We start from the raw sequence: 72,089 nt of genomic DNA, 5'->3' as shown, positions 1-72,089 counted from the left end.
GACCTAGTTGTGTGCTGTAGGGACAATCTGCAAGTTATCAAAGAGATGCACATTAAGGTTTGAGTGGAGGCAAACCACATGCCAGTATCTATAAAATTAATGATTCAAGATATAAGAGTGCGTGAGATCGTTTACTATAGCGTAAAGGAGAAGAAGATACCGAGGTATCGTTGGAGAGAAGAATTATGGAATGAGTTCAGAGAGTACTTCAATGGAGATTACATTTTGAGATATGCAAAATAGGTATTGTAAAATTAATTGAATAGAATAGAGTTGAAGGCACAAAAACATTACATAATGGCTATAAACTTTGTTATACTGGAAGTAAGACAGCAGCAAGGAATGGTGTGTGATTGTCCTACACCAGGATATTGACTGCATTTCCGACGTCACCTCTATTAATGAAAGAATAATTGAAGTAAAGGTTTCTTTAAATGAAGAATACCTTACAACTGTTCAGGTATATGCCCCCCAAAAAGGCTGCAGTGAAGAAGAGAAGATACATTTCCTACAGCAGTTCGAAGATAACATCGAGGAGAACCTCATAATAATATGACTATAATGCCCAGTTATGAATAGAAAGAACAGGATACGAAGCAACCATGAGACCGTTTGGGTACCGAAGGAGAAATATTGATGGAGAAATTTTGCTTGACCTGTGCTTGAAAAACAAATTCTTAGTCAAAAATGCACGGTTCCAGAAGAAAGAAATTCATAAGGTGACAAGATACAGCTGGGATGGGAAATCAAAATCTCTGATAGATTATGTTATTACGGATGTAGGAAGCAGAGCTAAAGTGCGAGACATCGAAGTCTTTCTAAGTGAGTGCCTTGAAAGTGATCATCGACTTCTTGTGGCAATTTACAAGTAAGAGAAGGAAACCTAAGAATAAGGACTGAAAACTAGAAGAATGGGATAACAAGGAACTGTTTCAAGAGAAGATTAAAAATAAATACCTGTTTCTGAACCAAAAAGTGGTAATGAATAACGGAACAACATGAGGAACGCTTTAGTAAGCAGTGCTGTCGAGCTCTGAGGTAAAACACACACTAGAGTTAATGTAAGGAGAACTGCATGGTAGAACAACCGTGTAATGGAGGATATACTGATAGTTAAGCCGGCAAGTCTAACACCGTTGTTGGTAGGTTCGAGTCCCATTGGTTGAAAAATTTCACCATCAGAATGTTAGCTAGCAGGGTATGGGAGATGGTGGTATACAATTTATAATCAGTAGATTGCTTGCAAAAATCCCGGATTCATTTCCAAACCTCCCTGTCGTGTTCATATGGAGGGAGAGCACATGATGCTGTTGACGGTAGTTCGTCCGTTGGATGGGACGTAAAGCATAGTGTTATTCAACAGGAGTAGGCTACGTGCTAACACACTCTCCCTGTCTCATTATCACATATCCAGACGCATAGGTCGCCGAACATGTCTTCGGAAACTCCTAACACTAACAGCCATACGATAAGTAAGTAATCAAGCAGCAGGACATCGAACGGATGTATCATATTCTCAGTGTAGTATGAGGTGAAGATCATGTACCTGAAGATTGGTCCAAGAGAGTAATTCTTCAAATATTTCAGAAAGGAACCCACTGATTGTGTGACAACTATAGAGGTATTAAGCTTCTGTCCAATGGTTTAATATTATGAAAAAGAGTATGAAAGCTGGGGTCCGAACCATATTAGAGCCTATCTGACAGGAAGAGCAACATGGACTTAGACCTCACAGGATTTCTGTAGACCTGATCTTTGCGTTGTGGATGCTCATGGAGAAGTACAGGATAAAAATATGTAGGTCCAGTCATAAGTCATGGCAACTACTTTTTTTCTCGCGAACAGGAGACAAGACGGAAAATCTAAGATATGCATTTAGAAAAATACGGTATGTACATGTGTATGATGCCACTAGATGGTGTATGTAAACAACAGTGTGGGTCTAAGCATGTCCCAAAGTTCATTGTGTTTGAGTGAGAGCGTCACAAAATGGAAGTCAACAAGCAGGAGCAACGGTCGTATATTAAAAAAGCAGTTCTCCGCGGCTGAAATGTACGCCAATGCCATGCAGAGCTGCTGGGAGCATTAGGTGTGCATGCCATGCCCTATAGAACAGTGGCGAGGTGGGTGCAGACGTTCAAACGGGTTAGAGTATGAACTGCCGATTTGCCTCGCCCAGGCCGTCCAGTATCCATGGACAAAGATGTATGGATAATGGTGATCGATCAGTGTTTACATGAGGAAAGGCGCTGGACTCCAAGAACATACAGCAATACCAGCGGCAACAATACGGCGCTTTTTACACAAGGACCTACAGATGCGTAAACTTCGTGCAAAGTGGGTGCCACGTCGCTTAACTGAGGTGCAGAAGCAGAAACATGTCGCATCAATCTGGAGAGGTATCAGCAAGAAGGACAACCCATGTTGAATCGGATTTTTGCAGTCGGTGAATCATGGGCACGTGCTTGTGAACCTCAACTGAAGAGACAGTCAAGTGAATGGCGTCGTCAGGGGTCATCACGGAGACACAAGGATCGACAAAATCAGTCGCCCAATAAGGTTATGGTAATCCCGGCACACCATGTTCAAGGTGTTCTCGTCTGTCATCCAGTGCGTGGCTCCATGGCTAAATGGTAAGCGTGCTGGCCTTTGGTCACAGGGGCCCGGGTTCGATTCCCGGCAGGGTCGGGAATTTTAACAATGATTGGTTAATTTCGCTGGCACGGCGGCTGAGTGTATGTGTCGTCTTCATCATCATTTCATCCTAATCTCGACGCGCAGGTCGCCTACGGGAACCTGGCGAGCCGAACTTGTCCTCGGACACTCCCTGCACGAAAAGCCATAAGCCATTTCATTTTTTATCCAGTGCGTGAGGGGCACACTGTCAATGCAGTTCATTACAATTCCTTTTAGTTGTACCTATTGCGCCGTGCAGTGCGAACCAAACTTCCAACGGCATCATCCTACATGATAACGCGGCAGCTCACACAGCAGCCTTCGTTCAGCGTTGCTTACAACGGTGGGGATGGGAGGTTCTTCCACACCCGCCTTATTCGCCTGATCTGAGCCAATGTGACTATGATCTAATCCCCAAAGCCAAGAAGCCATTACGTGGACAACGGTTTGCTAACAAATAGGGCATCGTAGCAGCATTTCGGAGAGAGGTGTCACACGTTAGCGATACACAAGCAGCGAATGGTATTCAGGGCCTGCCCCACCGCTGGCAACGCACAGTGGAAACCTTGGGTGATTATTTCGATGTTCTGTAACCAGTGGAGACCTGTTTTCGTGTTTTTACTCTCTATACCATAATAACACAATGTTTACCAATGTCCGGTGCACTGTCACTTTCGTACGAGAGTCTCCTCAAGTCAGTATTTGTCTTCAGGCATTATGCATAAATACATGCCCTATATTTCCAAATGCATATCTTATATTATCCGTGTTATCTCATGTTCGCGCGAAAAAATTAGTTGCCGTGACTTATGACTTAACCCTCATATATTTGTGGTCTTCTTGAATTTGGAAAAAGTTATTTACAGCGTTCCAAGAGATGTCATCCGGAGAAGACTAGATAAACTAGCCGTACCAGAATGCCTTACTGGCAAGATCAAAATGTTATACAATATGTTACCGAGCTTTCGTGGACAACAGGGAGGTGAAAGAAGGTGCGGGCTGAATGGGTATATCTACTAAATGAAAGATTAACATACATCTTTAAAAATAATCGTTATATATCTTTTCAAATCACAAACTTAACAAATTTTTCACTGAGTGAAATAACAAGGTTGCGGGTACAAATAGCAGTTTGGAAAATTACAAGTGCTGAGCTTCCAGCTCCACATTCACAATTTTACAAAATCCCAAATGTTGCGTTTAGTTAGACTAAGAGAGAAATCTCCCAATTCAAGAGCACCTTGCTCCAAAGGTTACACATTTGCAGCCTTCCGGAGGCACCCCTCAAATTACAGTAAATTTAGCAATGTCAGAAAAGAATTTTACATGTTTTCCAACTTTAACAAAGGAGACTGTGCTCCCGATATCTTACAGCCCACTCAAGGTAACATTACACAAAAATTTACAAATTTCTGGCCTCTCCTTTCCCAACCTAAAATTTACAATGTGTACACAGGGGTATCTATTACCCAAACTACTGGGCCTTCGTAGAACGGAAAACATGTTAAATTACTGGCCCGAACAAAAAATTGAATGGAGACGTACACATGCGCTCCTAGAAAATTTGGTTTCAAAACCCTACTTGAGCTTGTGGCCCGATGATGCAGAGGCTAATCCCACGCCACTGAGGTGACTAGAAGAACAAATTAGTTGGTAATTTACAGGAGAAAAGAGGATACAAAATCGTAGTCACCTCAAAATAAATTGAAGGGGAACTCGAGAGGGTAACGCACTCTCTATCCCCGATTTACAATTCAAGTCTTTATGAAATGTTACATTAGCCGAAAGAAAGCTTACATTTTAGAAAACAGGATGTTGCATAGTTAGAAATTCGAACCTTCCCCTCGTGTAAGTCTGCGGAGGTAGCTACAGAGATATAAAACTGGTGGCCATTACCTGGGCTGATGTACTGCCTGCCGAAGAACGAGGCGCCCCGCCTCCTATCTTAACACACACACTCTCAGAAATAAGGCGATCTATAAGACGAGGTAGCTTGAAAAAGCCTCAGCTTATATACCCGAGGAGATGGTTCGAGATGGTTCTGGACTAAATCCGGATATACCATCTGATTTTATTGGATAGTTTTTAAAGTTACAAGGAGCCAGTGATTGGCTAAAGAATAATTAAAGAAAATTGTATTGGCCAGATTCAAAAGCTGGCGGGATGAGAAGGAAGTGTTGCAAACCATGAAACATCAAAATAAATGAAAGTTCATTAGTTATGAAAACCTATAAACACAAAACTTCTTTGAATCACGAATTCTTCCGTCTTACACGAGAGTGCATAACCTCAGTTTTTTGTAAGGACATCTGTGGAGAAAAGATCAAACTTCTTGACGTAAATCAAAGCAAAACAAATAAATACAAACAGTTCAGGCAACTTCAAAATAACACATTACTCAATAATTCAATGCTGGCATCTTCTGGTCAATATCCTAACTTCATGCCGTAGCTGTTTCACGTTTTATTTGTTAGATAGAGTTCCTTCGTGCACTTCTTTTAAATGAGCGTAGTTGAGATGTACCTCCCGGTACACAATAAATACTACAGTTGTAACAGAATTGGTGATGATCATTGAGAACATTTTGAGACAACTTGGGGAATACATCTGAGGAGTGCTTTTTCACATTCGCTGTTTGTGACAGATATGGATGCTCTAAAGAAGGATTTGAAAGAAAAGAACTAAATGCCTTGGTGTCCGCTGATAATGTAGCTATTTGAGGGGATGCAGAAAAGGAGGTACAAGACCGGCTCAAGCAGTGGGTAGCCAAAAACTATTGCCAAGAAAATGAGTAGGGATAAAACTGTTTGCCAAATACATCCTGAGGGAAATTCATTATTAATTTATAGAATGAGGAGTAAGTGACTGGTATCATTCATCCAAGAAAATGATCGAAAAATCCAAGTTCTTTGAAAACATTCAAAAACCAAAAATCGATATGTAATCTGCCACCTGGGCGAGAGCCCACATGCAGATCATTGGTGATGAATGACAATACATTACAACCCTACAAGTACGTTGGGAGCGTGGTCTCAAACAAGCGTGGAGCAGGGAAATAAGTACGTAATAGAGTGGCCAAAGGGTCTCAATGCTGTAAACTCATACGTCCCCTACGTGCAGATCATTGATGATGAATGACAATGCATTACAACCCTACAAGTGCCTTGGGAACGTGGTCTCAAACAAGGGTGGAGCAGGGAAATAAGTACGTAATAGAGTGGCCAAAGGGGCTAAATGCTGTAAACTCATACGTGCCCTACGTGCATATCATTGATGATGAATGACAATACATTACAACCCTACAAGTACCTTGGGAGCGTGGTCTCAAACAAGGGTGGAGCAGGGAAATAAGTACGTAATAGGGTGGCCAAAGGGGCTAAATGCTGTAAACTCATACGTCCCCTACATGCATATCATTGATGATGAATGAAAATACATTAAACCCTACAAGTACCTTGGGAGCGTGGTCTCAAACAAGCGTGGAGCAGGGAAATAAGTACGTAATAGAGTGGCCAAAGGGTCTCAATGCTGTAAACTCATACGTCCCCTACATGCATATCATTGGTGATGAATGACAATACATTACAACCCTACAAGTACCTTGGGAGCGTGGTCTCAAACAAGGGTGGAGCAGGGAAATAAGTATGTAATAGAGTGGCCAAAGGGTCTCAATGCTGTAAACTCATACGTCCCCTACATGCATATCATTGATGATGAATGACAATATACTACAACCCTACAAGTACCTTGGGAGCGTGGTCTCAAACAAGGGTGGAGCAGGGAAATAAGTACGTAATAGAGTGGCCAAAGGGGCTAAATGCTGTAAACTCATACGTCCCCTACATGCATATCATTGATGATGAAAGACAATACATTACAACCCTACAAGTACCTTGGGAGCGTGGTCTCAAACAAGGGTGGAGCAAGGAAATAAGTACGTAATAGAGTGGCCAAAGGGTCTCAATGCTGTAAACTCATACGTCCCCTACGTGCATATCATTGATGATGAATGACAATACAATACAACACTACAAGTACCTTGGGAGCGTGGTCTCAAACAAGGGTGGAGCAGGGAAATAAGTACGTAATAGAGTGGCCAAAGGGTCTCAATGCTGTAAACTCATACGTCCCCTACGTGCATATCATTGATGATGAATAACAATACAATACAACACTACAAGTACCTTGGGAGCGTGGTCTCAAACAAGGGTGGAGCAGGGAAATAAGTACGTAATAGAGTGGCCAAAGGGTCTAAATGCTGTAAACTCATACGTCCCCTACATGCATATCATTGATGATGAATGACAATACATTACAACCCTACAAGTACCTTGGGAGCGTGGTCTCAAACAAGGGTGGAGCAGGGAAATAAGTACGTAATAGAGTGGCCAAAGGGGCTAAATGCTGTAAACTCATACGTCTTCTACAGGCATATCATTGATGATGAATGACAATATACTACAACACTACAAGTACCTTGGGAGCGTGGTCTCAAACAAGGGTGGAGCAGGGAAATAAGTACGTAATAGAGTGGCCAAAGGGTCTAAATGCTGTAAACTCATACGTCCCCTACATGCATATCATTGATGATGAATGACAATACATTACAACCCTAAAAGTACCTTGGGAGCGTGGTCTCAAACAAGGGTGGAGCAGGGAAATAAGTACGTAAAAGAGTGGCCAAAGGGTCTCAATGCTGTAAACTCATACGTCCCCTACGTGCATATCATTGATGATGAATGACAATACAATACAACACTACAAGTACCTTGGGAGCGTGGTCTCAAACAAGGGTGGAGCAGGGAAATAAGTAAGTAATAGAGTGGCCAAAGGGTCTCAATGCTGTAAACTCATACGTCCCCTACATGCATATCATTGATGATGAATGACAATATACTACAACCCTACAAGTACCTTGGGAGCGTGGTCTCAAACAAGGGTGGAGCAGGGAAATAAGTACGTAATAGAGTGGCCAAAGGGGCTAAATGCTGTAAACTCATACGTCCCCTACATGCAGATCATTGATGATGAATGACAATACATTACAACCCTACAAGTACCTTGGGAGCGTGGTCTCAAACAATGGTGGAGCAGGGAAATAAGTACGTAATAGAGTGGCCAAAGGGTCTCAATGCTGTAAACTCATACGTCCCCTACATGCAGATCATTGATGATGAATGACAATACATTACAACCCTACAAGTACCTTGGGAGCGTGGTCTCAAACAAGGGTGGAGCAGAGAAATAAGTACGTAATAGAGTGGCCAAAGGGGCTAAATGCTGTAAACTCATACGTCCCCTACATGCATATCATTGATGATGAATGACAATATACTACAACCCTACAAGTACCTTGGGAGCGTGGTCTCAAACAAGGGTGGAGCAGGGAAATAAGTACGTAATAGAGTGGCCAAAGGGGCTAAATGCTGTAAACTCATACGTCCCCTACATGCATATCATTGATGATGAATGACAATACATTACAACCCTACAAGTACCTTGGGAGCGTGGTCTCAAACAAGGGTGGAGCAGGGAAATAAGTACGTAATAGAGTGGCCAAAGGGTCTCAATGCTGTAAACTCATACGTCCCCTACGTGCATATCATTGATGATGAATGACAATATACTACAACCCTACAAGTACCTTGGGAGCGTGGTCTCAAACAAGGGTGGAGCAGGGAAATAAGTACGTAATAGAGTGGCCAAAGGGGCTAAATGCTGTAAACTCATACGTCCCCTACATGCATATCATTGATGATGAATGACAATATACTACAACCCTACAAGTACCTTGGGAGCGTGGTCTCAAACAAGGGTGGAGCAGGGACATAAGTACGTAATAGAGTGGCCAAAGGGTCTCAATGCTGTAAACTCATACGTCCCCTACATGCATATCATTGATGATGAATGACAATACATTACAACCCTACAAGTACCTTGGGAGCGTGGTCTCAAACAAGGGTGGAGCAGGGAAATAAGTACGTAATAGAGTGGCCAAAGGGGCTAAATGCTGTAAACTCATATGTCCCCTACATGCATATCATTGATGATGAATGACAATACATTACAACCCTACAAGTACCTTGGGAGCGTGGTCTCAAACAAGGGTGGAGCAGGGAAATAAGTACGTAATAGAGTGGCCAAAGGGGCTAAATGCTGTAAACTCATACGTCCCCTACATGCATATCATTGATGATGAATGACAATACATTACAACCCTACAAGTACCTTGGGAGCGTGGTCTCAAACAAGCGTGGAGCAGGGAAATAAGTACGTAATAGAGTGGCCAAAGGGTCTCAATGCTGTAAACTCATACGTCCCCTACATGCATATCATTGGTGATGAATGACAATACATTACAACCCTACAAGTACCTTGGGAGCGTGGTCTCAAACAAGGGTGGAGCAGGAAAATAAGTACGTAATAGAGTGGCCAAAGGGTCTCAATGCTGTAAACTTATACGTCCCCTACGTGCATATCATTGATGATGAATGACAATACAATACAACACTACAAGTACCTTGGGAGCGTGGTCTCAAACAAGGGTGGAGCAGGGAAATAAGTACGTAATAGAGTGGCCAAAGGGTCTAAATGCTGTAAACTCATACGTCCCCTACGTGCATATCATTGATGATGAATGACAATACATTACAACCCTACAAGTACCTTGGGAGCGTGGTCTCAAACAAGGGTGGAGCAGGGAAATAAGTACGTAATAGAGTGGCCAAAGGGTCTCAATGCTGTAAACTCATACGTCCCCTACGTGCATATCATTGATGATGAATGACAATACAATACAACACTACAAGTACCTTGGGAGCGTGGTCTCAAACAAGGGTGGAGCAGGGAAATAAGTACGTAATAGAGTGGCCAAAGGGTCTAAATGCTGTAAACTCATACGTCCCCTACGTGCATATCATTGATGATGAATGACAATATACTACAACACTACAAGTACCTTGGGAGCGTGGTCTCAAACAAGGGTGGAGCAGGGAAATAAGTACGTAATAGAGTGGCCAAAGGGGCTAAATGCTGTAAACTCATACGTCCCCTACATGCAGATCATTGATGATGAATGACAATACATTACAACCCTACAAGTACCTTGGGAGCGTGGTCTCAAACAAGGGTGGAGCAGGGAAATAAGTACGTAATAGAGTGGCCAAAGGGTCTCAATGCTGTAAACTCATACGTCCCCTACGTGCATATCATTGATGATGAATGACAATACAATACAACACTACAAGTACCTTGGGAGCGTGGTCTCAAACAAGGGTGGAGCAGGGAAATAAGTACGTAATAGAGTGGCCAAAGGGTCTCAATGCTGTAAACTCATACGTCCCCTACATGCATATCATTGATGATGAATGACAATATACTACAACCCTACAAGTACCTTGGGAGCGTGGTCTCAAACAAGGGTGGAGCCGGGAAATAAGTACGTAATAGAGTGGCCAAAGGGTCTCAATGCTGTAAACTCATACGTCCCCTACGTGCATATCATTGATGATGAATGACAATATACTACAACACTACAAGTACCTTGGGAGCGTGGTCTCAAACAAGGGTGTAGCAGGGAAATAAGTACGTAATAGAGTGGCCAAAGGGTCTCAATGCTGTAAACTCATACGTCCCCTACGTGCATATCATTGATGATGAATGACAATACATTACAACCCTACAAGTACCTTGGGAGCGTGGTCTTAAACAAGGGTGGAGCAGGGAAATAAGTACGTAATAGAGTGGCCAAAGGGTCTCAATGCTGTAAACTCATACGTCCCCTACGTGCATATCATTGATGATGAATGACAATACAATACAACACTCGAAGTACCTTGGGAGCGTGGTCTCAAACAAGGGTGGAGCAGGGAAATAAGTACGTAATAGAGTGGCCAAAGGGTCTCAATGCTGTAAACTCATACGTCCCCTACGTGCATATCATTGATGATGAATGACAATACATTACAACACTAGAAGTACCTTGGGAGCGTGGTCTCAAACAAGGGTGGAGCAGGGAAACAAGTATACAGGTTCTGGGAGTATGGTTGGTCCGACTGTATATCAGTTCGCCTCCAACCCCTCCCAATCCCTGTATTAGGCCTTTTGCAACCCAAGGTTCTTGAATGAGAGCCAGATCTCAGTCCCTCATCACCACACACAGTGCTGCCGAGGCATCCTTACTGTGTTCAAGATTTATCTGGACCACTCTTATTCACACTCTTGGACCTGGGTTTACCCGTTAGTGGTTTAAAGGTTACCTGATTTAGGCCGCAGAAAACCTTAAATTGGTTTGCTTCTAGCTTCTTATAAGAGTCGGGGTCCACCGAGAATGCCAGAGTTTGGCCTTTCTCGGTCACCTTCCGGCTCCTAAGTATCCAGTCACTAACCTGAAGTCCTTGGTGCTGTGCCTTCATTTTTTCTTGATGGTTTCCAAATCGTTTGTTGCTGGGACCCAGACAGACTCTTGACCTCCTCGGGAGATCTTTGGGGTCTACAACTTGCAACTCTATTCCCTCCCAAGGGCTGCCTAGTCTGTCTACAGCTCTGGATAACCAGTGTTTAGTTTCTTCATTCTCAAAGATCATCCAGAAGATACCCTGTGAGAAAGTATTATCCAGAAATTGTGGTGAAACCTGTTCAGGGTTATCATCCAGCAATTCTAGAATATTCCGTTTCACCAGGTCTGCTTGTTCCTGGTTATGTTTTTTGTTTTTAGCCATTACGACTACCTTGATGCCTTTTACAGAGTCCCTGTAGCTCGGAGGTTGCGTTGATTCGCTTCTTCGATGCTTTGGTTTAGGAATGCTTGATTCTTAGTGAGGTCTTTTGGAAGTTGAGGTCTTTTCGCTCCTGCGTGGTTTGGTTCCGTCTAGGTCTCTTCCCTCATCTTCCTCTCCTTCGTTCGCTTCTTCCTTTGCGCTCCAGAGAGGTTTTTGTGTTTAATCGTAGTTCCTGGTTCTGTAGCCTTTCTTGGAGTTATTTCAGTCACCTCCATTTTCGAGTCTTCTGATGACGACAAGTCTGTGGATAAATCCACTCCTTGTATAGTTGAATTTGAGCTTTCGCTTAAGGTTTGTTCTACGGTATCCGTTTTGGTCCCAGGAGTACCGGAGAAATAAATTGTCCACTCAGACAGAGCTCCATTCATACGAGTAAGATTACTTACTCAGCGAGGTCACCCAGCTTCCCTGAGGTTCCGTTAATGACACATCACCCATGTGACATGCACACATTCGGCACGGATTAAGTCAAGCCACACTTAACACCTTGAGCTTGGGGAGGTGGCCCACGATCCCATATTCAAATATATTCAGAGAAACACCTGTCCGGCTCGTCACTGGTCAACTGACGCTACCGGGCAAGTGCCGGCTATCCGCCACCCGCCGACGAGTCACGATACCCGCTAGAGGTCCAGCGTTTGGGTTTGCGGGATATTGCTCCTCGTCAGCGACCCCCACTGCGGAAGTTAATGCAGTTCTTACCATGTTGTTATTCATGTGGTTTGCTCCTTTCTGAATTATTATCAGGTACTGTAATGAAGGGAAAAATTTCATCCATGCACTGTGTACAGTTTTTAATCTTCGCATTAGATCCATCACAATCATCCGAACCATTTTTGAATCGATGCTTGTAATCACGTTGACAGGGTTTGTATAAAGCTACATCGATTGACATCTTACAGTGGGGAGGAAGGATGTCCCGAAAAGCATCTACGACAGGAGCAGCGTACGTAGATAAGAATCCTGGTGGTAAACACTGAATCGGATATTTTGGTATCTGATATAAGGTTCTATGTTTATAGAACATCTTAATAGCCTCACTTACATGTGTTAGATCAATGGGATTTTGCTTATTAGCATGCGAACAGCGCGCATTTTCACAGTTTTGTTTGTTTTCAAGAGGATTGTTTGTAACCGTGTAGTCTTTTCTTCTTTCTGTTCCATAGTGCACGGTGTAGAAGCACAAAGCAATGTTCATGATAAAGGGCTATTTTTATTTATAGTCTCAACTCATATGAATAATAAGACAATAGGCTGTTGTGTTAGCAGGAATGTTTTCAGATGTTTCTAATTGTAAACGAATATCGACAGGAGATTGTTTGATAGATTATTCATGATAAGAGGACTCTCATTCGGAGCTTTATTTGTAAATTCTGCAGGCGAAAATAGCGGACGATGATTGGAATTTACAAAACATATCATAGAGCAACCCAAATTTATTTTTCTAAAAAATAATGTCCAAGTTTTCGTATGGATACGTAATTCCGTTGAGATATAGTCTAATATATCTTACTTTGCAGTGATCAAACTGTGAGGAATATTTTTCATGGTTGAATTTACGACGGGTTTGAAATATAAAAATAATATACAAAGGCTTTTTTTCAGTAAAACGTGACGTTTTAACAGTCCAGCTATGCTTGTTTATAGGTGGTAACAGAGGATATTCATGCAGCTCCCAACTCCGAAAACGTAGAGGTAAAGGTGTATCATTTTATGCAATCTTGAGCAATCGAAGTTTTTCTCGATCAGATACTGTTACACGTGGAATCCTGCACAATATACGATGAAGTGTAATTTTCGAGTCTACTGGTGATTCTGCTGCATTAAAAGAAATGTAATCATTTCGATCACGGATCAGAATTAGCTGTCGTTTTGCGTTGATTATAATACGTTTAAAGTCTTCTGCCAAGCCGATAATATGTTTAAGTGATTATATACCTGTAAAAGTTCCGTCCTCATTAATCATCCAGTTGTTAGTTGCTTTTGGACACCACTCTGCCATCCGTAAAAGTTTACTTTCTTCATCACAAAGAGAAGGGTAGAGTCTCATTGCACGTGTAATACCAACTTTCTTGGATCTATGTCCACATTATTTACTTCATTTCGCGCTTCAGAAAAGAGTAGAGCTAGACCAAGGTTGATTAGTTGAGATGCACTTAGTCCACTTCCATCTGACTTATCCAGTCGTCCTTCAATACAGAAGTAGCTTACATGTGGTAGGGTGTATACATCTTGCCGATTCAAGATAAAGCGAATTTCATAATTGTAATTCAATCCAAACGTAAATGGTTGATAAGAATGAAGCTCACTTCGTAATACACCTTCATGAGTTTCTACTGTGTTCATAATGTCTAGCATTTTTTCCATTTTGTTGTAGTAGCGTATAACCTAAATCTTGGAGTATCTGCTTATGGTTAACTGTTAACTCGTTGAGTCTTCGCAAACATGTAGTATGTCTTCGGAATATACACAGTGTTTTATAGATTTTTTCATACTAGTTTAAGATGTTTGTAAGCTACGTAGGTGTGCCGATCTAAATTAATAAGCTGATTATATTTATTCACAAGCCTAAGAGTGATGTTACTAATGTGGCTTACAGACACTCGATGAGAGAGAACTACTGACGGTTTCTCACGAATAGTATAACCACTTTCCTCTGTAATAACAAAGTCGTGCAAGATGTGCGAATGTTGTTGATTACTATTCAAGTCTGTAATAATATTACAAGTAATGTTCACATGATGATCATCGAAGATTGTCGTAGGTTGATCAGACTCGTAACGCACGTTCGGTATGAGCTCCCTTGGTAAAAATCCAAGCAATGGTCCAATCGAATCAGGTTGTGATTTGTAGTCAATCTTAAATAATGACTCAAGAACACATTTATGTGTGACGTTGCATACAGTAACTGAGAACTTGTAATTATTAATACTAAAACTCTCTTCAGTAAACTGATCACGTTCACTCTGTAGTCATGAATATCATCTACTGAATAACTGCCTGATGGAAGCGTTAGCATATACTCATTGTAACAGAACATGTTTAAACCATCATGCACATTATGGATTTTATTGTAGCTTTCAAACGACACAAGTCCAAGACTATGTAGCTTATAACCGAGTTCGATCGGAGGATTAAAGTAGACGGTTGTTTCAGGTCCTTCTCCGCGTACAGCGAATGTTCTTTCACCGTTAGCCATCACGTGCACACTGTTGCTCTTTGTCCGCACATGCGTGCATTGAATTTTCGCACACGGTTTTTATTGTCAACAATGTTTGCACTTGTTCCGAAATAACGTATGAGCTGGAATGGAGGAGGTAAGTCTCGGTAGCTATCGAAAGACTGTACTTTAGATTTACGTTTTACGTAGACAACGTAATGAGTTCCAGGCCCGCGACTGTTGTCTAAGTTAATTACAACACTCTCACGTTCATGTGGGCGCGCTGGCAGTTGATCGCGCATATACACACCTCGAAAATAATGAATTCCTTGTTGTTTAGCAAACGTAAAGACTTCTTCGTGGGTTAGAGCTCCATTTGGCAGTGAATTCAGTAGACGTTCTTTGGAGATATGTAGGAGCCGACGCCCTTTTTCGTACGCCTATGTCTCGTAAAGCAATTGCCTCCTTGGTCTTGTTATGACGTTCACTCTATTCCAACTGTTGCTTCGCTCCTTCTACAGCTTTAACAGTTCCTGCAACAGCACTAGCACCACCCAGCAAAGACACTAAAGCTACTAGTCCAGCAAAGAGTGCAGGAAGAAATCCTCATTTTGGTACAGGAATAATTCGTGCATGTTTACAAAACAATGCTCCGCACTTTGGAGAAATTTTCGCCCATTCTGAGCGTAAAGCCTTAGTGATAGCTACGGGCTGATTGTATTCCCCACGAACAGCTTTTTATGCAGCCTTTACAACATCTTTCCATCCAACAGTTTTAGTTTTCTTCTTCATATCATTTGGATATCGTTGTTTCACACTAATTTATTATTCACTTAACATGAAGAATATAAAGCAGCAAGACACACTACCTGTTAGTGACATTGTGCCACATCTCTTACCTAGTTCAACTACAAAAAGACGTCATGGAACCTTGTTTCCTTTTACTATTCGATGTATTATACCTGGCCCATCGGGATGTGGGAAGACAAATCTTTTACTCACACTCATTACTTCTTTAAATGGTACTCGTTTCGAGAATTTTACTTTTTCCAATGTCACTCTATTGACCGCTATATACTATTCTAGAAATTGTAATGCACGATCTGGTTGATGATGGAATACAATATTTTGAATTTAATTTACATGAGTAAGTACCAATAACGGATGAAGTCCTTCCCAATTATTTATGATCTTTGACGATGTCGCAACAGAACAGCAAAACGTTTTTCGTGCATACTTTAGTATGGGGCGACATAAAAATTTTGACTGCAACTATTTATATCAAACCTATTCTCGTGGGCCTAAGCAGTTGATACGCGAGAAAGCAAATATTATTGTGCATTTTCGGCAAGATGAGCGCAACATGCTGCATGTGTATGATGATCACGTTAACACTGATACGACATACAATGACTTTAAACGTGTGTGTGCTACATGTTGGTCATCACATCGTTACGGCTTTTAAGTTATTGATAAAGAATGTGATGTTCAGTATGAACGATATCGCATGGGTATCCATCATTTTATATGCATTAACACAGAGTTACAGTCACCACTCGATCAAAAACCACCATAATGTTATCATCTAGCAAGGAGATTAACAAAACATTTAATCCGTGCTCGAAACAATATTCGACGGGAATTTAAAGAGCTTGAACGTATTCAAGCAGACACTGATTTATTTTTGAAAACGCAACTAGGTACACCACTGAAAGAAATTTTTAATTCTTCTTCATTGCCGCAGTCTACTACAAGTTTTGTTTCTATGCAAACATCACATGATAAAGGGAAGCATAAATAAGAAAAACATAAAGAAGAGAAGCATAAACAAGAAAAGCATAAAAAAGAAGAGAAGCAGGATAGCGATGAAGAAGAGAATGGGGAAGAAGAACATAACGATACTTCACCATCTGCTATATGGGCCACGAAATCATGGCAGTTAAAAAGTTTATCTCTCTTTTTTTTAAACAGTCTTGAGTATAAAAAATCTTAACCCGTTAACTGGGGAGCGCGCGATACGGTAACTCCGTTCTGGTGGGGACGAATTTTCGTAACTCGAAAAATAATGAAATAAATTCAAGAAACCTTCCAAATTTTGATATACTTGATAATAAAATGCTACGTATATCCTAATTCTGATATAGAAAGTAATTTTTTGCCTATTTGTTAATATTTTTGGGTATTATAGTTTTGGAGCAAAAACGGCCTAAGTCTCGTACTAACTTCTGTATATTACAAATATAAATTTCTTTTCGGAATATCTATATTTTCATATTAATTTCAGGAAAATTAAAAGCCTATACATTGCAAATACACTTTATCATTAACTAATCTACAATTTCTGAAATAAATACAGCAGTTAAGAGAAATACATTTCATTCTGTGTTTGCAATCGCAGTAATAAGTTGAGAGTAAGTACTTACAGTGGTAGCCTGGTTCTAATCGTCTTCTCCCAATAATTACTTCTTTATAGAAATGAATTTACACATCAGAACTGATTTCACTAATTATATTATTTACACTAGTCACACAGTTTACATCCCACGCACTGTTTTTACACATCTTGCATGTGATAAGCACGGAAACACGGAGCTGCACAGAGAGCGACGTCGCAGTCACTGCACCTGTAGATTGTTTCACGTCTCTCTCTTTTCGCCAGACACACCACGCACCTCTTCACACCATGCTGCCTTCTTCCCGATGGTGGATTCACATCAGGAAAATGCCTACCGCTGAATCTTTCTGTGGGAGCAGCGGGAAGTGGTCTAACTGAAAGGACAGGCATTGCTTCAGCGGGGGTTGAACCTGTGTACTTTTCGAGGATTTTATCGATAAGGTGAATTCTGAACTGCAGGTGATTGCATTTTCCTCCATGTTGCCGGAAAATGATGAATGAATTGAATACCACGAGGTCCAGAAGATGCCGGAAAATTTTCTGGTAATATTTCTTCATTCGCTTCCTTGCTGTGGAGTACGTAATGACGTACTGATCGGAAAGGTCAACTCCCCCCATAGAATCATTGTAGTCTATGCAAACTACAGGTTTCTCTTTGGTTTCGTCCTTTCCCCTGATAGGGACAGTTCGCATTTCAGCATCGTGGATACTACTGAGCATGCAAACATCTCTCTTGTCCTTCCATTTTAGAACCATGAGTTTCTTTCGATAAGCAGCCGTTACCTCTCCTTTCTTCAGCTTTTTACTCATAAGTTCCTTAGGGAGATTTTTCCGGTTGGTTCTTACTGTACCCACTGCGTCAGTATCGAGGTCATTTAGCAGGTCGTATAATTCAGGGCTGCTATAGTAGTTGTCCATTCCTATCAGATATCCTTGTTTCAGTAGATTATCTGCCAGAGTACACACAATTCTCGTCGGCTTGGAAGACTGTGATAGATCAATGCCATGGACTTCACTCTTGAGTTCTGTTGATTTTCCCGTGTACCACAACATATTCCACACGTAACCCGTTTTCGCTTCGCAAATTTTGTAAGATTCCATTCCGAACCGGGACCTTTTCTTTGGAATGTATACCTTCCAACCAAGGCGACCTTTCCATAGGAGAAGGCTTTCGTCTATGGATAGCTGGTCATCCGGGATGTAAGCCTGTTGAAACATTTTCACAAAGTGATCGAAGACTGGCTTTACCTTGTATAGTTTAGGAGGCATCTGACCATCGTAGGCTTCATTGTCTGAAAAATGGAGAAATTTCAAGAGAAGTAAAAACCTCTTTTCCGTCATGGTCTCGTAAAATATGGGCGTGGCCAGTAACTTGTTACGAGAAAAATAATGCCCCATTGTAGGTTTGTGGATAATCCCTTGAAGAAGCAAAAGTCCGAATAAAAGTTTTATTTCATCCTTATTTGTAGGTATCCAGTCTTTTTCCCTACTCCTCCGTTTCATTTTGTGTACCAGTGTTTTCCCACGAATTTTCTGTTGCGCATAAATATTAGTTTGCTCAGCAATATACTGACAGATAGTATCGTCCACAAACAGTTCGTAAATATCCTCTGGAGTCTTTACTTCCATAAACTGTCCTTTTATTCCAGGAATGAACTTTGCTGGAAATCTACTTCTTTTCTGTCCATCTTCTACCCACGTAATAGGCCCTGACATATCACTGCAGTTTGAATCTTCCTGTATCTCTCCATCGTCACTGTCGTCACCCGAGGTGTTACTTTCGAACCCGCGACCATTCGCTGTTATAGCACCAGAATGCTGTCCTGTACCACATGTGCCTCCTTCTCCAGAGAACGAATTATCTTCACTATCTGAATGGAAGTCACTGAAGTCATCGTCCTCGTCGCTAAACTCCAACATTTCATGTACAAGTGAACGCAAGCTGTCATCACGTAATTCTTCAACTCGATGTCGTTTAGAAGACATAATTATGACTGAAAAGTACTCTCATGAAACAACAGAAGTGCAACGCATCTGTAAGTTCAAATTCACTCCTCCCCGAAATTACAGTACTCCTTTTCACACTGATATACTATACAGTTCCCAGTCTCATAAAACACTAAAGCATTCGAGTAAGCACATAGCAAGGACGCAGCTGATTAGCCTAGTTCCCGTACGAGGCGAACACATAGCGCGCTTTTGCACGGAAGCGAAATATGTTGAATGATATACAGCTCTCTCTGATCTGTTTCTTTTAAGCGGAAGTACTTACTAAAAATACCACTTGATGACAGGGGCATGCAGATAACGAGGACTGAATTTCATAACTCTGGCTAAGCTGAGAGTCGAGGAAAAAAATAAAATAGCAGCGTACGACTGAAGTCGCTCTCCCCACCTGGCTGGTTCTTTCCTCGAGCGACTTAAGTCGCGCTCCCCAGTATACGGGTTAAGGTAAAGTTTAACGCTAAATATGGAGGCCTTCTGCCCCACTAATAGACTTAGTGTTTCACCTCTTATTGTTCTACATACGTACAAATCATCCCCTCTAGTGAGGTTTACCTTATTCCGTCACGTGGCAGCCATTATCTTATCCCCGCCTCCAACATCAAGCCTGCCATCACACACTCACCCTCTAACCTAAACGCAGAAAATACTCAACTCCCACTCTCCACAAAACAATCTCAGTCGGCAAGAATATTGCTGTTTCAATGCCCTCTCTGGCATCGGCGGCCGAGTCGTTACATCTGGCGAGCGATGCTGTCGTGGGATAAGGGCCCACTCTGCTCTGGCCCTGTCTCCTTCATAACGGCATGCTGGAGCACCATCCTTTCCGGCGAGGGCTGAGGTGTGGTAATTCAACCGCCTACCCATCTTGGTGCAGTATCTCTACCTCTAGTCTGCCGTGACCTTCACCATGGTAGCGGGAGAGGTTTATCTGAGGGTACTTGAGGGGGGTGTCCGGGACATCGGCATCGGCGGCGACGGCCGACCTTGCCGTCAAATTTGAACCTTATACCCCAGACTCCTACGACTTCAGGAAGACTTCAATGTTGATTTTGACTTAAACATTTTCTTCTAAAAGAACCTTTTCAAGAAAATCTCTATCTGCAAAATAGTTCTTTTCCTCTAACAAGCAAATTTCAAAGTTTAGCCGTGAGGAGAGACCTTTCGGGGGTGGGGGGTTTGTACCGTGAGGGTACACCCGCACAGCGCATTCAAATCAAGCACCTTCTGAACTGACACCTTACTCTTAAAACTTGAAATAACTAGTGCAAGTAGTTTGTACGTTGGTCAACAGATGTAACTACTAAAATGAAAAAAGTAATTTGTTACTTTAAGGTTTCCTAAACTGAGTTGATTTTTCGTTTTTGTGTACTACAGTTGTCAACACTTCAATCTCTTGCTGCCAACTTTAAAATTAACCAATCAGAAATTTTGGGTACTTAATTTTCAACCAATCAGGATATTCTTGTACATATTTAATTAGGCAATAAAAATTGACCTGTCTGGCCAGGTGTATCCTGCTACGATAATTGAGTACACCATACAGCCAGAGTCTCAACGCCGAGTGTTGGGCGGCGGGAAATAACCCAGCTAAGTGATGGGACCAACGGCTTCGGGCGGAGGAGTCCTCTTAGTAAGGCGATGAAACCTCAGTGGAGGAAATGCCACTGGAATTCATAACTGCAAGGGTCTGACCCATAGTGAGGGGCTTGTGGGCAGCGTCTGTTCTCCAGGTTAGGGGCAGCAGTTAACCTGATGTGCAGAAGGCAACGGTAAACCTCTGCAGAAGCAAAATCCCAAGATTAGCAGTCATGGAGAGAATCTTGAGCGAAACTGTAAATACTGATCATGGGCTTTGGAACCCAATATCCGGCAGGAGAGGGGATGGCTGCAAGGCCTCTCACGTCATCATCCAACGACATTCATGCTAGAAAGTGCGTAATGAGTTCAATGTAGGGACTTGGAATGTGAAAACGTTACTAAGAATAGGAAAACTAGTAGAAATCAAAATCGCAATGCACGAAACAACACTTGATATTTTAGGAATATGTGAAACAAGGTGGTCAGGAAACGGGGACATCTGTTCAGACGAATTTAGAATAATTTACAGTGGAAGTGAAAATTCGCGAATGAATGGAGTTGCTATTATCTTGCGAAGAAAATGGTCCAATCACGTGATCAACACATATCATGTAAGTGAAAGATTGACGATGATCAAAGTGAAAGCCACTCCAGTTGATCTAGTGATCATTCAGGTATACTGCCCAACTTCAAATATTTCCGATGAAGTGGTAGAGATAGTCTGCGAGCAAATTGAAAGCTTGTTGGAACTCATAGGAAATACAGATAATGTGGTCATAATGGGCGATTTCAATACCTCTGTTGGTTCACATAGCAACATGAAATATGCTGGTAAATTCGGACTAGGGAACATGAACAAAAAAGGTCGGAGACTCTTAGAATTTTGTGAACCGCATGACATGGTTATAACAAACACATTCTTTAAAGTACCTGTCCGAAGAAGATACACATGGAAAGCACTTGGAGATAAAGCACGATATCAGATTGATTGTACATTAGTCAGACAGCGATATCGAAACCAGATTAAATGCAGCCACAGCTATCCAGGACCTGATGTGCACAGCGACCAAAATCTTGTAATAGCCAAGTGTGACATTAAGCTAAAGAAGAATATGAAATTGACCCAGCACAAATGGAACACATAAAGATTAAAGTACACTGACATACAGAAGGTATACAAAATGAAATCTAATCAGTTAGCAGGCACTTTTAATGACAGTGCAAAATGGGAGGAAATAAGGAATGGTATAACTTAAGCTGCTGAGGAAGTGCTGGAAGAAGACAGTTACATCCGAGGAAGCCATGGGTGACTGATAAAATCATAAATCTTATTCGCGAAAGGAATAAGGAGAGGAGAGTAGGGAATAAGGAAAGGTACACAGAAATTAGAAATCAGATCACAACAAAGTGTTGCAAAGCAAAGGAGAACTGGGTGAAGCAGACAAGCAACATTATAGAAAATGACATAATCAAAGGACAGGTGGAAAAGGCATATTTCAATACCAGAACCCTAAAACACAAACCAAAAAACAGAAGCTCCATAGTCAGAGATGAAATGGGAAACCTCATGTTCAACACCGAAGAAATCTGTGAACGTTGGAAAGAATACATTGAAGACCTGTACCAAGGAAACGATGTAAATAATACAACCAGATACATTGAAATAGAACACGAGGTAGATGAATGAAGAAGGGGTCCCTCAATCACATTTTCAGAGTTTAATGCAGCACTACACAGTCTCCAGAAAAAGAAAGCACCCGGTCCAGATAACATTCCAGCAGAACTTCTGAAACACTAATGTGATGATATGAAACGTTGCCTTTTTCAGCTGGTGTCAGGTTGCTATGAGAATGGCATAGTTCCTCCTGACTTTATTAAAACCAGAACTGTTGCAATACCAAAAAAGAGGAATGCCACGGACTGTTCAGATTATCGAACTGCCACTCTCCTCTCTCATGCTTCAAAAATACTGCTCAATATCATCAAGAATAGAATTAAAGGGAAGTTAGAACACTATATCGATAATGACCAGTTTTGATTTCGATCAGGGAGGGGTACTAGGGAAGCAATTCTGACATTACATTTAATTCTGGAGAGAAAACTTGAGAAGAGTAGAAAAGTATACTTGACCTTTGTCGACGTAGAGAAAGCTTTTGATCGAGTAGACTGGGAACAAATTTTCCATTCCATGAAAAAAGTAGGAATTGATTGGAAGGAATACTGAATTTATCCAGAATGCACAGCACTGATTTAGAAATCAGTGGGACAAAGAAAAATGTCAAAATAAGAAGAGGAGTTAGGCAAGGATGTCCACTCTCTCCTTATCTGTTCAATATGTTCATCGAAGAAGCCATCGCAGTCATGAAGGAGAAAACAACGGGGATCAAAATTAATGGCAAGGAAGTGCACCCTATAAGATTTGCTGATGGTATTGCCATACTAGCAGAAACAGGTAAAAGTATGCAGAGAACGATCAACATATAAGCAGAAACTTTAGGCAAATGGATCCTCAAAATTAATACACGGAAAACAAAAACCATGACTATATGTGAAGACAAGAAAACAACCGCAACACACTTCAAAATTGGCGCCGATAACATTGAACAAGTGAAACAGTTTTGAACCTAGGAACGCTGATCACGAGAGATAAACGGACCATTTCAGAAGTCACGAAGAGGATAGCATTGGCAAAGAGAGCATTCCAAGATGAAAAGCATCTGCTAGTCAACAAACATATAGATATTCGAACTCGGAAGGCCTTTGCAAAAACCTTTGTATGGAGCGTGCTTTTGTATGGTTGCGAAAGCTGGACATTGGGAATGCAAGAAGAGAAAACCAGATGTAATTGAAATGCAGAGGATAAGTTGGACTGAAATGAAGAGCAATACCGAAATCCTTAGAGATAAGAGAAGAACGGAATCCGATAACTGGAAATGAAAAACGGAAAATAATTATTGGTCAAATTATTCGGCATGAGGAGTTCATTTTAGTACCTTTGAAGGAAGAATTGCTGGAAAAAGAGGAAGAGGAAGACCCAGAGTGTCTTACTTCGAGCACCAGCTTCTGAGGATGAAGTGCAAGACCTACGCTGAGTTGAAAAGACTGGCTCAAGATAGACAACTGTGGCTGCAGGGACAAGGCTTAGCCTTTAGGATATGATGATTATGAAGAAGAATAAAAATTGGGGGTGTATCGGGCATTAGTCCAGATCACTCTCGAACCTTCCTCTCGGGTGTAGAAGCTGGCAATTTTTCGAACAACTCTGTCTTCTTGATCATCGAGTGTACTGAGTGTATGCTAATAGTGGAGGTGAGGGCGTTTCGCCCTTCATTGAGCAGTCCAGCGCAATAAGGTAATGGCAGCCAGTTAATCATTAGGTGAGAGCCTCTGAAAACTAACATGATGGGAAGGTTTCTTGTCTCTAAGAACATAACTTTAACTTTCCGATCTTCAATAATGTAAACTTCTTCAAATGTAAATCTCAAACTAGCCTAAAAACTTAGCTGAAATTCCGGAATAGAGAGTGCGACACCTTCTCGACTTCCCTATCAAGTTTAATTTGAGAAGACTATGTTTTTGGGGTCTCCGAAGACCGTAGAAGTAGTTAGTGGGACGTAAAGCACATAACATTAAATAACTATGTTTTTTAACCGTTTTCTCTCTGTAGCCATCTAACTTAAATTTTCTCCATTTAATCGCCTCAGTAGAATAGGATTAGCCTATGTAACTTCGGGCCAGAAGCCCAAAAAGGGTTTTAATCCTGTGTGCATAATTCAAGGAGAGCAAATGAAGGCCTCCGCATCATTTTGATTTTTGATCCAGTAACTTTCACCTGTGTTTCTTTCTTCCAACCAAGACCTGGTAAAATGGATATTCGATACTCCTGCTGAGTGTTGAAGACAGTGAAATGACATGGGGAAATCCGTCTCCTTAATTCGTGAATGTATCAATCAATAGTGGTCTAGAAAGCCAAGAATAACGGCCGAGAGGATTCGCCGTTCTGACCACACGACACCTCGTTATCTGCAAGTCTTTGGGCTGAGCAGCGGTCGCTTGTTACGCCAAGGCCCTTCAAGGGCTGTAGTGCCATGAGGTTTGGTTTTTTATGGATCAATAGTGCTCGAGTATATTTGTAAAATTTCGTGCTCAGGTTGTTTATTAACTAATTTTGTTGATTTTCTGATTTATCCAGCTTTGTATCTAAACTACTGTACCTGAAATTTTGTTCAGTCACTGAGCAACTATTTTGTTATTATTTTGGCACTTGAAAAATGGAAAAGAGGAAAAAAGTAATATAACCTTACTTTTAAAGATTTTAATGAATCTTTTGATTGTAGTAGGTAGACCCATTTATGCCCGCACGTTCCTTCACCTCTGTCCACCACGAAAACACCATAACAATAAAATTCATATTGAATGTTTGGCCTTCATAGATGGTCTAGTTAATCCATACAACAATAGGGAAGGATGAATTCAGTCCCTGAAAAAATTTCAGGCAATTGCATCTAAAACGAATCCAGATCTGATATAAGAAAACCCGATACATGAAAGGATCTACTTGATACTTACACAAACAAAATCTGGTAACTCAGTTTGGCAAAATTACTCAGGTAAATAATTTCAAATACTTAGGGAAATCATCCAACCATCTGCATTAAATCATGAGGCAACAGAGAGAGATTTCTATATTACAAGTAGGCCATAGAATCACATAGAAGAGGTACGACAAAAATCAATTTCTCAGAACGATAAATTAACACAATATAACACTGTAATAAAGCCTGAAGCATTACACACAACGGAAGCCATAATAATTGGAGAAGGATCACTAATCTAAAATTATCGAAAATCAAGAAACAGAAGTCCTAGGGGAAATCTCTGGCCCAGTATGCATAGAACGAGTGCGGATGAATAGCTCCCCGGAGTTATACCAACATACTCAGAAAATATCAGACATAATTGGAAAAAGCCGATTGAAATTTGATGGCCATATTCAGAGAATGGATGAGGGCTCACTAAAAAGATATTTAATAATGCCTCCTCGATAAAAGTGAAAAATAACTCGATAATCAAAACTGAAAAAGACCTTCAAAAATTCAGCATATCAGATGACATTATATGGTTCACGCCTAGCTTTAGAACGTTGGTGAACATACATGAAATTGCTAAAAACCCAAGAAGAGAACACCACTGCATGGACTGAAGAACGGATAAAAACACAGTGAGAAGAAAATAATCTGTGAAGAGAAGAAAGCACACTCATTTGCAAAATATGTACGACACGCTCTTGGTTGGGCACAACATTTTGAAATAGTAATAGTAAGTAATGGAACATGTAATAGTTACAATCAGTGGGGTAAGCTTTGTTCTGTGAAAGGCAGTCTGCAATAGATTTGAAAGGAGGAGATAGCACGGAATTCGGTCTAATGAGTTTTGGGGTCGATATTGAAGTCATTGTCATATGCGTCTGAAGTACTGTATTTCCAACCGAAGTGAGAAACTTCGTAACTGACCGTAACTGTCGGTGGTAGATATGTTTTATTTGTCCATGAAGTTAAGAAACCATGTGACTCAGTTACTGAGACATGTTCCTAGTACATATTCCAGAGTTTATAGTGTAGATAATGCACAGGTTTCTTTGTAAAAAGGCTGAGGGAAAATCGTCAGGACAGAATATTTTGAAATATGGCAAGGTCCATGGTTTAAACATTGAATAGGACCCTATATCCAGAGGGATCCTTTGTTCATCTAATAACTCCATTGATACCGGTGAAACGCATATCATATTCCACAGATCCCATTAGACTTGAGTTCATTTTTGAAGTCAATAATGTTGACCGATAAACTGTCTGATAATACAAGGATTTGGAGGTAGATTTGTGCTGTAGTAAAGGGCCGTCCATGGCAAGATTTGTTGGCTCACCTGTAAGACAGTGGAGAGACCTGTTAGATGAGATAACAGGTGTTCACATTTATATGAGGTGGACGCTGTTCAGAAATAGAAGAGCATGCTACATTATTGATGTTAAAATAAATGGGGAGTTATTTGAATTCAATTCTATTGCTTAGGGAAATGATAGAGTGGATTCTCAGTAACAGTTCCGAACATTTGACGTTGTATTCCAGTTTCGGTGTTTCTATAACACAGTCATACTTCATATTCCCACTGAGCATTTAAATAATTATTTTGGTGTCAGAAGAATGTCCTTAGATAATTAGGATTTCCACTTCTTGATATTTCCGTAGTGCAGCTATGTGTTAAATATTGTCGATGGTGTGTCCTCCAATGGAAACGTAGGATGGTGGTTGCAGTGCATGGAATGGATTCTTGGGAATTGCTCGAATGTGCTAGGACTGTGAAATGATTTAGCTAGCCAACTGCCCCTAGATGAGAGGTAAGTTTTCTAGTCTGACACAAAGACTCAATATTGCCGGGTATTCCATAAAATGTAGCTGCAGTCGCTTATGTGCAGCCATTATTCAGTATTCGGGACACAGTAGGTTCGAACCCTACTGTCGGAAGCCCTGAAGATGGTATTCCGTGGTTTCCCAATTTCACACCAGCCAAATGCTGGGCTGTACCTTAATTAAGGACACGGCCACTTCCTTCCCACTCCTAGCCCTTTCCCGTCCCGTCAGTGCAATGTAAAGCAACTAGCAAAATAAAAGATGTAGTAGCACTCTGCCATTAGTCCATAGGATACCCATCATTTATGGCCATGTTGTTCATAGAGGTGTTGTAATAGTTTGCAAGTTTATATTTTAGTAGGACTATATAAGTGGATGTAGTTGAACTCCATGACCAATAATATTTAAGGGCTTCCCATGGGTCAAGTTTATTTTGAGGTTTGTTTGAACCTTATAAAAAATGAGAGCATGAGTAAAATTGTAGTGGTATAGGGTTTCTTTTCACAAGTTTTCATGGATTTATTCCAATCTCTGACTTCATAATGTTGTTTTGGTTCATGATATAACTTCATACATTTTATATAAATAATACTATTTTATGATGTGTGATATTACACCATTAATTCACTGGCACTAGAAGTCCTCTTATTTTGGTCATCAGGCACGTTCAATTAACTTCAGTGAAAGGCCAATTTGCTCATCAGGCATGTTTATTTAATCTTAGATATTTATTTTATTGGATGACCGTGATAGTTCAGTTAAGTGAATTGGAGGTTACTCATATTCAATTGAGGGTCCAGGTAAATCGTTGTATGCGGATGGTCAGTTAGTGGACAGCCTACATTAAAAAAGGTCTGGAGATCACTTCCTGATAATTAGACGATCGAGAAATCGGAAGCATAACGCACAGTTGTTTATGGAGGCAAGCAGATTGAATCTCATATTTTTGTTTTCTAGTTAACCACAACGTGGTTTTCTGTAAATAGAATTCCGGGCTTTCTTTTATGGTGGATATTAATTTTCATCCTGAAATCGTCCAACCACACAATTATATTGTTATTGACAGCAGACCACTGCTTTTGGCCATATATGTAAACACACCCACCATCATATTTCATTGTTTTTGATTGAATAAACATAGTTTATGTAAGCTTTTAATTTCAGTAAGTAGGCATTCCTTGATACCCGATAGTTACGTCTGGAAGTGATGAAGAGTCATTAACATCCACTGAGACACAAGATTTAACAATTCGAAGTGAAGACCTGCAACAGGCAAATATAAGTTTGACATGACAAAAAGGGTTCAGTACTAAGTATGTCTCTTTAACACTAACAACATTGAGATATAACAGATTTTAGTGATTTGAGGTTTCATTAGCGAGTGGCCAATCATCTGCCACCCAGTAAACAAAGATGGAGAAACTTGGATTATACTGTAGCTCTCAACATACGAGTCTTTACTTGTAGACGCCTCCACGAGAACTATGGGATCTTCACGAATAACTATGGGCATTGAAGCAGAACTTTCAATTTGCATTCAGAACAGGTTGACAGACACAGTATTATCGTACCAGAGCCGAGGGAGCAGGTACAGTTTTGAGCTACATGTCTACTCATAATTATAGGAACACACTTGTGACATGTAGCAAGAGAGCAAAGGTGTGTTCAGTCATCAGCAACAATTTCATCAACTGTATACCATATTATGACTAGATTCGGCACTTATTTATTCCCTTGAAATGTTTATTCGAAGGTTTGAATACTTTTTCATGCTCTTCTAGCATTTCACCACTTGTTGTTGCCATATGACTCTTCTCTGTTCATGATGATTACTTCTTATCCCCGCATCTTAACGGCTCCTCAATGAGTGTTACTGAGCACATTTCTACTGAAGTCCGCAAACAGAAAAAGCGTCGTCCATGGCTGAGAACAAGAGGGTGTCATATATCTGTGATTGATGAGGAGATAACTCATGAAAAGTACTTTGATCTTTTCCCACACGGACCTGGCATCATGTTACCTGAAGATTCTATCTCAGTGAAAAAGACAAAAAGGGATGGACCGCACTCCGGCGTACATCAGGAGGTGTGCCTGAAACGTGCCGTTCTGGCTGAAGAAATTATTACTTCTCTGCTGTGTGCGATCGCATGTGCCTGGTTACATCTCCAGAATTGGAGAAGGTCTTGTGAAACTCCGAACTCTCTTGCACGTGTTAGTTAGATGTAAAGCAAAATAACATTATTATTAAATCTCGTGTGGTTTCCGTCGTGAAGTGACGCTTGTGCGCCGTCTCGCCATTGTACACTGACACCGTGCGAACGATTTGCCACAAATCACGAAGCAGTGCAGTATCTCTCCAATGCGGTTCACATGTACTCGGTTAAGTTGTGTGATTCTTTGAACATTTTTCGCATTACTGAACACTCGTGTGATATAACAAGCGTGTGCATTCGGATGTGAACTGTTGGATAGACTTTCTGGCTTAAGATTTACTACTGACATTTCCTAAATATGGCTTCTCGTCTGTATGTGTCTGCGTGTGTTTCGACAGCGCAATTAACCCGGAAATGTGCATTACACAAACCCTGCACCAGGTTGGCTACATGCCTGGGTGGGTCGCATGTGACCTACTATGTTGACACCTAGATGAAGGATTTGCCAGACATTGCATCAGTTTTGCTTGCCGCACGCGTGACTCCGCAAGTCACGTGCTAGCTGGGATTTAGTGCTGAACGACTTGCCACAGACATTACAACAGTATGGCCTCACTCCTGTGTGAATCCGCATGTGATATGCTAGGCTGGCTTTCTGTACGAAGGATTTGCCACAGAAATTGCAGAGATGCAGTTTGTCGCCCGTGTCAGTCTGCAAATCACGCGCTAGATGGGATTCACTAGGCAATGAATTGCCACAGGCATGGCAACAGTGCAGCTTGCCGTCCGTGTGAGTGGGTGCATCACTTTCTAGCTGCGGCTTAGTACTCAATGCCTGGCCACAGATATTGCACCAGTTTTGCTTCTCTCCTGTGTGAGTCCACATGTGATCAGTAAGATGGACTTTCCGGTTGAAGGACTTACCGCAAACATTACAAGAAAAAGGCTTCCCGCCTCTATGAGTACGCATGTGTTTCGAAAGATTACCTCCAACGGTGAAGAGAATACCACAGATATTGCATCGGTAAGGGTTCTCGCCTGTGTGTTTGCGCATATGTTTAGCTAAGCCTCCTTTCTGAATGAAAGATTTGCCACAGACAGTGCAGGAGTGCGGCCTGTCGTCTGTGTGAGTACGAACGTGTTTTGCTAGGTGTGATGTGGTTCTGAAGGACTTAAAACAAACATTACATTTGTATGGCCTCTCACCTGTGTGAGTACGCATATGATATGCTAGGCTGTCTTTTCGGGTGAATGACATCCCACAGACATTGCACATGTACGGCCCACCATCTGCGTGGAACCTGAGGTGATTCGACAAGCTGTTTCTTCTGCCAAATAGCTTTCCACAGTGATCGCACTTGAAGGGACGATCATTTCTGTGACTCTTCAGATGTCGCAAGAGGCTCAATTTCCCGGCCAGGATTTTTCCGCACGCACTGCACCTAAAGCAAGGTTCCCCGCCATCCGGAGGTTGATGATCTGTGTTGCTCACCTCGGGGCTCGATCTACAGTAAGAAATTAAAGCCGTGTTACCAGTAGTTCAACAGCCAACTCCACTACAACTCTCACACAAAAGAATTGCTACTTAACATTCCACTCACTAAGATCCCATTCAATTAGCTTGTTACTCATGAACATCACACTCTTGAGGGTAAACGTCATTTGAGGTCACATTCAGAGTGTAGCCTTAAATTTCAATAAATCCCAATTTTTACAAGGATGTGGTGTGTCTTTTCTCTCAATTCACAACATCACATGCAAGAAACTGACGATTTAGGAATGTACGAACTCATAGACAACCTCAATTAAAGAATACAGGAAAAGTGATTCAGACTAAAAGGAGAAATACACACTCTTTAATCCGGCACACATTTACCTATTGATACCCTAATATATCTGTACTCCTACATGAAGGTCGGCATATGTTTTGGAGTTTTGAATTTGTTCAACCACTCTGCGTTTTGTGGCAGGCAAGTAGTGACTTTTGTAAAAAGCACTTGTTGTTCAGGTTGCTTGAGAGAATCTGTTGTAGATATTAATGAAGTTGAGAACATTGTTTGCTGGCAGACAGCAAGATGGCTAATCTTTTATGAATGTTATTTACAGTAATGCAAACATACCTATTATATTTGTACAATATTGTCATATCAGTGTAGCATTCCATTACATCACAGTGTAGTTATTTCTAATTACATAGCTTTGATGTGCAATCAAACAGACCAGCCTGCATACCGGACTGTAGGTTTATACAAGGAAGTTAATACTCACAACCATGTATTACATCAGTCTGTTCTAACAGCTGTCTTTAACAGAGTCCGTGTGCAACATGGCAAAAACGAATTCTGATGAAATCCTGGGAAATCTGGAATATAACAAGCAGATGATGGCACTTTCCCTAACACTGATGCTTTCTTTTCTCTCCCAGATACTGCTGTCATAGACATGATGAAGGTCACAAAGAATATGGTAGTAGTGTTTTATACCCTGAATTTGAACCCAAATGCAAGCTATTGTATTCTTGAATATTCTTAACACTAGAAGCATAAAAATCAAGGAATGAGACAAAATTCGAAATGACAGGACATTGAATTTCACTGTAGTGGATATTGCTGCTACATAAAAGAAGGAATGAGATTTCTTTCATTTCCAAAGATCACAGACAAATTGATAATTTTTAGTGGAATGATAACATCATTGGATAGCATCCAAGTCTGTGCCTGTCTCCTCACCGCAGAGTGGTTCTACATATTCTATTAAAGAAGAGCGAGAAATACAAATTTCTTGGTTAAAGGTGAGATCCACTTACAACAGGCATGTGGGAAAATTCAATCATGCAGGCCAAAATACATTGCAACATGAAGTAGCACTTAACAATTCATGCTGATTTCACATGGCCCAGTCGAATGCATGACTTCCTTACAAGCAAAGTAGTGGGAGGCTCGAAAATGTGTTGTCGCTGCACTTTTAGGAGAAAATAAGTGGACAAATAAAAGGGGGACACTGATTCCAGGTACAACAGGCTAGACCTCTTGATCATCACACAAGATATTGATGATGACATCACTACACAACAGGGGGCAGAAAATACGACACTGGATTGTATGTCATATGTTTTAAGGAATATCACGCCTAGCAAAAGGTGCGTAATTTTGTGGCCATTACTCTTTACATGATTATGTGATTTTTGTCACAAGTGATTTATCAAGTTCACAATTAGTTTTTCAGTAAAACGGTATTTCATTCTGCCCTGATAAATATTCTCCAGGAATCAGCTACATTGCTGTAACACGTGGTGCGTCCCAGGTGAGAGGTACAGGTATCCCACTGATTTGCCGGCAGACTTGAGCGAAATATAATAGCTCTCGTGGACCAAACAATCACAGAGGCCTTAATGGCAAATTTGTTGGAGACTGAGATGTTCGGTATGGATCAGTTCACAGAAGAGGTACTCTACCTTCATGGAAGTTAATGCAGAAGGGAGGATAGCATTTCTTCTCTAAAGGAGCAGCTGCACAAGGCGTCTGTTTCCCATGTCCAGAGTGGCGTAACTACCTGCTCTCATGAGCTCTAAAATGCTTCAAGACAAGTCGGCCATAAAATAATACCGTCTCATGTTTACAGAAATATGCCTCATGGAATCAGAAACAAGGTTAGGCTATCCCCTGGAAGGGACGTGCATTGGCAGGGCCCAGGCAGTGTGAAAAGTATGGAAGGGTTACCGTCGAACGGGCTGTGACAGCTAAAGAAGCGATTACCCCTTATTGTATCACATCACTGAACTATGTGTGGAGAAGGTAGCAAATTAGCCACAGCACTTGAGGGAAGGTATACATCTGCGAGGTACAAGAAAAATGTGGGGCTGGAGAAAATTCATGCAAAATGGGGTGTGGTTACTAACTGATGTGCAAAGGAAGCCGAAAAACAACTAATGGTGTTGGCATTGTTATATAAGCAAAATTTGACGGTTCAGTCCCCGATTTGCAAAAGTATGGCAACTGCTTGATGCAAACATTGGAGAGAGAAGGAAATTCTAATTTCTCAGTGGAACGCTCCAAAACTGGCCAGGGCATAGAGACCCAAGATGCCTTCTGGGCACTGCCTCATTGCTGGAGATATGAAAGGACACGTCAGATGCAGGAAAGAAGAACTCAGTGTCCATGGTGGACACAGATATGTTGAGAAGAACGACAATGGCCAACAAATTCTCGATTATGCATAAACTGATCATCGCAAACAAACAGTTCAAAAAGCGTGAAATTCATCTCGTCATGTACTACTGTGCCTCCCATCCAACTGACATTGACTACATCCTCGTGAGATGAAGGAATCTGATAGATGTTCTAGAGACAACAGTTGTTAATTACGAAACCATTGCGAATCAACCTCGAGCAGTCATCTGTTAGCTGCGGATAAAGTCACCAAGAGCCCAATACTTTGCTGGAAATTGACCAAATGAGATCAAATGGTTATGCCTGAAGAAGGAGGCCAACATTGTTGCAGAAGTTATAGTGCACAAAGGACCATAGTTGAAGTGAGGCGGTGAGTAAACTGAAAGACACTGCACACTGTATTCTTGGAACAACTAAGTTAGGGCGACAACAGCGAAGGATTAACTATGACACGTGGCATCAGAATGACGATGTTAAATATACAGTACGGTTAAATAAAAGGGTGTACAATAGTTTCATGCTCATTGGAAAGCCTATAAAGCAGCCACTAGTAAAGTGAAGGAGATTGTTGCTGTAACAAAAGCAAACTGGTAAGCAGGTCTATATGTGATAACTGACACATGCAAAAATGTGCAGAATATTTAATGGCTAGTCAAATCTAGGCATCGCAAAACGGAAGAAGTCCAACGCTTTTATGGCATCAATGAGGAAACAGAAAATTTGCTACTCAACTGGCAGAAATACTTCGACAAAATTTCAATTTATGAATTTCCATATCTACTACACCCGATCACCTCCGCTGTTGTAGGTCCAATATAGGAAATTGATGTCACCAAAGTCCAGGCTATGCTGAAGGAAATGCAACCAGGGAAAGCCATCTGTCTCGAATATTTTCTGTCAGAGTTCTGTTTCTCTAAATGGGGGGATGGAGCAGTGTGGCTGAAGCAAGCTTTTCAACCAGATCATCAAACTAACAAGACAGCATAGGACAGGTAAAGTGCATGACATGAAAGCTGTGAGACTACATACAGACATGGCCTGAGACCGAACTAACTGGAGACAATGAATCACAACACTGGACCCTGCCACCAGGCAGGACTAACACTAAAGAAGCAGAATAACAAGAAGAAGATTGATAAATATTGTTATAAAAACGGGATACAATTGATATTTCCACATACTAACATTCAATGGAGTATGTTCAAGTTATCACCCCTAAAGCCTATGTCCAATAATTAAAGACTTATTTTCACAAAATACAGTAGTGTTTGAATGACAGAATGCTTCTGGATTTTGTGCTTCAGTGACTCCTATAAATGCATTTAAAGAAAAATATGTAACTCAACAAAATAAAAATTTGCTGATTATCTGTGTTAATCGGGAGTGACAGTTTGAATATCCAGTGAAATGCTATGAGTACCAACAAAAGGGGAGTCTGTCAGTGTATTCCAGCCTGAATGGAATTTTGCAATTCATATTTCTGCTTACATCCATCATAGATAGCAAATGATCAGAATATTCAATTTGTTATTTTCAACCCAATCAAGTCTATAAATATGAAGACCATGGAAGAGTAGCACAAAGTGGTCAGCTCAGCACCCTTTGACACTCGACACTCTACAAGTGGAGGGAAACTGCATCACGAAGTGGTTAGTTCAGCACCATGTGTCTCTACAAAAAGGGAAGTTAGCCTCATCACTAATTATTTAGCAAAGGCAATGTGTCTCTCCAATAATTGGTAAGCTCAGAAATATGTGTCTATCCATAAGTAAGTGATTAGGAAATTTTATGGATCTTGAAACCTGTTCTTATATAATTCAGTACCAAATTGACATGGCACATCTTTTAGACATTTTAAAATAAGTCATTTATTTTCTGAATGATATTTGTGGACTGCTGAAATGATAGTCACAATAACATAACACCTGAGGTAAGATATAAAACAAAGTGGGAAACAGAAGAGAAGATCCAGTCGACTGAAACCTTCAGAAGCAGCTAAAATCTATGATATACAATGGACTAAGCTATATAAACAATCAACTGTACTCTTACTTATATACCAAGCAAAAGGAAAACACACAAACGGCTTGTTGCTTTGTTGCCTCAAGAGTGTTTCTGCAGATGATATCTTTAGGAAGAAGAAAGCTAATTTAAACGCCATCCAAAAATAGAAATATGCAATTTGTGTGTGAAAGGCAACATTTTTATTGGTGGTCATAATACAAGATCGTTCTCTAAGGTAGCCTACTGTGCCCTGTTGCACAAGAATTACAAACAAACAGTACAATTTGAACAGTTGACATATTTGGGCGATCTTCAGTTGTGTGCATGGATCTACCTTGACTAATGAGAGCGTGTAGGCTGCTACTGGGCAGTTCTGAGGACTGAAATGAATATTCCTTGCAACTAGTTGTGAACGGACAGTAGGAACAAGTCAATGTATCACATAACAGTCGAGCAGACTCTAACCACACACAAAATCAAATAATCCTTTCAGAATTCGTAGTTTCCATCACTAATATGATTTGAAGTCAAACATTAGGCTATGACTAGCCATTGGAGGACCTGCCAATACAAGGGCTAAGTTAAGAGCACCAGTCCATGGTTATACAATAATTTCCCAAGGATTATCAAAGATCGTTTCACACTCTAACCAACAAAGGTGTGAGAGCAAAAAATTAATTAGCAAGAAATCCAATGGGACACCTAGAGTTCAAAAACCACTACTGTATTAAATGTTTGCAAACAGGATATACACTTGTGCTACTTTGTAATGTCAGTGATGAAAATTACAATTTTGAAATATGATTATATCATTACATTATTATTTACCTACTTTTACGTGATAATAAATTTACTTACTTGTTGAATTCTGAAATTTGTTAAGGCAACCTGAACTTCACTTTTAGCTGTCCATTTTATTACTTTATACTAACTGTGTACATGTGTTTCCAATCAACACACTACAAACACTTGACTGATAATGAGCACTAAAATGAATAGTGGGAATTGTAGACAATCAGCAAGTGTGATCACAACACTGGAACAGGCATAAATTCAATACCACAATAATTTTTTTACACTTTCAACAATGTGGGAATTTTATTTGAAACCTATCATATCTAAGATGTAGCACTACTGATCTGAATGTTTCATTTCTACAACACATTATCTGCTTGGGATCCACAAATAGAGGAATCGGACTTAACACACAAGAGAACAGAAAAGATAATAAATAAAAAGAAACTAACCAACTAAATAACTTAAAAATGACATGTTTTGAGTTATCACACTATTGAACTCAGTCATCATTGTATTGATTAATGAACCTAATTATGTTGGTTTGAAATTATTATATTGTTTAAAATGAACATAAAACTTAACAAATTTGAATTTATATATTTAGTTTATATTCTACAAACATGGCTTTTTATGTGTGTCACTGTTGGTACAAACATACAAAATTACTGAGAATATCTGCAGATAATAGTTGCAGATGGCATTTCAGATGATAAGAATGTGATGAACAAATGATGCGGTGACAGTGACATTTCCACAATGACTAGCTATTATCCTTATCCTCATATATTCACATTCCCCTGTTACCATCTTTCTATACATAACTTGACTTGTCACCTCTTTGTTCATTTTTCATCGTTGCTTAAAGGTATTGTAAAGAAATATACTTCTAAAATATCTTGCTTTACCAGATATTCTTTTTGTAGACATTTATTCAATAAAACTACATGAGAGAACATTAAATGTGATCTTATAGTTCCTGATTGTTTTAGATAATTTTAACCAATAGAATTTTAAGATATAGTATTTAAGTATAACCTTGTAAAGAAAGAATTAAAGTGATGAAAATGGCCAGTTTTTGGAGATAAACCAACCAACAGTGAACACAACTGTGAATAGGTACAACATATTCCATACTGTATAGGATTTGTAGTGTACATACTTTGTTTCTTCTTTGATGTATTGCAGCAGCTGATCATCAGTATGTTCTTCTATGAATATTTCCTCCTTAATATCTTCAGGTGGCTATAAGTAAGAAATATGAAAAGTACAATAAAGAAGTAAGGAAATAAAAATATATAGGCCTAAACAAGAAACAGCTGAGAAAATAAATTTCATAGTGGCACAAGAAGAGTATAGTTAATTTATCTCCCATTTCAAAAATATAAGAATAGAAAGGAAGAATCAAATCAAAATTGCTCTAAATGCAAAAGAGGTGTCTACCTTGGTGGCAAATGGTACACAAAAATACATTATCATCAAGTACTAAATGTTAAATGAGCAGAGAAGAAGATAATTTCTTAAAATACACTATTATACATTTTACACAAATCTTTTCCTATTAAACATACAGCTCACCGTTAATAAATTTACATTATATATAAAATTCTATTCATAATATCTTCTATACTTACAAATATAGTCAACTCATACACAACATGTGTAATTACTTCAAATAATACTATACAACTGCTATTAAATTAAAATTTACATTACATTTACATAATGACTTGCTGCATCTTAAAAAACTGAGTACCTTTTGCCACTGCTTTTGAGAAAACTGATAAGAGAGATAAGAACGTGACAAGGAACACACTGTTGGATAGCAGTAGACAAGGTAGCAATAGAAAAGGAGGAACATCTGTAAATAAGAAAAATTAAAATATCGTAGAGAAAAGGAAAAACCTGGCGTCTTAGTGTCCAGACGACTACAAATGAACATAATCATCAACAATACATGGTCCAAGATAGTTGAATCAAGATCCCTTGAGTAGCCCAAAATGAAAACGTGATGTTCAATTAATCTCCTAATTCAAAATTTGCCACTACTGCTTCTTACAGCCATGCATGATGATCTGTTCGTGACACAAGTTGCAATATTTTTTTTTTTGCTAGGGGCTTTACGTTGCACCGACACAGATAGGTCTTATGGCGACAATAGTTGCAAGATTAAACAAGGTACAGATTGTTTACAAATTATCAGAGATTAATTCAACAATGTTACAAAAGGTTACTGAGATCCACCTATTCAATACACACTTGGTTCTTAAATTAAGATTTACACCTTGTCATACTAATTTAACGGGACATGCTTCGCCCATTGTATGGGCACCATCAGCCGTGATCTCCCTAAAGGATAAAAATCAGGATCCTGATTACTCTATTCAAAATGTTACAGAGAGAAAAATATGTGTTATAAAAATGAGAAAACTTGTAGTAAGTTCACACTCCGCAATTTACACAAATAAAACACGTCTAAAAAATATGTATGAGAATAATGGTTAATGTTGCTGCGGTATTACACTGATTACTTTAAAACATTTTTAAAAATAGCTAACCTGTGTATATTTACATGAACAACAAAAAAGTCTATGCTTAAAATTATGGTCTCAAGTTACAATTTCAAAGTATGAATGGGATCTGGTTTAAGGCAACTCGATTTGAAGTCGTAGTATGGTTACTATGAACCTTAAGTAGTTTAATAATTGAAAAATGACATTGAATATTCTTGTAGAAAGGTTATAGCATTGTCACACAGTAGAGTATACAGCTGTGTGACAGATGGAGTTGTTACTGTTATTAAACCCGTATTTGTAAGGTGAGTCCCCAGTCTTCTTATTTTTGTTAAAGTGTAAAAAGGTTCACAACTGTGTGTTGCCGTCTATGTCTTTACTAGCTAATGTGATAGCTACCTCCTGTACTATTAGTGAAATGGGGATGCTCGTGCTTGAAGTTGCCTACAGCTTGAATGTTGAAATCAACTAATGAGGGATGTGTGGTGAAGAATCTGTAATGAGAGAAGGGTAGGAGGATTTTTAAGATCAGGGCAAAAAGGGTTAAATTTGACGAGAAACGCTGTGTATACATTTACTTACCCCCTCAACGTTTCTGGTGTGAACTAGTTGCCTTTACAGCATCAGAACAAATGACACTTGTACTTCATGTATTGTATCGGTGCGGAATTGAGGGAACGGGGTGTGGCGGAGGATAGGAGGTGGCGGAGTCTTGATCTTATGGGCCGTTGAATGTAGGAGGTTGGTAGGGGCGGACATGGAGGAAGTTACCTTTAATGGAATGGTGGGAGCTTTTGTGGGATGTTACTTTTAGATTTTTAAGAATTTTATTTTGATTTAAATTTAGTGATTGAAACAAGTTGGGTAAATTCTCGTATAATGGATTCTTCCTTCATATAAATCGTTGAGATTTAGGTCTTTGTTATAGTACTGGTCCAAATATATAAATGCTTTCTAATTCATTCATAAATTTCCCTTTGCCCACTCTTTTGATAATTGTAAGGTCCTGTTCAATAGTTGTGAATCAATACCCTGTATCTTTCATGAGGGAACTCATGGCTGAGAACTTATTTTGTTTATTGGCATAACAATGCTTGTGATACCTTGTAAAGAAACTCCAGACCGTTTGTTCAATGTAGGAGACATCACAATGTGTGAATTTGAAGCTCTATATGCCCGAGCCGAATTAGATGCTACTGTTTGAGTTGACCGTGTTGTGATTGAGAATGAGGTATTGGTTGGTATTTGTTGTCCTAAAGGCAATGTTGATATTTTGCTTTCTTTTAAGGGGTTTGTTATCTGGGAAATACATGGATTATTGTAGGTGAAAGTGATGAACATAGATTTTTTGGGTTTATCTGGGACGGAGTTAGTTGCTAAATTAAATTCGATCTTCTTGATTAATTTTTTAATTTAATTCAATTAATTGTTTGTTTTAAAACCGTTAAATTTTGCCAAAATCTTCTTGTAATTGATATCTGTTTTTAGGCTCTTAGGTGTTAAAGGGATTTTTAATGCTCTATAAATTAAACTGTAAAAAGTGGCCTGTTTGTGGGAGTTAGGATGTACTGATGAGTTTAAAACTGTTAGTGGGGTATGAGTGGGTTTTCTAAAAATTTGGAAATTGAATGTATTGTTAAGGTGTGTTATTGTGATGTCTAAAAGCTAATGGATCCATTGACCTCGTCCTCCTTCGTAAAATTTATATGTTGGTCGAGATTCTTTCAAAAGTCCTAAATTTCATTACTATTGTTAAGACTTACTGATTATTGCTAAAGTATCGCCTACATGCCTCAGCCACAGGCTGAGTCCCCATATTTCTGACATTGTTTTATGATGTTCTAACGAATACATGTATATGTCAGCCAAGATGCCTGACAATGCATCACCCATCGCTAGGCCATCCTGATGATAAATTTTGCCGTTGAAAGTAAAATAGTTGTTCTTTAATACAAAGTTCAGAATCTTAGTGAACTCATCTATTTCAAATGTGCTAAGATTACGGAGTTTGGAAAGGTAATCCTTGATAATGTTTACTCTTTCTTTTATCAGTAAGTTAGAATACAAGTTCATTATGTCAAAGGAGCACACACAGTAAAACCTCGTTAATTCGAAGTTACTGGGATGCAAAAATCAGATGTCGAATTATGTGATTTCAAACTAACTGCCAACTCATAGTTCAGATATTCCAACCCTTGCCGCATCACAAAATATCCTTAGGACCTGCTACTGCATGCAATTAAACTTGATACACAGTTTAAACCTTTCAAATGCCATAGAAAAAAAAAATTCTAAAATGTATCCAACAAGGTACAATTACAGTATTCAAATAATGCACTTGGACAACTTACTGACAAGCATAACCTCACACAAGGAAAGAAAAAAAGCATGATTCAAGGACGAGAAGAAGTCTATGCTGGCTCCCCTGTACAAGTCGTTTATTCATTGAATTACTGTACTGCATGAATTTTAGATGTCCTGTACTTGAACAGAAAGTACATACCCAATGTCCTCAAAACATCGTGGTTTTTATATGGCGTCAGGAGAAAGTCTCTTGCTTCAGTCTGCATTACAAGTTTACCACACAGTAGAGTGACTCTATCCTTGTACAATTTCCCACCATGGTACTTCCCTCAAAATTCTTCTTGTAATTGCCACGTCATGAATTATTCTAAGTCCCATTAATGCTTGCAATCACTGTGACTCAGAGTTTAAAACCTTCAAATGCCATGGAGAAAGCAATTTCCAAAAAGTATCCTACAAGGTGCATTTACATTATTCAAATAATGAACTTGGATAAATCACTGGCAAACATAACCTTACACAATGAAAGAAAAATACACTGACTGACAGTGACAGTGCAACACCAAGGAGGAGTGGTTCGAAAGGGATGAAAGTTGGGGAAAAAACAGAGACGGCACGGATGAATAATTGATGTTTATTTCAAACCGATATGCAGGTTACACAATGCGCACGGCATCGACTCAGTAGGATGTAGGACCACCGCGAGCGGCGATGCACGCAGAAACACGTCAAGGTACAGAGTCAATAAGAGTGCGGATGGTGTCCTGAGGGATGGTTCTCCATTCTCTGTCAAAACATTTGCCACAGTTGGTCGTCCGTACGAGGCTGGGGCAGAGTTTGCAAACGGCGTCCAATGAGATCCCACACGTGTTCGATTGGTGAGAGATCCGGAGAGTACGCTGGCCACGGAAGCATCTGTACACCTCGTAGAGCCTGTTGGGAGATGCGAGCAGTGTGTGGGCGGGCATTATCCTGCTGAAACAGAGCACTGGGCAGCCCCTGAAGATACGGGAGTGCCACCGGCCGCAGCACATGCTGCACGTAGCGGTGGGCATTTAACGTGCCTTGAATACGCACTAGAGGTGACGTGGAATCATACGCAATAGCGCCCCAAACCATGATGCCGCGTTGTCTAGCGGTACGGCGCTCCACAGTTACTGCCGGATTTGACCTTTCTCCACGCCGACGCCACACTCGTCTGCGGTGACTATCACTGACAGAACAGAAGCGTGACTCATCGGAGAACACGACGTTCCGCCATTCCCTCATCCAAGTCGCTCTAGCCCGGCACCATGCCAGGCGTGCACGTCTATGGTGTGGAGTCAATGGTAGTCTTCTGAGCGGACGCCGGGAGTGCAGGCCTCCTTCAACCAATTGACGGGAAATTGTTCTGGTCGATATTGGAACAGCCAGGGTGTCTTGCACATGCTGAAGAATGGCGGTTGACGTGGCGTGTGGGGCTGCCACCGCTTGGCGGCGGATGCGCCGATCCTCGCGTGCTGACGTCACTCGGGCTGCGCCTGGACCCCTCTCACGTGCCACATGTCCCTGCGCCAACCATCTTCGCCACAGGCGCTGCACCGTGGACACATCCCTATGGGTATCGGCTGCGATTTGACGAAGCGACCAACCTGCCCTTCTCAGCCCGATCACCATACCCCTCGTAAAGTCGTCTGTCTGCTGGAAATGCCTCCGTTGACGGCGGCCTGGCATTCTTAGCTATACACGTGTCCTGTGGCACACGACAACACGTTCTACAATGACTGTCGGCTGAGAAATCACGGTACGAAGTGGGCCATTCGCCAACGCCGTGTCCCATTTATCGTTCGCTATGTGCGCAGCACAGCGGCGCATTTCACATCATGAGCATACCTCAGTGACGTCAGTCTACCCTGCAATTGGCATAAAGTTCTGACCACTCCTTCTTGGTGTTGCATTTGCTCTGTCAGTCAGTGTACATTCGATTCAAAGATGAGGACAAATCATGCTGGCTCTATTGTTCAAATGCTTTAATTTTTGGATTACTGTACTGTTTGCAATTTTTAGATGCCTTGTACTAGCACGGGAAGTGGCCAACACCCCAGAAACATCGTAGCTTGTCGAACTTTGCTACGACGAGGAAAGAAATTCTCTCGTTTCCTTGTGCATTGCAACACAGTACAATGACCCCCAACCTGTACGATTCCCCGGCTGGCAATCCCTCCTTTAGAACAAAGTCCATTTGGGCTCAGCATAAAAAAAAAAGAAAAAACGCAGTTTCATTGGCATTTACAATATTGTTCGTTGCGAATAAACAGATTATATGCACGCTTTTTCCCCAACTGTCAGCATCGCCAGTGTTCATGGATTCTACTTCTCTGCATACTGCCTGCAACGTGATATTGTGGCAATCTTTGAAACGCTGAATACAAAAGAATTATGATTTTACTCCAACTTAGCAAATATGAAGCACACTGTAGATGCACCAAAGTGAGTGAAAGTACAGAAAACTACACCAGCAAGTTCCAGAAGATGCATTCTATCATGACCCGGATAAATTTTGAATTTAAATTACCCTGGAAAATACTAACGCTTTTTAAATTTTGAGGTACTTTTGAGTTAAAAGTCTGAATTTCGATAATGGGGACCAACACTCTTCTTTGAATTATGAATTATCCGTTAAAAAGTTTAAATAACACACAAATCCATACCTCTTGTTTCAGGGAATGGGAGCCGCTTTGAATTAGGCAGGATTTTGAATTAAAGAATTTTGAATTATCGAGGTTTTACTGTAATGTGGTTGGGTAGTAAGGTAAATTACTTTAAGATACCACAAGAGCCAACCGAGTTCTTTAACGGAGACTTGTTATAAATCTATAATTCCTCTTGAGAAAATAGTAATAGTGAATGTACTTTGAAGTCTCATAATTCAGGCCATTTCTGCAATTGATGATGTGCTGAATGGGTGTGTTTTTCTTGTGTAATTTAGGTATCGCTCTGGCCATGGGGGTAGCAGAGTTCATGTGGATTAGTCTTTGCTACTCTTGCTCACTGAATAAGAAATCTGAATTCTTTATTAGTTTTTTAAACTTTGTTGAATTTTGGTTGTGGGTTCCTTGTTGACTATTGAAAATGTCTCATCCGCAAAAAAGTTTTCTATTTTTGTAACATATTCGTTCCTGTCTAATAAAACTGTGGTCCCTCCTTTTTTACATACTATGATGTTCTTGTCATTAATTTTGGTTCTTAATCCTTGAATAAGATTTGTGTGGTTGGGATCAGAAGTTTTATTTAATTCCTCGGTTACAGTCTGTAATTTCATTTTTATTTTGTACCTGGTATCGTTCTGTAAATCTAAGGGGAGTTTTAAATTATTCGACTCAACCTCTGCTATAGTAGTGTTGATCACGTCCCTTTCTTGTCCTGTCTCGGGCCAATTATGCTTTAATCCTTTGCTTAACAGCTCAGTTTCATTTACTGAGAAGTTTGTGTTTGTTATATTAACTATGGCTCATGAGTTGTTAAAAGGTGGGATGCTTTAAAATTTTTCTAAGTTTTTTGGGTAACAGCAACTGAGTTTCTTTTAAGTACCATAAGCAAGTTCATTATCTAAAGTCGTTTGTTTCCTGCTTAAGGTATCAATTAGTTTGTAATGTACATGTAGCTGAAAGGAACTCCATTCTACTGGAGATATGGGTTGAGATACTGCTAACTGTATGTTGTATAACTGTAAATTTAATTGTGACTTCTTTCGATTGAATGTTTTGATTTCATCCTTAAGCCAGATTTCACTGGTTCTATTTTGGGTTTTAGTTAAATTGGGAGCAGGTAAGCCTTTCGTCTGAGCATGTAACAAAATCTAGGGACCAACTTTAGTCATAGACATTCTTTCAAATAAGCTATGTCTTGACTTATTTTACCTTTAGGTTGAGGTATTTGTTTAACTTATAGGGAGCCTGGTCGGCTTTGACATTACATGTTACAAATCTCATGACAGATCCATGTTGAAATTTCATTAATTTAACAATGTTACAAAAGTTTATTGAGATCCACCTATTCAATACACATAGGGTTCTTAAAATTAAGATTTACATCTTGTTATACTAATTTAATGGGACATGTTTCGCCCATTGCATGGGCATCATCAGCCGTGATCTCATGACTAAAAGATAAAAATCAGGATCCTGATAACTCTAGTTGAAGTGTTACATAGAGAAACATGTATGTTATAAAATGAGGAAACTTCTTGTAAGTTCACAAACCACAATTTACACAATAAAAAACACATCTAAAAAATATGAGTGTGAATAATTGTTAATGTTGGTGCAGTCTCACATTGATATCTTTAAAACACTTTTAAAAATAGCCAATCTGTCTATGCTTACATGAATGATAAGAAAGTCTATGGCTAAAATTATGGCCTCAAGTTGCAAGTTCAAAGTATGAATGGAATCTAGTTTAAGACGACTCAGTTTGAAGTCCTAGAATGGTACTATGAACCTTAACTCATTGGGCCCGAGCCACGGAACTGTTCCGTGCTGCGTCTCGGTGGACCAAACGCCGGACCACGGAACTGTTCCGTTGTCTCATTTTACTACGTAATTCTACTTTTCCTCAAGAGATGGCAGAGTGAGTTGCATTTGTGATTTGCGTAGGGACTCTTTCTTTGCAATGTTATATGCTCTTTGGTAATATATATCGATAGTGTGCTTGGTAATATTAGTTTGAAGTGGGCTATCTCTACCTTTGAGATTTGCTTGTAAACAAGATGGCTGCCAGTATAGAACTGATATTTAGATATATAACCCCTTTTAGGAAGTAACGATGATTAAGAATGTAATTTCTTCAGTGAAATTAGTAGTAATATTAATACTAGTGTGAGAAATGCTCCTGAATAAAAAATAGATGTGGAAATCGAAGAGAAAGTGCAAAGAGAAAACTGGGTTACAGCTCAGCAGGCGGACTGAGTAGGCCCGTGATGCTAATAAAGTGTTTTACTGTATTCCTTGTTCCACAGTTTGTGGTATGGAAGCCTATTGTGTTCATGTATATTTAAATCTTTAATGGTCTTGTAACTAAGAAATTTCTGATGATATAAAGCGACACTATATTTCCTCCAAAATAATCCCAGCGCCAATGCAGTTTCAATCCAACAAATATGCAGGGCTCAATGGGTTAAGTAGTTTAATCATTGAAAAATGACATTGAATATACTTGTAGGAAGCTTGTAGTTTTATTATAGAGTGTACAGCTGTGTGACTCATGGAGTTGTTATTGTTATTAAACCCGTATTTGTAAGGTGAGTCTATAGACTTCTTATTTTTGTTGTAGAAGTGAAGAAAGGTTCACGACTGTGTGTTGCAGTGTATGTCTTTACTAGCTGATGTGATAGCTTCCTCTTGTTCTCTTAGTCAAATACGGACGCTCGTGCTTGAAGTTGGCTACAGATTGAATGTTGAAATCGACTATTGAGGGATGTGTGGTGAAGAATCTGTAAAGAGAGGAGGGTAGAAGGATTTTTGAGATTAGAGAAATAAGGGATAAATTTGACATGAACGCTGCGTATACTTTTACTTAACCCCTCGACTTTTCTGGTATTAACTAGTTGCCTTTGCAGCTTCAGAATGAATAACAATTGCACTTCTTGTATCTTATGTGCGTGGAATTGAGGGAAGGGGTCTGGTGGAGGAGAGGAGATGGGCGGAGCATTGAGCTTATGAGCTGTTGGCTGTAGGAGGTTGATAGGGGCGGACAAGGAGGGTGTTACCTTTAATGGAATGGTGGGAGCTTTTGGGGAAATTAGTTTTAGATTTTTAAGAATTTTATTTTGATTTAAATTTAGTGATTGTAACAAGTTGGGTAAAATCTCATATACAATTAAATCATTGAGATTTAGGTCCTTGTTATAGTATTGGTCCAAAAACACATAAATGCTTTCTAAGTCATTCATTAATTTCCCTTTGCTCACTCTTTTGATAATTGTACGGACCTGTTTGATAGTTGTGAATTGATGCCCTATATCTTTCATGAGGGAACTCATGACTGAGAACTTATTTTGTTTATTGGCATTATAATGCTTGTGATACCTTGTTAAGAAACTCCGGCCTGACGGCCTGTTTCGCAGATGTATGAGACATCGCATTGTGTGCATTTGAGCCTGCATATGCCTGAGCCAGTATAGATTCTACTGTTTGAGTTGACTGTGTTGTGACTGAGAAAGAGGTTTTGGTTGGTATTTGTTGTCCTAAAGGCAATGTTGATATTTCATTTTTTTTAAGGGGCCTGTTTCCCAGTAAATACCTGGATTATTGTAGGTGAAAGTGACGAACTTAAGATTTTTTGGGTTTATCTGGGACGAGGTTTGTTGTTAATTTCAGTTTGATTTTGATGATTATTCAGTTAACTGTTTCTGTTTTCAAACTGTTAAATTTCGCCAAATTCTTTATGTAATTGACCTTTGTTTTTAGGCTCTTAGGTGTTAAGGGATTTTTATTTATTTATTTAATAGTGCACAAATGTGCATTAAAAATACATTAAATTAAACTGTAAAAGGTGGCCTGCTCTTGGGAGTTAGGGTGTACTGCTGAGTTTTAATTGTTAGTGGGGTATGAGTGGGTTTTCTAAAAATTTGGATATCGAATGTATTGCTAACGCATGTTACTGTGATGTCTAAAAAGTTAACGGATTCATTGACGTTGTCCTCCTTGGTGTACTTTATATTTTGGGCGAGGTTGTTTAAAAAAATCCTAAATTTTGTTACTCTTGTTAAGTCTTACTGATTATTGCAAAATTATTATCTATGTACATGAGCCACAGGCTGAGTCACCATATTTTTGAAGTTATTTTATGGTGTTCTAATGAATCCATGTATATGTCAGCCAAGATGCCTGACAATGGATCACCCATAGCTATGCCATCCTGGTGATGAATTTTGAAGTTGAAAGTAAAATAGTTGTTCTTTAATACAAAGTGAACTCATTTAATTCAATCGTGCTAAGATTACTACGTTTGGAAAGATTGTCCTTGATAATGTTTACTGTCTCCTTTGTCGGTACTTTACAGTACATATTCATAATGTCAAAGGAGCACATAATGTGGTTGGGTAGTAAGGTAAATTTCTTTAAGATATCACAAAAGTCAACCGAGTTCTTTAATGGGGATTTGTTATTAAATCTATAATGTCTTTTGAGAAAATAGTGAAGGTACTTTGAAGTCCTATAATTGGGGTTATTTCTTCAATTGATGATGGGATGCATGGGTGTGTGTTTCTTGTGTAATTTAAGTAAGGCTCTGGCCGTGGGGATAATAGGGTTCATGTGGATTAGTCTTTGCTGCTCTTGCTCATTGAATAGGAAAGCTGAATTCTTTATTAGTGTTTTTATATTTCGTTGAATTCTGGTTGTGGGTCCTTTGTCGACTGTTGAAAATGTTGCATCTGCAAAAAAGTTTTCTGTTTCTGTAATATATTCATTCCTGTCTAGTAAAACAGTGGTACCTCCTTTGTCCGCTTTACATACTATGATGTTCTTGTCATTAATTTTGGTTCTTAATCCTTGAATGAGATTTGTGTGGTTGGGATCAGAAGTTTTATTTAATTCCTCGGTTACTGTCTGTAATTTCTCTTTTATTTCATACCTGGTATCATTCTTTAAATCTACGGGGTGTTTCAAAATATTCGACTCAACTTCTGCTTTATTGTAGGTCATGTCGCTTTCTTTTCGTGTGCTGGGACAATTATGCTTTAATCCATTGATTAACAGATAAGTTTCTATTTCTGAGAAGTTTGTGTTTGTCATATTAACTATGGCTGTTGAGTTGTTAAAAGGTGGGGTACTTTTTATTTTTTCTACATTCTTTTTAGGTAACTGCAGCTGAGTTTCTTTTAAGTGAGCAAGTTTTTCAAGTTTTTTATCTAAACTCGTTTATTTCCAGCAAGGTATCATTTAACTTGTAATCTACATGTAGCTGAAAGGAACTCCATTCTATTGGGGATATGTGTTGAGATACTGTTAAGAATATCTTGTATAACTGTAAATTTAATTGTGATTTCTTTCGATAAAATGTTTTGATTTTGTCCTTAAGCCAGATTTCATTGGTTCTGTTTTGGGTTTTAGTTAAACTAGGAGCAAGTAAGCCTTTACTCTGAACATGTCTCAAAAATCTGGGGAAAAACTCTAGTCATAGGCATTCGTTTAATTAAGCTATATCTCGACTGATTTTACAGATCCTTACCTTTAGGTTGAGGTATTTATTTAACTTATAGGGAGCCTGGTTGGATACGACATTACATGTTACAAATCTCATGACTGGTCCATACTGAAATGTACATTAATTCAACAATGTTACAAAAGTTTATCAAGATCCATCTATTCAATACACATTGGGTTCTTAAAATTAAGATCAACATTTTGTCATACTAATTTAACACGACATATTTCACCCATTGCATGGGCATCATCATCAGCCGCGATCTCATGCCTAAAGGATAAAAAACAGGATTCTGATTACTCTAGTCAGTGTTACATAGAGAAATGTTTGTTAAAAAAGTGAGGAAACTTCTTGTAAGTTCATAAACGACAATTTACACACTTAAAATACGTCTAAAAAATATGAGTAAAATAATAATGGATAATGTTGGTGCAGACTTACATTGATATATTTAAAACATTTCTAAAATTAGCCAATCTGTCTATATTAACATGAACGATAAGAATGTCTATGGCTAAAATTATGGCCTCAAGTTACAAGTTCAAAGTACGAGTGCGGTCTGGTTTAAGGCAACTCAATTTGAAGTCTTAGAATGGTTACTATGAACCTTAAGTAGTTTAAGAATTGAAAGATGACACTGAATATTCTTGTAGGAAGCTTGTAGTATTATCATTGAGTGTACAGCTGTGTGACTGATGGAGTTGTTATTGTTATATAACCCGTATTTGTAAGGTGAGTCCACAGTCTTCTTATTTTTGTTGAAGACGTGAAAAAAGTTCACAAATCTGTGTGCCGAGTATGTCTGTACTAGCTGAAGTGATAGCTCCCTCTTGTACTTTTAGTCAAATGGGGATGCTCCTGCTTGAAGTTGGCTACAGCTTGAATTTTGAAATCGACTATTGAGGGATGTGTGGTGAAGAACCTGTAACGAGAGGAGGGTAGAAGGATTTTTAGGATTAGAGACCAAAGGTTTAAATTTGACAAAAACGCTGCGTATAATTTTACTTAACCCCTTGACTTTTCTGGTATTAACTAGTTGCCTTTGCAGCGTCAGAATGAATGACAATTGCACTTCATGTATTGTATCTGCATGGAATTGAGGGAAGGGTGTGTGGCAGAGGAGAGGACATGGGCGGAGTATTGAAATTATGCGCTGTTGGCTGTAGGCTGAACATTTACAGCGATAACGGCACAAACTTCTCCGGAACAGCTAAAAAAATCAAGGCCTTTCTGAAAACAACCCTCCAAAAACCAACTCTTCACACGACTGCAAGCATGGGATTGACAAGGGATTTCATCGGTCCTGCAGCACCACACTTTGGTGGAATCTGGGACGCAGCCATCAAGAGTCTGATATATCACCTCAAAAGAGCGATGGTTTCTTATCACTTCAAAAATAAAGAATGGACCACACTTACAAAACATACTCACATCCTCTCACCAAATATTTTATAGGCATGTTTTAATTGTATACATCATCATTTGTGAACTTACAACAAGTTTCCTCATTTCTATAACACACATGTTTCTCTATATAACATTTTGATTAGAGTAATCAGGATCATGATTTTTATCCTTTAGGCATGAGATCACGGCTGATGATGCCCATGCAATGGGTGAATCCTGTCCCATTAAATTACTATGACAAGGTGTAAATCTCAATTTTAAGAACCCAAAAGTGTAATGAAGAGGTGTATCTCAATAAAGTTTTGTAACAACCCACGGATTGAAATTAGAGTCCACTGTTCGTATTGGAGTCTAACCCTGTAAGCAAATGTTAGATTAATGTTGTGTAGAAAACTATCAACTCATATTAAGATTATAAATACAATCATAGTGGAATGGGAAGATTTTAAATTGTGTATTCATATCATCCCACTAATATAATTAGGATAGCGGAACACCTTCGACTACTTCATCCTGGCACTCAGCTCTCTGAGAGAAAAGTTTAAGATCTCGTCAGCAAGGGGGGAAGGAAAGAAGTCACACTCATGCATGTCTCAAGTATTCTAAGTTGAATGCAGATACCTCAGAACAATTAATACAAAATATACACAGGGTGCATGCAAACCCAACATACCCATTCATTAAAACTAGCAGAGACTCTGCCAGCCCAATACTCATGGAAAATGGTGTGAGTTCGAACAACACAAGACTGCCTAGCTACCAAGGCTGTCTACATAGATATGATACCTGATCTCACCACAGCATTTCTCTCCACACTTTACAGTGATAATGGCATGAACTACTTTGGAGGAGCTAAGGAAATCAAAGCTTTTCTGCAAAACAACCCTCAGAAAACCAACTTTTCACACAACTGCACGCATGGGACTGACATGCCATTTCTTCCCTCGTGCAGAACCAAACTTTGGTGGAATCTGAGAAGCAGCTATCAAGAGTCTGATATGTCACCTCAGACGAGTGATGGATTCTTATCACTTAACCAACAATGACTGGACCAGTCTTACAGCACATACGTCCTCTCACCAAAGCTAAATGATAACCCTTTTGACACTTCTTACCTAACTACATCCCATCTCATTATAGGAGAGCCAATTACTACACACCCTGGTCATGATTATACTTCCCCTCCCATCACATCCTTACCCACATGGCTATTTACAAAGGGCATCACTAGGAAAGTTTTGCAATATGCAAAAACGGTTGGCTGGACACCCCTGTTATGGTGAGGGATGAAAAGAGGGGTGAAAAATGGTCCAGAAGACAAGAAGGCATGACCTTCACACCAGTTGTTACAAAGCAGTGGAATTGAAAGCAAGTTAAGATGTCAGTGTGGTCTAAAGGTAAATATCGCGCAATTATATACTACAATTTTGCTTGTGGATTAACTGATGACCACTGCTTAGTGGAAATTACTCTTGTGCTGGGAAAAGACTGTCCACATCAGACAACAATTTTCCGCTGGTACAAAGAGTTCCAGGGGGAAATTTTGGGGTTGAAGATGATCCTCGTACTAGGCGAACGTCTGAATCAGTGACTGAGGAAAACATTGAAGCTGTGAGGAAAATGTTGCAGCAAGAGATGCGGTTGACATATCGGCAGGTAGAAGAGACCTTCCACATCCCTGCACCAGCTATTCATTCAATTCTACATGACCATCTACATGTTAGAAAGGTTTGTTCCCTTTGGGTGCCCTATTCACTTTCAGAGGAACGAAGTACACCTTAAGTGAAATGTGGACAAAAAATGTTAAAGCAATTTGAAAATGGGACTTCCCGTAATGTCAATAGCATCGCATCAGGTGATGAAACTTGGCTTTATTATTACGATGTCCCAACAAAATCCCAGAACAAGGTGTAGTTGTTTGAAGATGAGGGTACTTCTGTGACTGTGCGAAAGTCAAGGTCAGTGAAGAAAAGGATGATTGCAGTATTCTTCACTAAATGAGGCATCCTGACTGGGGTTGTGCTAGAAACACAAAGGACAGTTACTCCTAAGTGGTACAGTGAGACTTGCCTGCATCAGGTCATCCAGGCTTTCAAGCAGCTCCGTCCAAGTCACAGCTCAACACTTGGCTCTTGCATTACGCCAATGCTCCAACACATCGTGCTAATGTAACAATTGATTTCCTTACCAGATCAGGGTTGACTGTGCTTGATCACCCTCCATACAGTCCTCTCTTGCCCCATGTGACTTCGCACTCTTCCTAGAAGTGAAGATGAAGCTAAAAGGGCGGCGTTTTGCATCCGATGAGGAACTTCTGGCAGCATGGGATCAAGAGTGTGAAAATGTAACCGAAGAAAAGTGGCAAAGTTGGTTCAGTGACTGGTATCGAAGTATGGAGAAGTGTATTGAGTGTGGTGGAAATTATTTTGAAAAAGTCTAAAGCGTTCACCCACATTGGAAAACTTTCCTAGTGCCCTTTGTATTCAGCATGTAACCTACAACTTCTGGAAGAGATGGTCAAATGAATATATCGATAAATGGGCAATGATATATCCCATAGCAACATAGTAATACTGAAAGCAGACGACACACATGCTATGAAGTGGACAATGGCAGTGATCAAATGTGTACCCTGTTAGTAACGAATTTATTCATGTCATGATTGTTCAGATGAGTAATGGTAAACTTACAAGGCCTATTCACAAACACTATCTCTTAAGGAGTATGAAAAAGAAAGGCAAGATAACTCTTGAATGGCTTATTTATTTCAAGTTTAAATAATATTAAAAGTCACAATGGACTAGTAACACCAGACACCACATTAGGAAGAATAAGAATGTTTTTCACTTGCCACGAGATGGCTACAATGTGTGTAGTATATAGGTGAATGCTCACAATAAGCAAGCATATCACCTGCAACTTGTATCTACAAATAATTGTATTATCTAGAAAACAATCTATATGTATAAAATAAGAGTTTTGTCTACAATGCTCAGAATTTGAATAGAATGGCATTTCTGTATCGGTCATGTTCACAGTAACAAGGAAATGCACTTTTTACTTTTCCATAATTTCTGTCTGTCTGTCTGTCTGTCTGTATGCATGTACACACATCACGAGAAAACGGCTGAAGATAATTTAATGAAAATCAGTATGTAAAGTCAGAGGATGAGCCACCATAATATAGGCTATAAATTATTTTATTCACACTGAGTGTACTTGTAGTTTAGGAGAAGGCCTAAAATTTAAATATAAAATATTTGTATTATTAGTGTTTTTATCAATAGCCCGCCTGGTGGCCATGATTGTTAAGGCCTTGAAGTCTGACACCGAGGTTAGCCGGTTCGAGTCCCATTGGTCAAAAAAATTTCACCATCAGAATGTTGGCCGGCAGGGTAGGGGAGGTGGTGGTATGCAATTTCTAATCACTAGATTGCGTGCCAATAGCCTGGATTAAATTCTGAACCTCTCCGCAGTGCTCATAGGAGTGAAGGCATATGACGCTGTTGATAGTGATTCGTCCATCGGATGGGGACGTTAAGCCTTGAGCAGACCCCTTGGTGCTATTCAACAGGAGTAGGCTACGTGCCAGCATTGGGTTTCACCCTCTCCCTACTATCATATATCACGTCATTCATTTCATCTCATTAACTCCTCTGATGAGGTTGACATCAGGAAGGGCATCCGGTCATAAAAATCCGCCACAACAGATTCATCTTACCTCATACCCGACCCAGTAGGGAAATGGGACAAGGGTTGGACAAATACAAACATTAGTTGTCTTATCAATAAATGCTACATAACTAAAGTTATATAGAATTAAATTTCCGATTATTTATGTCTTATACATTTTTACCGCACCGGCTATGATAACACAGAAATTCATGGATTTGTATTTTTGTTGCTAAGTCCATATCAATGCCGAGCCACGAAAAAATGGGTTAACAGAAATTATTGAAAAATCAGTATATAGAGTCGGGGAATAACGAATTAGAGTCTAAGCTATAAACAATTTTATTCATCCGGGATTAAATTGTAGTTTAGGGGAAGGTGCCTAAAATTTAATTTGTAAATACCTACGTTATTGGTCCTATAGAAATGTAATACATGACAAAAGTTATGGAGAACACATTTTCCGATCATTTATGTTTCATTCAGTTTTACCGTTCCGTGTATAACAGGGGTATTTCCGAGTCGGAAGAAAATTAATGTGAATGCCTAAAATATCAAAAGCGCACAACATTGATCAACAATAACAATACATTGACCATTGTTTGCTGTGCGTACCAACTATACCAGCGAGACTGAATATTGCAGCGAAATATCTGGGGAGTTAGAAAACATTCTTATTTAGCATGCCATTCCTCTGGTTCATAAATTTTCTGATATTGCTGGTACGTAATACATTGGTTCATCATAGTATTCCAGATATTCGATCCCTACTCTGACACGCTGTTTTGAATGAGCAGTGTGCACATGTAAGGCAGAGGCTCACTTAGTAGTAGCTAGAATTAGAATTTAGGCCTGTTTCAAATTATAGCAAATTAACTAAATAACTCAAAATTCAACTCTGAAAAGAGCCGTTTCTTAAGAAAAGCTTTTTCCTCTTCACTTTCATTAAATTCTACATTCATTTTATTCCAAATCAGCAGTGAAGAGGGGGTTTCTCCTCTGCCTTGCAGGAAAAATTTGCTTCCAAGTCAGATAGATTTTTCCTCCACCAGTGTAATGAATTGAGATTATTTGACTCATCGGGTACTCCTAAGAAGCAAATTACTAAAAGGGCATAGTTTTTCCAATGAGACTCTCCACTACTCAACAACCCCCCCCCCCCCGAATAAAGACTAAGAGTGTTCACGGACCACGCCTGTCTGGGGCTTGGTCATCCGAGCTCCGGAACTTTGGACTGTTAGATCACCAGTGTACTGCTGTTTGTTAAAAGTGAGAAAATGTGTGTTTTTTTTTGTTTAGTCGAGTGTTTCATATGAAAGCATTCCTCTTAATTGCGCCATAAATACTGACGTAATTGTAATGGCCTATGTTAATTTCAGTTGGGGAAACCACGAAGACAGTTTTTCTGAGGATGTAAAGAGAAGGTGGAGAGTGCCTGCCATTATAATGAAAACTCCCCAACCTGATTGTGACTGATGGTAGGCAAGTGGGCCTACCATTACAATTAATATTCCCTAACCCAGTCTTCATATGAGAAAAGATGTTTGGTAACTTCCCAGTCGTATTTCTACGGTATTGTTAAGAACTATTCACTTTAATACAATCTTGCTCACAACATGTACAACAACATGTACACTACCTAATCTAGAATTCTGTATACAATGTAAAATTCCATAGCGAAGCATGGGTAAATCAGCTAGTAATTAATATAATCAATAAGATTACAAAGGTGTTTCATTTGGAAACAACTAGTAAAATATCCTGTAACAGGAACAAAAGATAGCTACTTTGTGTTAGAAAACATTTATGAAGTAAAAGTACTACTAGGAATGATACCAGCTTCCAAATGATGTAGCGTAGAGGTCTTTGGAGCAATCCAAACTGCTGCACAATTCAGAATGCAAGATCGTGAAACAACTTGAAGGTAAAGTGAAAATTAGTTAAGTAAACAGTCAATCTCATAAAAAAAGTATATTTACCATGTTACCATGTTAGTTGAAGAAGGGTATATAGAAGGAGAAGGAGAAGAAGAAAAGGAAATTAAATCTTGTACAGGAGGATTAGGTAACAATAAATTGTGGGGTATCGGAGAAGATAATAAAGAGGAATCTTCCCCTAAAGGGAAGTTATCCGAAAAACAGGCCATAATAAAGAACACAAGGACAACCAAGGAGATAGAAAATGAAAACACTAAAACAGAAAGTAGTCTGCTACCATTTGTTAAGATTTTATATCTTCAGCATAGATCAGTTAAAAAAAACACATTTTCTCAAAAGAAAGGAGAGGAGAGTCTCCCTCAGTAATATGACAGAGCACAATGTTTACGTGTCAGGCCAAGCAGAGCAACTGGAAGCGCGCACGAGGCAGTGCGCAGTTAGTCATGCAGAACACAATTCAAGGCCTTTCCCCAGAGGTATTGCGTAGTAGGAGCATAGGAATAAAAAGGGGACACCAAACAAATAATAAGCCCAAGGGATCAGGTTTTAAGAATCATGACATATATTGTAACAATATCAAAAGAAAGCTTATAAACACGATACATAGCAATTAAAACTCATAATCTTTGGTATAGGTCAGGTACTGGAATAGTAGACATGTTAGGAGATTAAGTTAAGAAAATAAGGCATATGTACACGTGCTTTGTGAGAATTATAACCAGATGACAAGATTCAAATAGTTACAATGGTATCAATATCGTAGCAAGAACGTACCCTGAATATACTCAAAAAAATGTATTACTAGTGAAATGATACATTCAGTAAACATTTGGATAACAATGCGAAGAAACCTCCACATCGATATTACACAATATTTAATGCCCCGAAAACGAATTTCATTTAACTAGAAGAACAAGTTGACATTAATTTTAAAACCATCAAACAGAAGAACAGTTATGAAAATTCGCAGACCATTACTAATCTTTTGGTGCGTTATTAATTTCTCATAGAAGAAGGATAGGAAGCAAAAAGGGCATACACCGGTAGAAGGAGAGGTAGGGAAAATAAATAAAGAAAAACAAAACACAGCTAAGGGCATTAAGGGAACAGGTAGGGATCAGGCTGCAAAACCCCGTTGAAGGTTAAGTTCATTTCAACACACGATGTAAGGTTCGAGCTCACTTATTGGTCCACCAAGGAAAACTCCCCAATCACAGTTGTCAATGTTCACAGAAAAGAAGGAAGTGCTCCATAGTGTAAGTAAAGTCCAAAAGGGACCGAAATTTTCATAGCTTGATATTTATAACAAAGTCTGTGAGGAACTAGAAAGAATATCCACATGAGTATGTAAAATAAAACATGAGTCTGCTCACCCAGCGAGACGTAGAAGGTTCCCACACAGGTTAAATGAGTCAGCACGGACCAGCCGCGGACGATATAAAACTCCCACTGCTTACAATAGCATAATGCACACACCTGATCGCCGATCAAGGCGAAACGGCAAGTTTATATAGGCCGGAGAGCCAGGCGTGGAATGTGTGGGAACAATGATGACGTCGGGGGTGGCGGGGAGAGGAAAGCAAGCACACACACAGTCGTGAGGCAGACAAGGCAACAGATGGATGGTAAACGTAGCAGTCCAATGTCACTAGTGACGGATATGCATGAGGTAAGAAAACATATATATCGGGAGCACGTTACAAACATAGGACTATCAATCGTGTGCACTGAAATGAAGGGTCAAACACTGATATCTATTGAGCCATTTTATATTTTCATTACCTGACGATGGCTTATCAAATTATGTACATTACCTCAAGAGATTTTTCCTGCGCTGACCCTGGATCTGTTAACTCTGATTTAACTTCTTCTTTCAGAGCTATCACTTCTGATATATGTTCAATATTTTCCTGTGGAAAATAAGATATATTAGGTACGCTCATAACACACATCTACAAATACAGTCACCAAAAAATGAGCATATTAATTCATTAATTGCCAGTATTACAGTTACTTTCCAAATTTCACTAATGTTTAAGGAAGATTTCTACCAGCAGAGGTTTGTTATAACCAAAAGCTGTACTGAGGGTGGTGTTACTATTCTTGCTCACTCATTATGACAGAGAAAGGATGAGACTGAGAACAAAATATAAACTGATAAACATTTCCTAGCCACTTCAGAAGATATCCTACCAGGGATGGAATTGGGGCCATCTTGCACAGAATTTGGAAAGAAGCACCCATAGACATAAAACCTAAATTGTATGTGTACCGGGCGGTACACATCCACGTCGCTAATTCAAACTTTGCGCCAGTTGAAACTCCCCTACTGGAGGAAGTCTGAACTTTATCTAATGTGTTAATTTTCAAGTTTCTCAGAAGATGTCACTACTTGGAAATTTTGAAGTTTCTGAACTGGGTCGTTTTCGATGTATTTTTGTTTTGCCTGTAGTAAGAAGTGTGAACATTCTCTTCTAGAGGACACTACTGAAGAACTACAATGGTGCACCCTAGTGCGAAGTGAAAGAACTGTTTTTTGGAGAAATTTTTATTTCAAAAGTTTGTTCCTTGTTAAATTTCTTTCTGTTATTGTTTAAGTTGGCCGTATAACACTTTCTTTCCCCTTGTTTTGAATCTAGCCAATCCCGTATTTCTTTAATTAATTTATGACCAATCAGGTGTATCTTCTCCAAAGGGGATATGTTGCTTAACCCTAGCCAATAAAGTTTTTGTGGGAGGGTATTCTCATTCCTTAAACGCCTCGAACTTTCCGCGAGAGTATATAAACTGCTGATTTTTGGGTCTCCGCGCCACTTCTGTAACATCTTTCAGTGTGTAAAGTACGTAGCAGGGGGCGGGAAGCGCCTCTTTCTTCGGGTCTCCGCGCCACTTCTGTAACATCTTTCAGTGTGTAAAGTACGTAGCAGGGGGCGGGAAGCGCCTCTTTCTTCGGGCAGCAGTTCAACCACAAGGTAATGGCCTTTTAATAACTTCTTTTCTTGCTAGCTCAGCAATTTAACTCTCGGGGCAGGTCCGAAGCCTTTTCCATGTAACTTTCCTTTAATAATGTAAAGACACTCCGTGTCAATTCTTTCTGTTTTAACTACATATTGGGATAGAGAGTGCTTAACCCTCTCGAGCTCCCACTCATATTGCATTGAGGTGAACTTATTTTCACAACCTTTCTTCCTTAACGTTATGTAAATTGTTTCCTTCTATAAGTCACCTCTTTAGTATGGGATTAGCCCTTGCATTAGTGGCCTAGAGCCAGATTAGGTTTTAAACAAAATGTATTAGGAGTGCAGATCGCCTCCTCTTAAATTGGTATTTTAGAGGCCATGTAATTAACCTTTTCTCACTTAATAGGCCTCAGTAGGTTGGGTATTTTACCCCTGTGTTTATGTCTTTAGAGGACAGCTTGAAGGTGGAATTTCGTGTGGCCTTTGATAGGCTAGAACTTTGAGAGCTAGTTGCTCTTTCCAAAATAAAAATTGTGTTTTCTGCGCACCTCGAGGAGGCTTTACTGTGTAATTGGGAGCAAGTGCTCCTGGGCATGATTGGGGTCTTCTGCCCCTTTGTTGAATTCTGTATATCTTAAAATTGGGCTAATTGCTCAAGAATTGTGTGTCTGGCTCTCAGAACCCAAATCCTGTAACTCTGTAATTGTACATTCTCGAATAGTGGCTTTGCTACTCTGTACCTGCCATTCTTGTTATTTCTTGATTTTGCAAAGAAAATATAACCTTGTTAAATTTTAAATTAACTTTAATTTCGTAGCCTGAGACCTGTTCACCCCCGCACCTTCTTTCACCTCTGCTGTTCCACAGATAGCTCGGAACAGTATGAACTATTTTCATAGTACAATCATATCAATCACATCTTAAAGGTTATTTCAACTACTTACAAGTGTTACAACTGTTGTAAATCATTTTTGTTCTCAGCATAGAGTAGGTTTACAGACAGATTAAAATACCTTGAATTATATTGAAATCACATTCTCCATTCTGATTTGCCTAGCTCACAGGGGCTATATAAAGCATTAAGGCAGTTCTGTTTCAAACAGCATTTTTCAATGCTTCCAAGTGTAAAATAAAAGAATTAATATGAAAGAAGCAGGTTCATCACAGCCATATACCAGCAAAAGAAGTGATGTAGCCCAAAATCAAAGCAACAACAAATTAAATATTTTACTACTACAATGATTTTATGTGATGTTCTGTGAAGAACTGTGGGGATGAGAACACCATCAGTGTACATCTGCAGTTTCAGAAGCTCTTTCATGGTCTACTCCAGAATTTCAGATTTCTCACTTGGATTCATAAAACCTTGCTGGCATTAAAGGGGTGGTGGGGAGGGACTGTGATCAAAAGCTCATGTTTTAACCCTCGGATACTCGCGTGGGCTACAGGTGTAGCCCAGTCATATGTTTTGTTGTAGCACAGAGTGTATTCATTGCTAGGAATGTTGATACTCTCTATAGCTGCCTGTAAATGTTGCAATTAACTAGTGACTGTGTTTCCGGCTTGACTAGGCGTGCCATTTAGGTGCCAGTGGTCTGGGCTACAATAGTAGCCCGCGCGAGCATTGCTGTTTCAGTGCTGACAACAGCCGAGCAAGGGAAACTTCGCTGCTCAGGTGGCCAAGTAGATTACTTTCAAATCAGACAGTGGTTAGATGAAAGTAGTGATAATGTTGTTAGCGGTGATAGTGACGATAGTGACGATACGTATACACAAATTACACCAAACTGAATCGAGCATTTTCCTGGTCATAAGGGAATTGCTGATGCTATGAAAACTGAACTTGAATGCTTAGAACTTTCTATAGATAGCAATATAATACAGATGAGAACCACAGCGACACATATGTATATAGGTGAATTATGAGACAAGTTTGAACGTGATCGTGATGCAAAATTTACCGATACTACAGAAATACCTGTTTTGATAAAGTGCCAAAATTCCTTAAAAACTTACAGAAACCCTAAGACAGTTTTTTAACCTGATATTGTTTTCATTTATTTACCATGCAAATATGTTCTAATGTAGGTATTTGGGTATGCATATATATAAATTTTAAAGCTGTAATTCTTTTATTTCTGTTTCCATGGCAGATTTCCCTTAGTGTGAGATGCAATCAAATTTTTCTTCAAGGGTTTTAATTTCGTCTTCTGAACAAAAGATAAACCTATGTATGGTCTTCAAATTTGGCTTAGAATATTAATATATACTAATACTTAAGGTATTATTACCAAAGAAACCTAAAAATAGTGCGTAGGAGTCATTCCGATTGAATTTCAGTTTGGGCTACATATGTAGCCTGCGCGAGCAACGCTGCGTCCATTCCCAGCGTGAGTGTCCGAGGGTTAAAATAAGTTAACGTACTAAAAAAGGTGAATTAAAGTATAAAGTTCTAGAATATACCAACTTACCCCATTCAATACAGAAGGAAGAGAACAGTAGCCGAACTCAGGAATGGATGAAAATGATGCACAAAATGAAGAGGGAAATAATGACAAAAAGGAAAGAACTTTTTTAATGTGCCGTAAGTCCTCAAAGTGTCTGTGCCCACTAAGAAGGGGCACATTAACTCTTATACTGCGCTATTTTTAAAAAGAACACTTCCAGAAAAATTTAATATCTTTCGTATTTTCCAATTGAACTGAAACATAATTTTTTTTTAAATATTAGTGATATTCAACACAATCGCACCATTTTTTACTCAACTTTGGCAAACTAGCAGTGACATTTGACCTTGAAACACACATTACTGTGATACATCTTGAAACATGGAACTGGAGACATTGCAGGCGGTCCAGGGCAATTACTGCAAAAAAAAAAAATGTCAGTTTCCTCTTGCACAGTCCCCTTCCTTTCTTTGAACAGTTTGCTGGTAATAGGGAACAAACAACACAATTAGGTTCGTGACTCTTGTCCTGCTGCTGCCCAAGAGAGTGCCTCTCAGTCAGGAGAGCTTGAGGTATGTAATCAGAAGGTCTTCCTCGTTTAGCCAGCGGACTGTGCTGATACTCTCGTAGAAGTCCCATTATGGCAGATTTTCTGCCCGTTTTTTGAAGCTTAATGTACAATATTCCTCCATTTGTTAGTGCAGTTTCAATAAGAAATATTTTTTTTGCTAGGGGATTTACGTCGCACCGACACAGATAGGTCTTATGGCGACAATGAGAAAATAATACAAGACCTGATACCACTTGAGTTTCCTGTGTACAAATGCACAGTTTTCGGTAGATTAAATTTATCAACACCGTTCACAATTAACTTGGGTTTATCAACAGTTACGTAGCCACTCTCACCTTTTTTTCAACTCTTTTGAATCTTCACAATCTCAGATGTGTGAACGGTTGATAACATGTTTACCCAGCCAGTATCTTACCATGTGCACACTAGCATTTCTTTGGATGGAAGATGCCAGAACTTAGGTTTTTGCCTTTTCTTCATTTTTGGGGTTTTCTTCTCATGAGATAGTACTCTGCAGTTACATCTCACTGTCCCTTAGGCACCTATGTTCTTCTCAGAAAGCTGGGTGAAAAGCACTGGTATTGAAAAAAATTTGACCACATACACAATTCTGCCAGTATTATCAAAACCCTCTGTCAGGCTTCTTACCACTTTCTCTCCCAAAGTTTCCCCAGGCACTGACTCTTCACTGTCCTTTAATACATTAGTCTGAAACTTACAAAGGTAACCTCTTTTACTGTCACATAGTGACCACAAATTTACACCCCATTTTGTCAGTGGCTTTGAAGGAAGGCATTGCTTACACCACAGCCTTCCCATAAACTTCAGCATAGACTCATCAACTGATAAGCATTTTCCAGGTAAAGCACGCTTCAGGTATGAATTTTCTACAATAAAAATGACAGGTCTTATCAGAATAATGGATCATAACCAGGTGACCCCTTAGCAATGCGGTTTTCATTGTTATCGAAATGTATAAAGCTTCAAAGAAGGCAGTACTTGTCTTGCGACATCACTTGGCCAAAATTAGGCATAGCAGTAAGCCAATATTGTTCAGAAAAGTCAGCCTGTAATGTTGATTTACGCCACAATCCCATCCCAATATTAATAGCCACCATTGCCTGAATATCTTCTATTGTGCATTCATTCCATCGATTATACCTCGAAAGAGGAGGAAAATCAAATGATTTATCTAAACACTGCTAAGCATATCTGTTTGTTTCCATTGCTGTATGCTCAAACACTGAACGTGACTTAAACAGAAGAACTGCCTTGTATGGGTCATCAAAATTCGAAACTTTGCCCACCAGACCGATACAAAATGATGATCTGCCTTGTTGGCACTTTCTTCCGAACAATCACTATGCACATCATCACTTGTTTCATTGTCCAAATTTACTGAACAGTCTGAATCATAATCAGCCACTAAAAGATTGAAGATTTCTTCACTGTCATTACAAATGTTGTTCCGCGCGCTCACAGCAGCTGAGTGAAGCCTGCTATTGGTGAGACAGCTGACAGGAATGTTGACGGGCAGGCAGGTGAAAGATAACAAATAAACATACGTCCAGTGTTGGCGGCAATGTTTTCAAACAATGCTTAGTACATAGTCAATACATGACTATATATATATATGTATCCTTAAATGCACCTTTATTAAAGAAGCAAGCGGAAACTAAAGCAGGAAAGTACAAAATCGACAAAAGTCGATTACCGTAACAAATTCTATAGTGAAGTAAGTCAACAGAAGTCAACTTTTGCAGCTAAAGATTTAAAGAGAATTTTCTCAGAATCATTCAACATACAGTTTGACCTGTATTTGAAGAATAAAATGTGATAATCACCATTCTGCCTTTTTAAATGAATTCAATGTCTGAGCAAAGTACTTATTTTGTGAGAACGCACATTTAGATTTTTAGCCATTTTACCTCTCGTATGCCATAAGCAAATTTGCTCTTTCCTTAACATACATATCTGCCAGCACATTGTGGTTGTAAGGGTAAAACAGAGTAATCACACCTGTGTTTATATTTTGTTTAGCAGACTGGTGTATCCAGTCTCAAAAACAGTGACGACAGACTTGTGATTTAACTTCTTCTACACTAATTATGATAGGAGTATAATTTTTAACATGTGGTGCTAATGGTGGTGCAGTAGTGTACAATGGGCCAACCGTCTTCTATTATAATCACAGGGGAAAAATAGAAGATGTGTAACCCCTAAACCAACGTAATTTCAATACTGACAATAAAAAGTACAGATTAATCCAACCCCAACCTGAACACACTCAATACCAGTTTCCAATATTGGCATACATTTCTTTAACATAATTTTCATATATGTACAAGTTTGACACAGTAGTGTTATTACAAATATTAAACCTAGAGTTCTTGATCAGGACTGCGCTCATATACCAGGTTCAAGTCTAACACAGAACATAACAAGAAATATCAAAGGAAGAGGTCTTGAACAGCAGTACACTCACATCTTGGATATGTTCAGACACCATTCTCTTCTGTAGAGCCTGTAACTCAGAACTCAGGAAGTAAACAGTTATTCTGAGAATAGCGCTTATTAATTGCAGAATTTTAGCTTGAAGCAACTATTGGGCAATATCTCACCTGTAAATTAGCAGTTCACAGTGTTTGCAATAGATTATCACTGTCAAGTCACAGTTATTCATTGAACTTCTGTCTTCCAACATTCAAAGTTTTCAAAGACTCTGAGGTGCAAGAATGATGTGCAGGAATTCACTTTCTTGCCAGTAAAACTACAGACATGTGCTGAGATAATTCAGCTTCTTCAAATACCTCTAGACCGAACCTGAATCACACTCGCCGACATGAAATTAGCATCAGTTTAGCCTCTGAGCTATGAGACGAAGGGCCACTGAACTGAAAGCCACACACTCAGACAATTGCAATGGACTGTAATTAGAGTAGCAACAGATAGAGCAAGAAAAGAAGATGAAAATATCTTACATCTTTTCCTAAATTTTCTACTGCATCTCCGCCTTCATCAGGGTGTTTTTCTTTAGACGAGCTATACTCACAGTAAGTTTCCAAGGCAGAATTATACTACGTGCTCACCAACATTAGTGTCATTGTAAAGAAGTTCAAATTTTCTCCATGAGAGCCATGGACATACTGGCCATAACCTAATTCAATCTAGCACCCACCATTTTCCATCACTTCAGCAACTACTGGCACTGCAATTGGCTGAAATGATCGGAATTATGTCAGTCCCACAAGGATTCCATTACCAAACCATGCAGAATCAATACATAACCACACACCCTCCTGAAATCCATTTCAATAGCCAACAGAGGAAATCAGTTAACAACAGACAGTCAGTCAATGGATGCTTAACACATGAAATGCTCTGAAGCCTCAATCCTGAGACACTGCTATTCACAACTTTGCCACTAGCTTGACCTAACCAAGGCTCCTTGTCCGGCCCCGCGGTTTAAGAGGCAACGGGTCAGCTCTGTCACCCGGCGGCCCCGGGTTCGATTCCCGGCAGGTCAGGGGTTTTTAATTGAAAATTATCAATATCCCTGGCCTGGAGACTGGGTGTTTGTGTCATCCTTAATGTTCATTTCCTCACATTCAACATTTTACACTTCCACCATTTTCAAATACACACAGGTTCACAAAATATGGTGCAAAGGAGGGGCAAAAGATCTTCATAGGTCGACGCCTTGAATAATAGCATTTTGAAAATAATACCAAGGCTCCTTCAATATCAAGCCCTCAAGATTGATTCAACTAGCTTCATGCCACCATCAAACATAGAATGCACTGCCATCTCCCTAGTAAATACTAAAGGCCAACTGTCCACTCGGCGGCCCTTCCTTGTCCCACGAACAATGTTTCTGTCACTAGTTTGACCCACAGATGAACACCAATACTGTGGATTGTAGTTCCTAAGAGTTGGCAGCTTTGTGTAGTGCGTTGTGGCATATTTCCAGACAAAGAAACAAAACAGAGTCGTACTACACCTAGATGCCCATGCAGCAAATGGTGACTGCTGGTGTTAATGTTGGGTAAGCACATAGTAAATGTTGCCCCTGCCAAACTTATTCAACTACTAAGGGTTAAATTCTGATCTTTATAAAATTATCTGGAATGAGACTTACAAGTGATGCATTTGTTGTTTCTTCAAGCCAGGCTGGTTCCTCTTTGATCTTAACTTCTAGGTCCATTTCACACTGCAATTGAAGTAGTTGGAAGGTACTGGGGTTGCTGATTCTTTCCAATGACCTTACACTGAAACACAGGCCAGATAAATATATTACCTTATTGCAGTCATTGCTACTTAGGTTATTTGTCAACAGACTAAGCAACAAGCTTGTAATTTTACATGACTGTCAATATTAGGATCATACCAAAAAGACCCGAAATTTTACATGACTGTTGATGTCATGATCATACCTATAGGACCTCAAATTTTCTATGACTGATACTACGATCATAGCCAAGGACCTCCAATTTTATATGACTTCTAATACAGTGATCACTTCCATAGGATATCTAATTTAACATATCTGTCGGTATCAAGATCATAGTCAAAGGACCCCTAGATTTACACGACACCTTATATCATACTCATAGCTACATAACATACACTTTTATATGGAACTGAAAACACAGTAAGATGACTCTTCCTTTTAAAAATCCAATGTACATTAATTGTGATCAAAATGCACTAAATTTCTTGAAAATTCAGAGACTATTCCATTTGCATATCACTCTAATCACCGGGTCCATATCTTGGAATCTTTGTACCATGTGTATCCTCTGCACTCGCTTCAAAACTAACAGAACAAGTTCACAGTACCTTGAGATTTGTTCTATCAAATTCTACCCTCCTAGAATCATATTCTCACAAAATGTTCTCTTCTTGTCAAGCTGATTCACTATATCTTTATTTGAGAAATGTTCTACCTATCTGATCTTCAACAACTTCCGATAACACGGCATTTCAAAGGCTTCAACTCTGTTTATCTTGGCACCAGTTATTATCCATGTTTCACTTCCATACCGTGCTGTACTCCACACTCAGTGCAAACATAATAATAATAATAATAATAATAATAATAATAATAATAATAATAATAATAATCGTATGGCCTCAGCTACCATGTGCAGACATTTCAAGATGACGCCATCTGGCTGTCTGCTCGTCAATTTCGACGTTCCGTTTTACTCTAGCCCTCCACTAGATGGCAGACCGAGTAAACCGAAACTCTCTTGGGCGTCTGTGGCTGAGATTTAATGAATTTTGTCGGGTAAACACCAAATGTGTCACCAGAGATCTTTTACATGCCGACATCGTACGACATGGAGTGTCGAATGGACTTTTTTCCGCCCTTCAAAAATCCGACTACCTCAGCCGGGTTTGAACCCGCTATCTTGGGATCCGCAGGCCGACACTCTACCGCTGATCCACAGAGGCAGCAAGTGCAAACATATTTTTTTTAAGTTTTTCAATCCGTTGAAACTAAAGAACATTATGCAGAAGAAATATGAGTTTTGGCGGGATTTAGTGATGACATTTATATATATTAAGGAGGCATATGACCGTGTAGCTCTGCAAGTGGTCTTGGATGCAGTGATAAAAAGATGACAGGGAGAGGAGAAGAAGCAGTTAGCCAAAAATGAAATATGAGTAGATAATGTGTGAAGACTACGATAGGACAAAAGAAACTGGTTCAGAGTAGGAGGAGGACTCAACAAGGATGTGTATTATCCCCTCTACACTTCATTACAGTCATGGATGAAATCCACAAGAGTATACAACAAAAAATGGGAGCCAAGCCGGCAAACGCCTTGCTCTTTGCAGATGACATTGTAATATGGGGATAAGGTGAAATGGAAGTACAAGAACATGTTACTGTATGGAATCACAAGATAGAGAAATATGGAATATAAATAAGTGTGGAGAAGTGTACGATAGTAGTGGTGACGAGAGGTAATAGAGAAGTAAATGGAAGACCATTAGAAGTTGTGGAAAGCTTCAAGTATTCGGGAAGAGTATTTCAGAAGATGGGAAAACAGTTTAAGAAATTGGAAAGAGAACTGAACAAGCCAATGGGATTTTACCACTGTTTGAGATGTATAGTCAGAACTGGGACATCCCAAAGGAATACAAGAATAATTTGCGCCCGATGTATTACACAACAATTTTGACATATGCAACAGGCACGTGGAAAACCTAAACAAAACAACTCTCCACATTTCATAACCTTATACCATGATTCGCAGCCTACAGTGTAAAGAAATACTGAACATTCACAGCGGCACATTTAAATTGCACACAGAAGTAAACAACACATCAACACAATAATTAAAATTATACACTACATCTTGTCATTTCTTTCTGAAACTACCATCTGCATTTCTTCATCTGAATAGCTCTTCAGAAAAAATCCTCATTCCACTAAATTGAAATAGGGCCTATATCATAAATATTGCTACAATATACGAGGGTTAGACTTGCTGGCAATTGTAACGCAAAAGCCTACGAGTTTACAATGAGGGGGCTAGTTATACGGGTATACATTAATGCTTAAGTAAAAATGAAATTGAAGAAAATTAAAAATAAATTAAATATTAAATTATTAAATATTATTATTACATATAAAAAAGATGTAGGCTAGAATGCTGAAACTGAGAAAGATTAGTATTAACTTATTACGGTTCACAATTGAAATCTTTTCAAAAGTAAATTATTGGATCTTGAACATTACCGGCAATATGTTAGGGGTTGCGGACACAGTGCAAAATGATAGAAATCACAATTCCTCAATGAAGAAAATCTGTAACACAACTAACGGAATAAGCTGTACAACCGCATACCTACCACTTCGAAACAAAACCGGATATTTGAACGTAGTTTAATCACTTAAACGCTTGAAGAACAAATTTGATATAAATGATTCAGTATAACAGGCTGCCACCTCCGGAGCGTAACGGTTAGTGTTATTAGCTGCCGTCCACGGGGGCCCGGGTTCGATTCCCGGTACTGCCAGAAATTAAAGAATGGCAGGAGAGCTGGTATGTGGTTGAAATGGTACATGCAGTTCACCTCCAATGGGGGTGTGCCTGAAAAGGGCTGCACCACCTCGGTATGAGGACACGAGTTTACCTTTTTTTTTTTTTTTTTTTTTTGTAGAACAGGCTGAATTTATAAAGGATTTATTTCCTCTGACAACTCCGAAGAATACGCCACTTCTTCTTCTCCTCCTTGAAATGGTTGTGGGATTGTTATGTCACCCAGGTACAATATTTATAAAGAAACGTACGATTGCTACGCTCACACCAAACTCCTATAAATGTGTACACAGATGAGAATTTCATAATTGCTTGATGGACAAGGACTTGCAAATTGAGGTACGAAGTGAGTGCATTGACATAAAAAGTGGTTCCAATGCACACGAAATAGTTCACTAGTAAAGGTAGCGCATGTACAACCGTTTGTAATAGAATTAGTTATATCACTATCATTTCAGCCATATTCAATCTTTTTACGATGTGGCCCAAGGGCGCCCATACCCGGGGGCAGGGTGGGGCCGTGCCCCCCCCCCCCCACTAGCTCTCAGTGAAGGGCAAAACAATAATGTAGTCAGGTGTTTTCCTTTCAAGAAAATGGTTTTAAAATCAGTATTACGTAGAAGTTGTAGTACCGTCCCCCACCAACAGGCAGGGGATACCGTGGGTTATTGTACCGCAGAATACAAGTCGTCATTTATCTTCCAAAATATTAAAAATACTACGTAACCCCAGGTCTCGGCCCCTCCGTACGAGCTGTCATATGGGCGCCCATGATGTGGCCTCTTTAAGTCCGAAGCAAGGTAGGTTTTCATGGGGTCTCCCCACCTGGGACGGTCTTGAGCGATGTTCTGCCAATTGATCCCAGTAATCTTCCGGATGTCTTTATCCCATCTGTCCGGTGGTCTTCCCATAGGTCTCAGATGATCTTTCTGACTCCACTCAAGCACAAGCTTTGTCCACCTAAAATCAGTTCTCCGAGCAACATAGCCTGCTCACTGCCATTTTAGGGTAAACACCCTTTCTAAAATGTCACTGACCTTTGTGACTGACCTGATATAGTCTGCTCTCTTCCTGTCTTTCTTCGTGAAGCCTAGCATAAGCCGTTCCATAGCTCTTTGGGTTGTTCTGAGTTTTAGCTTAACAAACTCGCTCAAAGTCCAGGTTTCACAACCGTAAGTCAGTACAGGAAGAACACTCTGTTCAAAGGCTATCTTCTTTAGGTGGGTTGGCATGTTGGATTTGAAGATTGAAGAATTTCTTCCGTAGGCTTGCCATCCTAGTTTGATACGTCGGAGGATTTCCGGTCTTAAGTCCCATTTCATGTTCACAAGCTGCCCAACATACTCACTGACGTGTTGTAATGTGGAGTTTCCCACATGCAGCTTTCCTGTTGGGGCCCATTTGTTGAGTACGGTATTGCTTTGGTTTTAGAAAGGTTCATGGATAGTCCCACTTTTTGACAGGCTGAGACAAGATCTTGTATTAGAGTTTGTAGTTCATCGATGCCGTTGGCTAAAAGTGTAATGTCGTCTGCAAACCTAAAATTGTTTAGCCTTTTCCCATTGATTTTGATACCTGTACTTTGCCAGTTGATTTTTGACATGGCCATTTCTAATACTGCTGAGAACAACTTGGGAGAAATGGGGTCGCCTTGCTTTACACCTCTTTGAATTGGAAAATCCGTGGTTGGCACATTAACGTTCACGAAGGCTGAAGAGGTTTCGTAGATATGTTGGGGTACTCTTATGTAGGCAATATCGACGCCGTGTTCAGCTAAGGCTTGCATAACAGCAGCGTGGCTCACCGAGTCAAAAGCCTTTTCAAAGTCCACAAAGGCTATACAGAGCGGCATTTGATATTCATTACTTCTGCTGATAACTTCACGAAGGGTGAGTATGTGGTCGATTGTTTCAAAACCTCGGCGGAAACCTGCTTGTTCAATTGGTTGGGCAAAATCAAGCGTTGAACTGATTCTATTTGTAAGTACCTTGGCGTAAACCTTGTAAAGGACAGAAAGCAAGGTAATAGGACGATAGTTTCTGATGTTATGTATGTTCCCTTTTTTTGTGCAGGAGAATTATCATTGCTCTGTTCCAAGACGGAGGGATGAATGCATTGCGTAGACAAGACGTGAATATTTTTGCCAAGTGTCTTAAAGTTTCATCACCAGCAAGTTTGAGAACGCTAACTGAAAGGTTATCGCTACCTGCGACTGATTCCTTTTTCATACTGTTTATAGCATATCTGATCTCAGATGGGAGAACTTTCTGGACTTGGGAAATGTTGGATAAGTCAGGCAAAGACAGGTTATCATCAGCCTTCTCGTACAACTTGCTTTAAAAGTTTCTGATGAACTCAAGAAGTTCTTCCCTATCGGTAATTCGGCCGTTGTCTCCATCTAATGCAATTTATTGCTTCTTCCCGATCTGTAGCCTCCTTTTAGTAGACTTCAAACTTCATTTTTCAGATAAGCAAGTTCTTAGATTAGGTATCTTCATTGAATTTCTTTAAGTCGGTTTTAATTCTCTTTCTTAAGGTTTTGCACAGCTCAGAGTACTGTATTTTGTCACAGTCGGACTGAATTTTCATTTCTCTCTTCTTCTTTAGCAGGTTCCTGGTATCATCTCTGAGTTTCTTATCCCGAGTGTTATTCTTTATGAACCCTCCAATTACTTCAGCCGTATCCATTAGCATTTTTACCAAATCTTCACCAGTTTCATGTAGGCTTTGTTGAAGGGCTTGATGGAATTTCTCTTAATTTTCTTCTAAACGTTTAAGATTTATTTGTTTCTTTTTCTACCGCACTAGTTTAAGTCGATGTTCCTTAATGTTTAACTCGGCTCTAGCCCTTACTAATCGGTGGTCACTACCAGTATTGAATCTGTTGAGGACTGATATATCTTTAATGATT

General features: G+C 39.5%; 1 protein-coding gene across 1 annotated transcript; it reads right to left on the bottom strand.

The window, feature by feature from the left end:
- Window positions 1–28,232: 28,232 nt before the first annotated feature.
- Window positions 28,233–68,890, bottom strand: LOC137503217 (uncharacterized). The gene is made up of 6 exons (XM_068230748.1): window positions 68,875–68,890; window positions 66,262–66,391; window positions 57,960–58,055; window positions 37,288–37,370; window positions 36,189–36,366; window positions 28,233–28,267 (listed from the first exon to the last, which is right to left on the bottom strand). The coding sequence occupies exons 2-5, from the start codon at window positions 66,325–66,327 to the stop codon at window positions 36,282–36,284; spliced, it is 330 nt and encodes a 109-aa protein (XP_068086849.1). The 5' UTR covers window positions 66,328–66,391; window positions 68,875–68,890; the 3' UTR covers window positions 28,233–28,267; window positions 36,189–36,281.
- Between the last annotated feature and the right edge of the window lie 3,199 nt (window positions 68,891–72,089).

The sequence above is a fragment of the Anabrus simplex genome, chromosome X (genome assembly GCF_040414725.1).
Source record: "Anabrus simplex isolate iqAnaSimp1 chromosome X, ASM4041472v1, whole genome shotgun sequence".
NCBI lineage: Eukaryota > Metazoa > Arthropoda > Insecta > Orthoptera > Tettigoniidae > Anabrus > Anabrus simplex.
The sequence above is the reverse complement of the archived record's forward strand: the minus strand, read 5'-3'. Positions and strand labels throughout refer to the sequence as shown.

Bases quoted from the DNA above. Each gene is read 5' to 3' on its own strand.
- LOC137503217 (XM_068230748.1), bottom strand. From the start codon at position 66,327: ATGGACCTAGAAGTTAAGATCAAAGAGGAACCAGCCTGGCTTGAAGAA. The intron at 58,056-66,261 runs GTAAGTCTCATT...TATTTTCCACAG, and splicing joins AAACAACAAATGCATCACTT to GAAAATATTGAACATATATC. The intron at 36,367-37,287 runs GTATGTACACTA...TGCCTGTTCCAG, and splicing joins TACATCAAAGAAGAAACAAA to TGTTGTGATCACACTTGCTG.